General features: G+C 39.5%; 7 protein-coding genes across 11 annotated transcripts in view; 2 read left to right on the top strand and 5 right to left on the bottom strand.

Moving 5' to 3' along the window:
* Positions 1-5,061: 5,061 nt before the first annotated feature.
* LOC119490278 (plakophilin-1) lies at positions 5,062-27,157 on the top strand. Its single transcript, XM_037773567.1, has 15 exons — positions 5,062-5,458; positions 10,061-10,182; positions 13,755-13,937; positions 14,093-14,283; positions 15,345-15,486; positions 15,766-15,973; positions 16,608-16,776; positions 17,524-17,641; positions 20,839-21,006; positions 21,116-21,292; positions 21,680-21,833; positions 21,941-22,127; positions 23,820-23,904; positions 24,559-24,667; positions 24,808-27,157. Exons 1-14 carry the CDS (start codon positions 5,269-5,271, stop codon positions 24,631-24,633), a joined length of 2,169 nt encoding a protein of 722 aa, XP_037629495.1. The 5' UTR covers positions 5,062-5,268; the 3' UTR covers positions 24,634-24,667; positions 24,808-27,157.
* A 1,229-nt stretch (positions 27,158-28,386) lies between these two features.
* On the bottom strand, positions 28,387-40,968 carry tnnt2a (troponin T type 2a (cardiac)). 3 transcript variants are annotated; one of them, XM_037773600.1, is made up of 15 exons: positions 40,784-40,968; positions 40,601-40,670; positions 40,399-40,409; positions 39,436-39,450; positions 35,878-35,934; positions 33,527-33,556; positions 33,201-33,225; positions 30,761-30,824; positions 30,540-30,656; positions 30,362-30,439; positions 30,137-30,247; positions 29,509-29,618; positions 29,286-29,376; positions 29,153-29,193; positions 28,387-28,664 (listed from the first exon to the last, which is right to left on the bottom strand). In XM_037773600.1, exons 2-15 carry the CDS (start codon positions 40,636-40,638, stop codon positions 28,631-28,633), a joined length of 822 nt encoding a protein of 273 aa, XP_037629528.1. In that variant the 5' UTR covers positions 40,639-40,670; positions 40,784-40,968; the 3' UTR covers positions 28,387-28,630. The 3 variants fall into 3 exon arrangements, with proteins under 3 accessions (XP_037629528.1, XP_037629527.1, XP_037629529.1); XM_037773599.1 differs by having other exon boundaries at positions 39,436-39,453; positions 40,784-40,967; XM_037773601.1 differs by lacking the exon at positions 39,436-39,450.
* A 286-nt stretch (positions 40,969-41,254) lies between these two features.
* On the bottom strand, positions 41,255-50,624 carry lad1 (ladinin). Its single transcript, XM_037773579.1, has 14 exons — positions 50,482-50,624; positions 49,561-49,749; positions 48,800-49,091; positions 46,698-46,771; positions 45,912-46,083; positions 44,954-45,046; positions 44,603-44,646; positions 44,469-44,511; positions 44,237-44,274; positions 44,050-44,116; positions 43,806-43,940; positions 43,599-43,688; positions 41,933-42,061; positions 41,255-41,802 (listed from the first exon to the last, which is right to left on the bottom strand). Exons 1-13 carry the CDS (start codon positions 50,517-50,519, stop codon positions 41,969-41,971), a joined length of 1,368 nt encoding a protein of 455 aa, XP_037629507.1. The 5' UTR covers positions 50,520-50,624; the 3' UTR covers positions 41,255-41,802; positions 41,933-41,968.
* A 2,283-nt stretch (positions 50,625-52,907) lies between these two features.
* tnni1a (troponin I type 1a (skeletal, slow)) lies at positions 52,908-58,500 on the bottom strand. The gene is made up of 8 exons (XM_037773618.1): positions 58,402-58,500; positions 56,186-56,215; positions 56,028-56,034; positions 55,861-55,902; positions 55,473-55,604; positions 54,410-54,499; positions 54,106-54,282; positions 52,908-53,533 (listed from the first exon to the last, which is right to left on the bottom strand). The coding sequence occupies exons 2-8, from the start codon at positions 56,197-56,199 to the stop codon at positions 53,429-53,431; spliced, it is 567 nt and encodes a 188-aa protein (XP_037629546.1). The 5' UTR covers positions 56,200-56,215; positions 58,402-58,500; the 3' UTR covers positions 52,908-53,428.
* Positions 58,501-62,965: 4,465 nt separating this feature from the next.
* On the bottom strand, positions 62,966-66,242 carry phlda3 (pleckstrin homology-like domain, family A, member 3). 2 transcript variants are annotated; one of them, XM_037773620.1, is made up of 2 exons: positions 65,528-66,242; positions 62,966-63,549 (listed from the first exon to the last, which is right to left on the bottom strand). In XM_037773620.1, the coding sequence occupies exon 1, from the start codon at positions 65,952-65,954 to the stop codon at positions 65,532-65,534; it is 423 nt and encodes a 140-aa protein (XP_037629548.1). In that variant the 5' UTR covers positions 65,955-66,242; the 3' UTR covers positions 62,966-63,549; positions 65,528-65,531. The 2 variants fall into 2 exon arrangements, with proteins under 2 accessions (XP_037629548.1, XP_037629547.1); XM_037773619.1 differs by having other exon boundaries at positions 65,518-66,219.
* A 4,088-nt stretch (positions 66,243-70,330) lies between these two features.
* The window catches only part of csrp1a (cysteine and glycine-rich protein 1a), a 7,193-nt gene continuing 6,680 nt past the window's right edge, over positions 70,331-70,843 (bottom strand). Inside the window, exon 6 of the mRNA XM_037773612.1 lies at positions 70,331-70,552. Coding sequence (XP_037629540.1) covers positions 70,476-70,552 — 77 coding nt within the window. The 3' untranslated portion in view covers positions 70,331-70,475. The remainder of the gene's footprint in view (positions 70,553-70,843) is intronic.
* The window catches only part of LOC119490270 (neuron navigator 1-like), a 125,101-nt gene continuing 124,691 nt past the window's right edge, over positions 70,434-70,843 (top strand). For both annotated transcript variants that reach the window (XM_037773548.1, XM_037773551.1), the window contains exon 1: positions 70,434-70,572. The gene's annotated coding sequence lies outside the window, so the exon portion shown is untranslated. The remainder of the gene's footprint in view (positions 70,573-70,843) is intronic.

Raw genomic sequence — 70,843 nt, forward strand, 5'->3', positions numbered from 1 at the left:
CGGAGCCTCGTCTCCGCTGCCTGCTCTCCTTCACTCAGACAGAGCGCGCGTCCTCGCTGTTTCGCTCTACCTCTAGACGTGAACGCGCGCTCACTCCTCACTGCAGAAGAGTTAGTTTAGCTCTGAGAATATCTAGTGAATGTACAGGGGACGTTTGTGCAGAAATAAATGCTGCAGCTCCTCCAGACCAACAGAGGTTTTCCGTGTCTTGTGAAGTGACGGGGCTCCTCAACGAGTTACGTTATCGTCTCGTTACCGACAGGGTGCCGGTGTCTTCGGCTGCCGGCTGCGGTCGGGAGGCGATAACGTAACTCGTTGAGGAGCCCCGCTGCTGAAGCCTGCGCTGAGCAGGAAAAGACAACACTAGGATCAGCATTGTTTCATGGAGAGACCTTCGTCTGGTCAGCTAACATTACTGCCAAGCAGCTGAAATATAGAGTGATATTGTGTTTTTAGCTGACGTGTGTCGCCTCACTGTTTTGAGCGATGCTCGTTCATGTCTATGTAGAGCGAGCAAGCGCGACACTGACTTTCGTTGATTTCAAGGCCACAGGTGTCGCTGTTAAGCAGCATTTCTGAATCTTACAAATAGTCCCTTTAAGTGTCTCGCTCAAGGACACATCGACATGTGACCCGGAGTAGCCGGGGATCAAACCACCGACCTTCCGATTGGTGGATAACCTGCTCTACCCTCTGAGCCACAGCTGCCCGAAGTAACATCTGATGCAATGTATGTATTTGGTAAACGGGTTTTGTTTGAAAACATTTGTTTGTAAAATAAGTTACTGGAAAAAAGGTGTTGGTGTCTGTACCAAAACTTGGGTATTGTTTAGGCACAAGCATCAAAATGTTTCAAATGATATCCAGCCCTAGTCCTAATGGCCCTTTTCCACAGGTGTAAATGAGAAAATGAATGATGGCTGATGTCCATTTAGCTGCTTCAGTTGCAGAGTGCTCTCCTGTGTTTTTGTGCTATAACAAGTCAAAATGTATGCTGTGAGAAATACCTATAACTGTATCTATTTGCCAACTTTGTCTTCAGAATTGGGACTCCAACTTTTCCCTAATGTTTTAGTCATTTGCACAGCCTTAATCACTTTTTGTATTATCTGATTAATCACTCACTCAAAATTTCACCCCACATAGGTTGCAATTCTCATTCGGCCTGCTAGATGGTGCTGTCACCTCAATTGTGCAGACTACCAAGTTGTCAGAGTGGTTTGATGACTTCAGAGCCAGGAGCAATGCATGTTTAGTTCTGTCATGTTACCGTCTCCATACATAATTGGTGTTTGTCTTTATGTGAGTAACAAGCGAAGCGTCTCCCCTTCACAGTTAAATAATGTCATTGGTATCAAGTGGGGACAACACCAATGTGTTTGCACAGATCTTGGCGTGAACTCATAATGCTAATAATAATAATAATAATGATGAGTCCTCAAGGTTGAAGAAAAACAAATTAATTATTCCTATCGCCTGCTTGGTGTTTCGCCAATGTGAGGGTATACTTCTTTAATACAATTTGTGCACCATTGAAGGGATAAAGATATTGATATGAAAAATGAAGGGACGTTCAAATGACTTGTAAACTGCTTCTCTAGGGCAAAGGTTGACATTTATCAACAAAGCTTCTGCTATCTCTTCAGTCTAGATCACATCAGAAGCCTTCAGAAATAGTACATATACTGTACAATGTACAATGTACTGTATGTGTGATCCTTTTTTTTTTACTTTTTCAGGAGTTCTCAATTTTATGTGTAATAAAATGCACATTGTCTATGTGTTGGCAACCTTCAAAGGCATACATAACACTGTAAATGATAAGAGTGCTTCTTTTTACAGTCTGTATCCAAGCTGTAAAGCTGTGACAATGCTCACACTGGGATTTGAGGTGTTTTCAGCACACAGAGAGGACTATTTTTTTTTTCTTAACGTGAATGAAAACTTGTCCACACCAGCCACTCGAGCATGTTGGAGTTCACACTTTGTGTGTGGCGAAGCGTTAGAGTGACATTTGGCTTCAAAGAGGTGTCCTATGACCGCAACTTTGTCAAGGTCATGACCAACCTGGCTACAACTGTTCACCTCCAGTATTCCTCACACTCTTGTGGTTCATCTGTTGGCAGACATTAGTCAGTGTTATCTGTCTGGGTTAGGGTTAACAGTGACACACACACACAAAGCCCTCAGGCTGGGTGTGGTACGTACCGCATGCCAACATCGCAGCAGCACAAGAATATAACTATGATAGTTAACAAGCTGCTCGTGCTTGTATTTCACTTTTAATCAGTAAATGATTGAGCCACAGAGGAGCACTATAGAGGTTTGATTTCATGTGGTAGTCACTTCAAAATGTGGCTTACATGGGATTTATTTGAATTTCATTCAAACAATACTGCCTTGTCCTGAGCCTATAATCTCACCTGCTTGGAGGAATTTACACTATCAGCGGATCAAACAAATATTTGACGCATGTTCCTCTCTCTCTCTCTCAGATAAAAGACTTGGGAATGTGTGTATGCACACACGTTGACTTACATAGTCATAAACTCACACATACCACAGATGCATTAAACGCATAACATTTATTACCATGGCAGTGCTGAGGCAAAGGGTGTGGTGGGAAAATGTCACCCGCAGAAACTTAGCCAAAACAATCCGGTTATGCAGAGAGAGCATGTGCTTGTACTATCTCTATCTTTCTCTCTCTTTCTGTTCTCCCTGGCTTTCCTTCATCTCGTCCATCCTCGTCCACCTCTCTCTGATTCTTCTCTATTTCTGTCCTCTCTTCTCAAGCTGAAAGATGCTCGCTCACACACTGACCTCACCTCTGACCTCAACAATTTTGCCTAAAGGCAAATCCGAGAGTAAAAATTAGTCCACCCTAATTTTAGACCAGAGTGAATACCTTTTTGTATATTTGACAAGATGTAATGTTAAGAATGTATGGAAAACCGCAGGTGTAAAATGATCAAATGAATGATGGATTCATTACATTTAGCCTCCGTTTCACTATTCTGTGCATGCTGGCTCACCCTCACACTGTCACGGCTTACTGGGATGAATGGATCGAACATTAAAGGAACAGTGTGTAACATTTTGGGGGATCTATTGGCAGAAATGGACTATAATATTCATAACTATGTTTTCATATATATATATATATATATATATATACAGTATATATATTAAGGAGCACTTTAACTTCACTCTTATAGTTGGTCGAGGTGGAGTACTGCATCATATTTTATAAGCTCATCATACTTTGTTTTCTAGCCTATGGAAAATCTTAATTTGTAAAGTAGCCTATACTTAGTCCTAAATAATAACATAAAAAGGACAATATTTCACTTTGAAATGTTGTGATGTAGAAATATAAGGTAGCATAAAATGTAGTACCTCAAATTTGTACTTATGTACAGAAATCAGGTCAGCCGAGTCAGTAAACTCCTTTAAATCCCTTCTTAAAACACTTTTATTGGAGAGCCTTTCCTAATTTTATTTGAATTTGAATTTCCTTGAACTTGATTCTTTATTTCTTTTAAATAATGTTTTATTTTATGACACGTCTGTTTTATTTTGCTGCCCTTGAGAAGCACTTTGTGACTTGATTTTTGAAAAGTGCTTTATAAATAAAGATTATTATTATTATTATTATTATTACTTTCTACCACTAGTTGTGAACTTTAAAAATGTGTTATTTCTTTCAGCTTTTGCTATTTCAATATATTGTAACCTACATTGTCTATCTTTATTAGTCTTTAGTGACAGGTAGGAGGGGCACAGAGAGAAAAAAAAGACATTTCCCTAATAAACTAAATGCTCTTACTGAGGGCTGCAGACAAAAACTGTAATGTTTTTACTCTGAATATCCCCATCATGCAAATATAAAAGTATCCCAGCCAACATGGTTATGCGGGCCCCACATGGGTTATGCTGGGGGTACCTGGGTACAGAGTGGGTATGGGCCCAAAATGGGCATCTTATCTGGGGCCCACTTGGATCAACTAAGTTGGTCCCAAATGGGCTCCCCATGTGGGCTACCTGTGTGGGTCCTAGTTGGGTCACTACTGGGAAATTAGTTCATGGGGCCAACATGGAAACTGTGAACAAACTCACTTAGCTACAACCAATATTTCAGCCCGTGGAGTCCCCATGTAGTTCCTACATAGAATTTAAACCTGGGACCAAGATGGGTCTTGGGTATGTTGCCAAATTGGGGCCCACATAACAGTAACACCCAGTGTACTCCTGCATGAAACCCACAAGGGCAATTGACATTGGGTCATTATGGAACCCGCGGACAATCCTATATAGGGCCCATTTTTCAGCCCATTTACTACAATGTAAAAAAAAAAGTGTAAAATAACAGAAAATTTTCCGGCAGCAGGGGCTTACTTTTAACACATTTATTGTTAGAATAGTCATACACCATAAATCGAAGACCATTTACATATAAATCACAAATGAAAAATTGAATTTTACATTGCAAAAGCCCAAATTTACATTAACTCAGAAGTTTTGCAAAAAAAAATCTGTATTTTTACAAGAAATATTTTTAGAATTCCATGAAATCCTTTTCTTCTAACATAAATGAATTGTTAAAATAGAGTCATAAACCTCTAAAAAAACAGAATAATTATCTTTCAAAAATGATCAAGGAAAGCTTAAATACAGATAATTACGATTGTGATTACAAAAAAAAATACTGTAAATCTAAGACCATTTACATATAAATCACAAATGAAACATGTCATTTTAAAAAAAAAAAAATCTGTCATTTTGAAATACAGACAACAAATGTAAAATTTCTTGAAAACTGTAAAAAAAAAAAAATGTTTTTTTTTTGTTTTTTTTTACAGTGTACCCACATGGGCCCCACATACAAATGTTGGCTGGGAATTTATGGCAGTCTTGAACCTTAGTTGTGCAGATCTTGCACAGTGCACATTAACTTTTAAAGCATGCATGCTTGTATAATGCCAGAAACCCCTCCCTTCCCTCCCTCCACACCTCTCTGGTGAACTCTCTCCTGGTCCCACCTCGACGGGGCGCGGTCCAGAGGGTGGAGCTCAGCTCACCGCAGCAGCAGCAGCAGCAGCAGCTCTCTGGGAACATTTCTCTCTACACATACTTGGCTCTTGTCTTGCTGCATCGCTGAGTCGAACCACACTTTCTTCTCCCACACACCGGGTCTGCACTTGTTTACTTTGGGAACTGGTTTATACCCCGAACATTCACGGTAAAGGGCTCCGTGCCGAGAAGAAGATGATGGCTCCGGACCCGCTGCGCTCAGCGATGACTCTCAGGACCGCGGAGGACACGTCGCTGGCGGTGCCCTCCGACAACAAGCTGCACTCCGGACCGCAGAGAGTCCTGGATCAGGTTCACACCATCAAGAGGAGCAAGTCCAAACCCGGGAAGACCAACAACGGCTCATCTTCACCCTCACCCACAGGTATGGACAATTATACAAGTCAAGGCAAGTTTATTTCTATAGCACATTTAAAACAACATGAACCAAAGTGCTTTACAGACATAGGCAGAATAAAAAACAGGTCAACAGAGCAGACACACATCCACAGACAGAAACCAAGTTAAAATCCATGAGTAATAATGTTATAATGAGCATTTATAAAAGGCAATTAGTCATCACAGTTCAAGTACATTCAAGAGTCAAAGAAAACATCATAAAGTTAAAGAATAACACCACACAAACAGTCTACACATGTTGTAACCTCTTTATTTTGGACGGTGCTGTTGTTGTTGTCCAGATAATATTAATGTTTACTCTTGTTGGCTAATATTTAACTTTAGTTAGGTAATCTTTTTGTGTGTGTGTTTTTACTGGGATTAATGCGTCACACGACTTCCCCACAAGTTGCATCCTCCCAACTAATGTGAGGAACCCAGACCAGACAGCCTTATTTGATTTATTTGTAGGCTTAAAGTGGGGATAAACATTTCTGCAGTTTACAGTTAACTAGACAGTTTTTAATTTTTAATTATTTTTTTTTTATTGAAGAAAATTAATTTACAAACATTAACTTATAAGAAATAATATAATAATAACAAAAATAAAAGAGGGGGTAGAAAATAATTAAAGGAACAAAAAAAGACATGCATAAATAAATAAATAAATAATAATAAGACTGCTCTCTTCCATAGTAGCTCTAGGGGGTCATCATCATAATATATTCAGTTCTTCATAAACTCTGAGGAGACACTTTGCATGTTGTCCTTTCATTAGTCTTAAAGCACTGAGATGATTGGCCACAAGGTAAATAGGGGGTTTCATTTTCCTCCATTTGGATGCATGGATGAAAACATTTGCCAGCAGTATCAGATTGTTCAATACATACACATACGTCACCCACCTATGTCTGTCTAAGGTGCTGCATTTTAAGATTTGTTATGCATAGAAAAATAAAACTATGAACAAATAGGGAGTGATCTTTTCATTACCATACAATCATAGATGTGCAAAAATAAAAAATCTGGCCCTGTAGGGTGTTGCATAGTTACCCCAGTTTTCCCAGTGTGACACAAATAATTCCAATATATGGTTAACATATGCTGTTATCCTCTCCATTTTGCAAATGTCCATTGTAATGTCCATCCATGCATTTAAAGTTGGGCTCCCCTGTGAATAACGACTTCCTTGTAAGAGCATTTTTTACCAGCTACCAGCAATATATTTAATAAATATGTGTCTCTTTTCAGACATTCTTGAGGCATAAGTCCAAAAGCTAAGGTCTTATTCTCCAGGGGTACATGGCATCTGAAAAATATCTTGTAAGGCATTATGAATCCCTCTCCAAAATCCACAATTTTCCAGCAAGCTGGGGATTTACCATCATAGTGGGATTTCCGAGAGGGTGTAATAAAAAAAAATCAGGCTTGAAAATATTTGTATCTACAAAAGGGGGGACCCTGCAGAAAAGGTCAGGTTATATCAGGATTTGTTATCTATAAAGTAGGCCATAGTGCTATGTTTATGCTATTTTACACATTCAAGGCTTCAAGTGATTGTACAGTTTGTGGCACGCATCATAAAATCACCTCTGGCCTGTTTAAAATTGACCTTTCGTAAATAAATGATTGTATTTCCCAGTACAGATAGAAAAATGTAGTTCAAATGAGAGGCATGCAGCCAAACCAAGTAAACATTGATTCCAGAAAAGAAAAACATAACTTTAAATTTAAAGGCTGTGCCTGAAGAATAAATGCTACTATGGCTGCAACTCTTGATTATTTTCATTGTCGATTAATCTGTCAATTATTTTTTTTGATTAGTCGAGTAGTTATTTGGTCTATAAAATGTCAGAATGGTGAAAAATTTGATCGATGTTTCCCAAAGCCCAAAGAAACCAGAAAATATTCACATTTAAGAAGCTGAAATTAGAGAATTTTGCCTCTTTTTCCTTAAAGGATTACTCAAACCGATTAATCGATTATCAAAATAGTTGCCAATTAATTTTAATAGTTGACAACTAATTGCTTAATCTTTGCAGCTCTAGAAAAATATGAGAGGCATGCAGCCAAACTAGGTAAAATTGATCCCAGAAAAGAAAGACTTTACTTTAAACTTTAAGGCTGTGCCTGAAGAATAAATGCTTTATCATCTATGGTCCACATAATGAAGAGCTTCAAAATTAGCTCCTTATTGGTTTGTCCCTTTAAGTCTTTATTTGTCATTCTGTCTTTTGTTCTATAGTCATTATTTAAGAGAAACTCAGTGGTCTAAAAAGGAAGTTAAGTTAAAGCTGACGATATGTCAAGGAATACTTTGCTCAGGGCAAAGTCTACAAAACTTGTCACAACAGTAGTCAAACACTGAATAATAAGAAAAACAGCCACAAGGTTAGTGTTGCGCACACGCCTGAGGCTGCTCTTTATTTTTATATAGGGGCCAAAATTAAAAAAAAACAAGTTTAGCATTGTTCAGAAGTATTAAAGTTTATTTACTTTCAGTGTTGGAGCGACAAAGATGATAATGTCTGATGTTAGTTGGACCCTCGCAACTGGGGATTTTCCTGTTAGCAGCCAAGACTAATTCTGTTCTGTCTTGTTTAAAGTAGGGCTGCAACTAATGATTATTTTCATTGTCGATTAATCAGTCGAATGTTTTCTTGATTAATCGTGTAGTTGTTTGGTCAATAAAATGTCAGAAAATGGTGAAAAATGTCGATCAGTGTTTCCCAAAGCCCAAGTTGATGTCCTCAAATGTCTTGTTTTGTCCCCAACTCAAAGATATTCAGTTTATTGTCACAGAAACCAGAAGATATTCACATTTAAGAAGCTGGAATCAGAGAATTTTTACTTTTTTTTCTTCAAAAAATACTCCAAAATAATCAGTTATGAAAATAGTTGACAATTAATTTAATTTTATTTAATGGGCAGGTCAACCAAATTACAAAAAGGCTTATATTCTCACTTATCCCAAGTGCTATCCAGCCTTGCAGCTAGTTTTTTTTTTTTTTTTGGACACTTCTGCTGCTGCCCCAGCATAATGAGGGTAATTGGATTTTTATTTGTCGTGCTCAAAGAATTAAAGGTAGAGGAAAGAAAATGTTGCACTCAACCACCAAGTAGGCCTACAAGAAGAGACTGGTCGTCCAAATCAATGAGACTCTCTTATAGATCTATTCTTTCCGTTGCTATGTTCAACACAAGGGAATAACATGGACGTGATTTTTCTATGCCTCCTTCAGTGGGCAATACAACTGGAGCTGCTTTCCAGTTGTGGCAACAGAAGTAAAACCTCACCACATAAAATTGAAACAGTCTGCTTGGCTGGATAAGATAGTACTAGGAAAAATGTGTGTGTGATAGTACTAAGAAAAGGCATTTTATACGGTGAGATGATGCTTAGTCACCGTCTCTTTTCCTACATGGACTTCACGTACGATAACGATGGTGATGAGTATGCCGTTGTTTTGACAACCACAATCCTATGATGGTGAAGTCACAGACTTTAATTTGGCACAATATGGCATCACGTTCCCATGAATCATTCAACAACACAGACAAATGAAGGTGCTAAAACATGTTGGCTATGTGTAAAGGCTAGATTTCCGTAAGCTTACACAAAGGGCAATGGAAAGCATGTGAACTGTGACTGATATTATGTCATGTCTGTCTCTCTGTCTGACTGAATGATTGCCAGTCATGCACATTTATTTTTACACCTGTAATATGTGGGTGTAAAGGTCTGCTAAGCTATTTTGATAACACAATAGTTACTGAGTCATTATTTGCCATTTATTACTTGATAATGAACTGAACAACTGCAGAATGATTGATAAAATACTATTTATCTTTATCAAATTAAGGGACTCCTTTGGGCAGATTTACCAAAATTTTGCCAAAACAAAACCACCGAATGAAAAATAGAAATAATAACAGAGGTGGAATAGAAAATAGAAAAACAAATGGTTTATCAAATAGTGTAATTGATTTCCAAGTATTTTTAATATTTGAATTAATTTAATATGGCTTAATACATTGTTTTTATATCCTATTGATGCAATACTTTAGGGCTGCAACTAACGATTATTTTCATCATTTTCTTGATTAATCGTTTAGTTGTTTGGTCAATAAAACAGATAATGGTGGAAAAATGTCGAGCAGTGTTTCCCAAAGCCCAAGATGACGTCTTCAAATGTCTTGTTTTGTCCACGACTCAAAGATATTCAGTTTACTGTCATAGAGGAGTAAAGAAACCAGAAAAGATAAACATATAAGAAGCTGGAATAAGAGAGTTTTTACTTTATTTATCTAAAAAAATTACTCCAATCGATTAATTGGTTATCAAAATAGTTGGCGATGAATTTACTAGTTTATAGTAATGACTCACGAGTAAAAACACACATTGTGAAACATAAAGATATACATATTTCCACACCCTCCTTATGCGTGTTTTGATGCCAATTGGAGGTCTTATCACCATGACAACAATGATCTGTTTAGGTGTGGTTCAGGTTTCAGACTGCCTATCATACATTCTTCTTATTCTCTGTTGTTAATTTTGGTTTTCATACATCTCCTCTTTTAACAGGCGTGTCTCCCCAGACTTTGACAACGCACGAGTTTGGAGGGTTCAAGTTTTCTCCATCCAAAGCAAATGGCACCTTCAGAAGCACCAACTCCTCCTCTACGTCAACAGGCTTCAGCAGAGGGGTAATTGTTTCTCGCATGTTCATTGTTTCACAAATAGTCAGAGCACAAACCCTTTTCCCTTCCACAGACTCAACATTAAAGGACCAAATCATGGTTTTACTATAATCACAAATACTTTATGGTACATTACCGTTGCTCAGTTTTTTTGTTTTTTTTTAACATTTTCTTCTATCTAGCCATTTGTTTCAATTCATTTTTCAGTATGAAATGAAACATGCTTGCAGTAATCCATCTCATGATTATGTTATACCTGCATTCATTTTTGTCCACAAAAAAAGGTCACTTTTGTGTGGTAATGCAGATTAGGCTTCTTAAATGAAACTAAGAACTGCATTACCACTTGAAGATAACAACATAACGTTGACAACAATACAATAATGAATACTATTAATTGCATAAAAGTAAAGAACGATTTAAAGGAATAATTAGATGTTTTTGGTGGCGGAGTTGTTGTTGTTAGCTTACCACAAAGACTGGAAACAGGGGGAAACAGCTAGTCTAACTCTGTCCAAAGGTAACAAAATCTGCCTACCAGCACCTCTAAAGCTCCCTTATGAACATGTTATAACTCGTCTGCATGTTAAATCCATAAAAAAATGGAAGTACTTTTACGGTTGGCTGGGCATGGTGACTTCAGGCAACCAGCGGAGACTCCAGGAAGCCAAGAACTACTCTGGCACATAAACTAGAGGTGCTGGTAGGCAGATGTTGTTATCTTCGGACATAGCCAGGCCAGCTGTATTCCTTTAAGAAAATACAAAACACTGGATCCTTATTGGCTGCAAAGGATGTGTGCTTTTCTTTTTGTAAATGTTGGCAAAAATCCCTCCCATCTCACTGTTGATGTTTTGAAACTCAACTCTGAGAAGATTGTTTTTTGGTTACGAAATTATAAGCAATAACAGAAACCTGATGGCAAATGGGAGGCACCCCTCAGTCACAGGTGATTTACGACATTATGTTATGAAACATTATTATACCATACTTGAGCTGGTGGAAAGCATGATGTAGCCACATTGCTTTGCTGGTTAGGCCATCGTCTTTTGTCAGTGAGTGAGTGAGTGTGTGAGGTGCAGTGCCTTATGCACTGTACTGTACTGTACTGTACTGTGAGTATAGGGACCACTTAACAGAACACATTTTTAAATCTAGCATCCAGGCGTGTGTGATTTCCTAATTTTGGAAATGGACGAATACTGTTTTTTTTTTGTCATTCTCAATTTCAGTCTTATCACTAAAGGTCAGGCTGAGTTCAACTCATTTGCAATACTGGGCTAATCCAAATTACACAGAGGAGTAATGCTGACTTCATCAGTGTGGTTTTGAGTGTGTGTTGGTGTACAGTATGTGTGCGTGAATTTGTATTTGCTCTGGGTTGGCCTGCCCTGACCTACTGACAGTGAGTTGAGACATGTTGGAGGGTGGTGATGTGTTCTTGCTGTTGAAGGCTCATTAACACTTGATGACATATCTCACTATCACATTGTGTTTTTGCTGTTTTGCTCCGATTCTATGGATGAGTCAACTGTCAACTGCAAAATGAATACTTAAATTACCTGGTAAAAGATGCCTTGCATATAGCATCTTGAATTACCCCTGTCGCACAGCAAAGCATGTATTACCATTGCTGTATTGAATGAAATCATTAAAAAGGTTTTCTAAGTGAAGAGGAAAAATGTATGATTACAAACCGAGCAACAACAGCAACCCAAAACTATTAACACGTTAAGTTCTGACAGAGTGCTGTAATGTTAAAGTTAAGTTTAAGCGTTTCTCATATTACTTGATTTTTGACTTTTAAAATAACTAGAAATAATTGAAAAAATAACCTAACTTGGTATAAACAATATGATGTCAACTGTCATCTTGTGGTATATACGTATTCATAATGCTCATCTCCATCAGACACCTCATCAAGCGAGCTGTGAAAGTTTCTGTTTGGAGACGCTTCATGTTTCAATCACAATATTTAGTTTGTGGCATCAGAAACGCTCCGCTTGCTTGGGTCAATTTTTTTTTCCCACGAGTTCAGTTTTCCAGGCAGAAAATGAGTCATGCCGCTCGAAATACAAACCAAAAGTCAGAAACACAATCTAAGCGGCGAGTGATCCAGCCGTTTTGGGTTGCTGACATTACTTAAAACTTCTTTGTGTTTCTTTATTTAGAGTGAGCTAAAAAAGTCCCATGTTTGATGCCTTGATGATGGGTTTTTTTTTCCGTAATTATGGCCGCCATACGGTCAGTGTCCCTCCTTCCTATTGCATCACCATCACTTTAATAATCATCAATCATACTCTCAATTAAGAATTCTACATTAGTGATTGTAGTATTGCTTTTTGCAGTACCAGGTATATTCTGCTCTCATTTATGTATCCTAAATAACAGCAATTACAATAGATTTTCAATCACATTTTGCTGTTATTCTGTGCTGCTTCTATTTGCTCTGCTGAATTTGCATCCATCTTTCCTGTCCTGCCTGGTGGCTCAGTCAGGCCGTAGCCAAATGAAGGAAGCATGCTACACTTTGAGAGTAAACACGCTGTCAGTTCTTATCATACGTGTTGTTGACATATCTCTCCATCATCATGCTTTCGTTGCTAAGTAGCAGGGCTGGTTGGTAACTGAGCAACCAGTCCGGTTTGAAACATGAAAGAGAGTCGATACACAGAACCTACAGTGTGTGAATATATACTCTATATGTGTGTGTGTGTGTGTGTGTGTGTGTCAACTGCTTCCCCATTAGTCGTTATATCTTCCTGATAACAATCATTGTCTTCAAAGACCGATCGGAATGTTCTTCTGCCAGATTTGTGATTTGCTGTACTTTTTCAAATAAGCCAATAGGAGACCGAGTTTTAGTTGTGAGAATGACTCATGGTTAAAGCATTAGCTAGACATGTTCTGTCATTTTGCTCAGGCTATGCCAATTTTCTTTCTTGGTTATTTTTTGGCAAAGCTTGAATAGCGTGCTTTGTACAGGCACGCAAACAAAGCCAAAAAAAGCAAAGCCAAAATAAATTGATACAGAAACAAGACGTAATTACGTGAGATTAAGGTGTTAAGTGAGGTCGGGATTGTGAGAAAGGTTTAATGGGTGCTGCTGTGTCTGACTTGTACACACAAAGATCCTCCGTGAGAAACTGCTCTACTGTGCCAACAGTCTGTTAACACACAACTGCTTGAGTCGGTCTCCAATGACAGATATCATGTTTCTTTGGTTTGTGTGATCGTTTGGTGGGTTCTGTTGCCTTCAGCTTGGACTGAGGAGGAGAAAAGGTATGCAGGCTTTGTGTCAGCTCAGATTCCTCTGTCTTGGTTTACAGGGGGCTTCTTTGAAAACTGTTCTGCTGGAAAGTGGGTTACTTTTCTTTTTTTGAGACCTAGATTGTTGCTACAGAAAACCATTATGCAGTGATTTAGCAGTGAATGGTATTCCTGTTTGTCACTGCCGGCTAAGCTGCAGTTTTCCATGACTGGCTAGTGCGTACTTCTCATGATGTGTCTTTTTCAATCTAATCTGAATAACATGTTTTATGGAAAAACCTCCTGAGCCATACACTCCTTCTTTTTAGGTAAAGAAGGAATGGCGCTCTGTATCCACTAAAACCACGGGAGGAAGAAATGTCAGCACGTCGGGCATGTGGGATAAGCGACGCAACACTTCCACCTGGGGTGCCAACGGGATGAAATCCGCTCGCAGTGACCCTGCCTTGGTTCGCCAATTTCCTGCTGCTCCTGTACCTGCACCTTCTATGGTGATCAATTATTGTTATGTCAAATTGTAATGTCACTGAAGTACCTGAACATTTTGTTTTTAGGTAACCAATTCTTCAAACAAATATACCATAAAAACTGCAAGTACTCTAGAGTACCGTACTCTATAAGCATTGTAAATTGCTCTTTTTTTTAGATGGCCAAAGGACAGGTCCAGAGCCAGAACAGCCTCGTGGCTCGAGCAAATAGAAACAGCACCATTTCTATGACCAACAGCACTCTGGTGACCCACAATCAGACGCGCATCATCCAGCCGCCCTCTGCCCAGCTTCGCTCCGAGGGCAGGATGGGCACCATGAAAATATCCAAGACAGAGCAGCATGCAGTGTGAGTTCACCTGTTTTCTTGGCTTTCATTGACATTTTCAGGCAATAAGAAGGGGTTGACATGAGCGACATAAGGCACATAGTATTTTACAGTATTTTACATGTTGACCATTTCGCAGTCGCCGATTCTCACAAGTACGATGCGACAATGCGGTGCGGGAATGCGGAAAATTTGCACGCAGATTTTCCATAAGATGACTATATACTTATTTGCTTTGCCATGTTCGATTTTCATCAGTGAGGCCAAAATGAGTTTCCTAAATAGTGCCCGGGTCCACTCCACACAACAAAAACCTATGCAGTCAAAGAATGTCTAAGGGGCTAACGTTAACTACACAATACATCAACTCATCGGACCCCAAATGTGATGCTGACGCTAGCTGATGTGGCTATCCCCGTTCCGTGAGCAACATATCAGCTACATTGCCATCTTCATTGTATCCCAGCAGCTGGGCGATCTCAAGCCATATATTGTCCTTTATTTGGTTGTTGAGGTAGTAGTGTTTGTCGTACATTATTGGGTGTTGAGAAGGGGACGGCGTTGTTATTTCGAAACACCTATAATCTGAAAAGCGTCCCATTGTACTGAAAAAAGCCCATTTGTCCGACAGTCCGTTACCCAGAAGTCAAACGCCCATTGGTCCAAGGCCCGTTGCTCTGAAAATACACACTCTCCGTGAACAAAGGAACAATATTGGTCAAACATATATTTCCGCAAGTGGAAATCTGCTGAAGTCGAGGTCCGTCCATATACGAAAATCCGTGCTGGTGTGAAACAGCTTTTACGGTCGAGGTCAATTTCTCCATCCAGTTTATGTCATTGACAACTGCAGCCCAGTCCTCCTTCGTTGCAGGGTTTGGTTGCAGCCTTTTCCATGTTCTGTGCTTTCTTGCTAGCAGCCAAGAATATTTAAAAAAAGATAATCCTGAGCCATCTGGGATTTTGAGAGATATTATGTGAGAAAAAAAAACAGCTCATTATCTTTTAAATGCATCGAAAACTATTTCTTAGTATCTAATTTCCAACCATCTCTTTTATTCCTGTGCCTGCCGTGACTGCAGGGGGAGCAACGCGGTGAACATGTCAGACATGACCCTGAAGGGGGCTGTAGAGTTCCTGTCTCACCCTGAAGAGAATTACCAGCAGTGTGGAGCCACCTTCATCCACCACACCACCTTCAAAGAGGAGCGCACCAAACAGGAGGTCAGAGCATTCGCAAACATATACCATACAGACACTCCCTCCAAACATGCACACGTGGAGGTTGTATGTTTTCACATCATATTTGTATGAGGGTTGTCCTGTAGTGGTGATACAATTGGTACAAGGACTCTGTGTTAACCTTTGTGTAACCTGCCTTGAAGGAAAGGGAGGAGAAAGTATTTATTATGCTGCTGGTTCTGTTTGTAACTTCTAGTGTTGGAAAACCACTGCCACGCCTCACATTTTCAACACGTATTCCCTCCACATTTCTGCTCACAGGTTTTCCAACTAGGAGGTATCCCCGGTCTTGTGGCCCTGCTGCGGAGCCCCAACCCTGGGGTGAGCCAGGCTTCTGCCGGGGCTCTGAGGAACCTGGTGTTCAAAGACCAGGACAACAAGCTGGAAGTTCAGCACTGTGAAGGTATCGCTAAGTCCCTGCAGCTTCTAAAGGAGACCGATTCTACTGAGACCCAGAAACAAATCACTGGTAGGACGTTTTTATTGGGACAAAACCTCACAATATTGGGTTGAAGGGGGGCCTAGTGGGATCTTTACTATAAAAGCTTATCCCTGAATATCACATAGACTGAGCAAAGACATGTGCTTTACAACAGAATGCTTTTTTTTTCTCAATTGTTTTTAGTAGAATATAAAGACTGCAAAATAAAGACATAGAATAACATTTTAAAAAGATAATTGGTCTTGTATAAATACCAAGTCTTCGCCTGTCAATTATGCATACAATTCCTGCATTTATTCAGTAGACAAGGAGGACATAAATCAAGTAATAATGATAATAATGTTGGCTTAATACAGACAATATGACATAAGGCTTGGTAAACCACATACATAAAGGCTAGGGAAAACTAAGTGCTGTTATTCCGCCTACTGTATATAAGCAATAACCATTTTGTTCAATATATTTAAAGTCAATTTCTCCATATTATACTTTTCTTTTACGATCACTATCCACTCCAATTTTGTCGGAGGTTCTTTGACCATCCATTTCTTTGTAGAACATTATGTTAAGAAAAAACTCCCACTCAAAGGACAACAACATGATGCATGGATTAAATAATCATTTTGAATGCTTGTAACTTTACTTTTCTTGTCCTACGAAGGCCTGCTATGGAACCTGTCCTCCGCCGATGAGCTGAAGGGAGAACTTATCGCCACAGCTTTGCCCGCCCTGACTGAGAACGTGGTGGTGCCATTCACCTGCTGGTCAGACGACAGCGCCAACAACAACATACACCCTGATGTCTTCTACAGTGCCACAGGGTGCCTGCGGTGAGAACATTGAATTAATCCGTGCCTCTGATGTTTGATTTTTTTATGTTTTATTGGCAGAGATCAGATAGTTTCCAGTAACTTTTATTGTTTAGAGCAACGTTTTGACGTCACAGACATTTTTGTCAAGGCTTTGTAATCTCAATGATTATAGTCAATAAATCAATTCGCCGATAGCCAGATGCCAAACACCTTCAGGCTCCAACTTCTGAAGTTTTATATCATCGTAAACTGAATATTTTGGGATTGAACCGTTGGTTGAACAAAACGAGACATATGAAGATGTCACCTAGGACTCTGGGGAGAATGTAATGGACAATTTTATAGACAAAACAATAAATGGATTAATAAAAAAATTATTTGATATCGAAAGTAATTGTTAGTTGCAGCCCTTGTGAAAACACTGCTTTGTCTTATTTCTTTTTTTTTTTTTCTTATCCAGCGCCTGTTAAAGTGTTTTACATGATATGCATGCGATACACCTGATTTGACGAAAAAAATAATTTGCATCCTTCCTGAGAACAGACAAGTTGGGAGTTATGTTATGTAATGTGTATTAAACAATAGATTTCATTGTGTCTACTTACTACTGGCACTGCTTTTGAAACCTCGTGCCTAATCTCCAAGATCAAGTTTGCTAACAGGGTGTGATGGTGCAAGTTTTCATGTTGAGGCAGTTCTGTTTATTATCATTATATTCTAGACATGTTAGTGTTGGATTGAAATGAATGATTGAAATGTGTGTAGGAACCTGAGCTGCTCCCAACAGAAGGAGAGGAAGGCAATGAGGGAGTGCCGGGGTCTCATTGACTCACTCATGATTTACGTTCAGTCTTGTGTGGCGGAGGACAACCCTGATGACAAGGTAAACTGTCTCATTTCTATCAACAGACATTTTCCCATCCACCACTAGTAAACACAGAACTTAAAATGTAAACGCTCTGCACACAGACTGCATCGGAGTTAGTCGGTCATTTTTACATCCTCTGATCGGCCACTGTCGAGAAAATTTTAAAGTTAGATTTTTCAATATACTGATACGTTAGAAATTATTTTATGTTCTTGACTCTTTAAACTCCCCGACTCCAATCTGCACCACCACTATCATCACTATCAGTAAAACTGATGCTGTCATGTAGAGCTGAAACAATTAATCAATGAATTAAATAGCCAATTGACAGAACTTTTATCAGCAGCTACTTGGATTATTGTTTGTCTTTTTTATTTTTTTATTAGCAAAAAATATTTATTTGATTTATTTATTGATTCCACCTACACCATTGCTGATTTTCTCTGTTTTATATCTTTGTAAACTGACTATCTTTGGGTTTTGGACTGTTGGTCGGACAAAACAAGCTACTAGCTTAAAGAAATTTTTACATTTTTCACTATTTTTAGATATTCTTTAGAACGATTAATCAATTAATCGAGGAAATAATTGTTGGTTGCAGCCATGCTGTCAAAGGCTACAGAGAGCAATTGGCATTAATTGCCATATTAATTTAAATCACTACAGTGCTCATAGAGAGACTTGAAGTTTAACATTGAAAGTTAAAGCTTTGTTATTTTAACAATTGCTTCCCTGGCATTATAATCAAGGCTTATTTGTCTGTTTATCAGGCGACACATTGTTATTCTGGCTCACAGCATTGTTGTCTCTTTCCACATTGTGAATTGTGGAGGTGTGAGCAGGCGAGAACAGCTATGGTTGGATTCATGTCTAGTGACGTATTCTAGTTCATTCATAGTTCCTGTAGAACGTGTCTCGTGTCCCTCACAGAGAGTGTGTTCAGTCCGGAGACTAAAACTATATCCCGGAGCACATGTACACAAACAATACAAGTACACCTACACACTCACAGACACATCGGTAAACACACACATGTATAAGTGTATGCTCAAGCAGGTAAATACCGCAGGTGGAGTCAGCATGTGTATATATTTAGAGGGTGCTCGTATGCCTATACCTGCTCATTTGTGTGTGAAGTTTTGGGTGTGGATGTGTGCTGAACTCTGTCTGTCTCTGTTGACACAGACTAGTCTTAATGAAGTAGTGGAGTACGAAAGGTGTTCTCTGTGTGAGAGGCAGAGCTGAGCTCAGTATAAAGTTATTTTCTTGTAGTAACTGTGGTTATGGATGACGACAGTTGCTGCGCTTTATGCATGTTGATGCTATAATGGTTATATTGTATACAGTATATTCAGGTTTATCTCTAGGTTTTCATCATTTAGTTGACTTTTTGATTAAGATAATTCTACTGTTAATCAAACCACATTAACTTAACCCAACTGAATTTACTGAAACTTGTTTATTTTGGTCAGCAAGTTAATGTTTCTGTTGCGTTTCTAGAAGAATTCATCCGTTTCCTGTTAAATGAACATACAAACTGACACGTGCTTCATGCTGTGTTCACACTAAATGAACATACAAACTGACACATGCTTCATGCTGTGTTCACACTACGAGTGACGCGAGCCATTTTCAATGGAAGCCTGCATGGAAACTGTCGCTGCGGGACGGGCGTGACACACCTCAAATAAAGTTGAGCTGGTCTCAAGTTGTATTTCAACACTCCAATGACGCACTGAGGCGTCAACCAATCAAATGATGTTCTGTTCCATCCAATACAATGTCATTAGCCAGTTCCCTGTGCTATTTAATGACATAACTATGTCAACGTGTGGCAGCCGCCCATTCTCTGGAGCTTGCTGTCATTTACCTTTTCCCTGGTGTTTTTTTGGTTGAGTTGCTGAGTGATTAGAGGGTTATTCAGTTCGCCTGTTGCGCAGGGTGTGGGGACTGGCTCTTAAATGATAGTTGAGAGCAGCTTGGAGCATTCCCCTCTTGGCAAATCAGGGTGTAACGACGCCCTTTCTGTAGGGCTTAAAAGAGGAGGGAAACTGCACACCCAGTGTCATTCTGATCTCTCCTTCACTAAATGCAACATGTGTTATCAGCCAAACCAGAAATCTGGTCTGTTTTAGGCCCTTTTGAGATTCTGTGATCTTTGTGTTTTGTTTATTGAGAGTGTTGACTATCTTAGTTGGGGAAACAAAATAAAAACCAATCAATTGGGTTACCTGCACTAGGACGGTTAGGTGCTATTTGTGCAAGAATCTGGCTTGTCTCACGATAGCCTAACGCCTGCAGGCTGTATTTTGTTATTCTAGACATTTGTTGATTTTCACTAGAAACCCTTTATACCCATTTCTTTTAGTGTATTTTATTTTGGAAACTTTAAAGGAGGGTAAAAGGAAAAGTAAAACCAATATTTCAGTTTCCTTAATTGTTTATTATCGAAGAGGCATTTGTTCATTATTATTATTATTAAGGAGGCATTTTATTTTATATTATTATGTGGATGGAACTGTTTTTCCGTCTCCTGCCTGAACAACTAAAGTCTGGGGAAATCAGTACCGCCACAAACGAGCGCTTGAGCAACACTTGAACGGCAACTCTGCGACAAGTAGCTGGCCACGCTGGCCGTTTTGCTGCTTTTGTCGCTCATCATGTGAGCATAGCATAAGACCTTGATGGATGTGCTTAATCAATGAAATGTGAACCACAAATTAAAAAAAAAAAAAAAGACAGAAACAAATGAATTGAGTTTCCTTTGTGGGCTGGACAAATGGACATTCCAGTATTTATCAACATGGCTGTTTCTCTTATATTTCTGTCCATTGGTCATGATAACATTTCACTCACTGCCTCCATTGTCAAGATCTGGGATACGCAAAGTTCAGATTTTTTTTTTACTTTAATTATTTATTTTCATTTTTTTTAAATGCTTGTCTTTGAGTTTGACTGAGAGTAAACCCAGAGAGTAGTTCCCTTGAGATCAAGATGTAGAACAATTAACCACAAATGGGGTCTTCCTTATCATATAGTATGTGGCACTGAATGAGAAGTGCACGGTAAATTGGCAGAGAGAAACTTGCTAACAAGAATCATATCATAATGCATTTGCTACAATTTTCTTCAAACACACTGAGTCTGAAAGTAGATCTGCTTTGCTCTGAAGCGCAGTAACCATGTAGTTAATAACCTCTCCTCTCCTCTAGTCTGTGGAGAACTGTGCATGCATCCTCCATAACTTGACCTACCAACTGGAGGAAGAGTCCCCTGAGAGCTTCGGCAAGTTCATACCTCCGCCAGAGGCCCAAACTGGGAGTAAGAAAAGCCCCACCGTTGGATGCTTCAGCCCCAGGAGCAGCAAGGCTCAAAATGAGGTGGGCATCCACCACACCTCCACCTCATGTTTGTTGGCTAAATCATGACGGGCCTTTTAATCCATACAGACTTCCCCTTCTGATCTCTTTCTCGTCCTTTCTATCTCAGTTTTCATTTGACGCGGTTCGGGGAATGCTGGATGATGGAACCCCATCGGGCGCGAAGTGGTTGTGCCATCCCAAAGCTATGCAGACCTACCTTTCTCTGCTGGGCTCGTCCCAGAAAGACGCCACCCTGGAAGCCTGCTGTGGTGCCCTGCAGAACCTCACTGCCAAAACGGGAAAGGTGAGTACAAAGAAGAGAATTATTAGGCTTACCATTTGTGTGTGGTGGTAACGGGCATTCAGGATTACCTCAGATTGACTTAAGAAAGGGGAAAAGCAACTAAGACGGAGAAGTGGTGGGAATAATGACACAACAGCACAACTCACAATAAGAATTGACTGGTTTTGTAGAGAAAGGTTGGAGTTGTGTCTCCGTGGATTCGGAGGGTTTTAGAGAAAGAAAGAAAAACTTAGAAGAAGGGAAAGTGAGATGAAATTTCAAATAATTACAAAATCAGCTGCATTTGTCTGGATTTGTTTGTTTATCACAATGCAAATATGGACTGCTCAAGTGAAGTGGGAGAAACAGCTAATGTGTTTTTCTGTATTGCGTTTGCTTCCCTTCCAGGCGTCCAATATCATGAGTCAGATTCTGGTTCAAAAGCTGGGAGCTATGATGCACATACCCGCTCTTTTAAAGTCTCCTAACCGGGGCCTGCAGAAGACCGCCATGTCCCTGCTGGGTAACATGTCTCGGACCCACAGTTTGCAGAGCTCCATGGGTAAGGAAGAGCATGAAATATTTACGTTTCACAGGCAGCACATGCATGAACGCAGTGTTAGTCCACATAAAACTGCTTTACTATGTTTCCTTTGTGTTTCTCTTTAGCAAAGCAGATTCTGCCAGAGCTCGCCGGCCTCGTCACCTCTGGCCCCAAAGAGATGGGAAACTCTGACGAAACTATAGCAACAGCCTGCAACACAGTACGGAGTCTGATGTTGGCAGACACTGATGTCAGCAAGAAGGTCATCAATAATGAGCTGGTGTCATCGGTGGCTGACCTTAGCGAGAACGGGTGAGTTTTTAATGTATTCATCCCTGTGTGGGAGATTCAGCTTCCATAGCTGTGACAAACTTAAATGCATTTGTTTGTGTGTAAAGCACTCTGAACTGCCTCTGTGTTTGAAAGGTGCTACACACCGTAACCTAAATTTAAAAAAACAAATGCAGAGGATACGTTTCTTTTCGATTATTTTGAACAGGCAGTGGTGCAGTTGTCAAAGACTGACAAAATCCTCATGCTGGGGACTGAGGTAGCATTTTGTCCACTGGCAACTTTGGTAAACTATTTTCATTATAGAAATAAGAATCATTTCAAACACTTCTGTATTACACTGTACAAACACTTTCCCAAAAGGCACCAGGTCACAATATGCTATAAACCTGAAAAGCATTTCTTATGCTATGAAATTAAAACTACAAAATAGATTGAATGATAAAAAATAAAGGCAACGCATAGTTTTGATCTATAAAATGTCAGAAAATCTTTCCCAAAGCTCAAGATGACGTCCTCAAATGTCTTGTTTTGTCCACAACTCCAAGATATTCAGTTTACCGTCATAGAGGAGTAAAGAAACCAGAAAAAGTTTGCATTTAAAAAGCTGGAATCAAAGAATTTTGATTATTTATTCAAAAAACACTCAAACCCATTAATCGATTATCAAAAAAGTTGGTGAATACTTTAATAGTTTGCAACTAATCGATTAATCGTCGAAGCCCGACTTGGCTATATATGAACATTCACCCAAACATTTACGTATTACACTGTATTAAAACATCAACAGCAACACCTCTTCCAGAGAAAATCTTTCTGTTACTCTGCCAACAGTTTCCGAAAGAAATCCTGATGAACACCACTGTCAGCATGTTCTGTAATTATGTAATGTGTAATATATGGCACAGGAAATATTTGCTGGCATTCTTCCTCTTCTACAGTTAGTGTACATGTCAAGCAGCTACCTACCGTCATGCTGTTGCTATTGCAGCTTATTGACACAAGGTTATTTTAACAGACAAACCGCCACTCTGCTGTCAAAGTATCTCAACTTCTAATCGTGCAAATGGTATGTTCAGTGCTTAGGGGCCTAATCAGACAGAGCGGGTTTTGCAGGTGGAAAACGTACCAAACTGCCTTTTTGTTGCCCGATCAGACAGAGTGGTTTTTTTTTGCAGTTTACTGCGTCGTTTTTTATTATTATTATTTAGCACCGAATGAGTGCTAACGTTACCTTAATACAATACTACACTTTAAATGAATGACAAGAACTTACATTCAATCTCAAATACCACACTAATTTGCCTCCGTCTGTTTTGTGTTCAGATCATAGTAACTACGGTTGGTAAAGTCATAAAGCTCTCAGTATCCAGCAAAAGTCACCACGATGAGAAAAACGGCAGTGACATTGGGCGCTTTACTGGTCTGAGTTGAATTTTTTCTACTCGAGGCGTTCAGGGTGCTCCTGTAAAAACGCAAGGCGTATAGAGCGGATAAACGCGAGGCTCTTAGCAACGCAAAAGCAGTGCACAAAACGCTTCACTGTCATTGAAAACAGTTACAAAAAGCCACCCCAGGCTGCTAAAATGCGTTGTGTGTGTGATCAGGACCTAAATTGATTCTTTTCCTCTCAATTCTTGTGTGTGTTTTGCCTTATTTTTTGTGCTCTTCCTTAATGACCTCCGCCCTACTTTCTCTGCCCTCCTGTCCTAGGTCTTTCCCTAAAGGCAGCAAAGCAGCTTCCCTGCTGCTCTACAGCTTATGGAACGAGAAGAATTTCCAAGGTGTTTTTAAAAAGGTAAATCAAAAAGTAATGTATGACTGACTGTGTGTTTAATTCTCTAAAGCAGACAGTTCGTGAACCTATTGTATACGTGCATCAGCTTAAAGTTTTGGCGCATGCACGCGAGCAGAGGGAGGGCTCAGATGAAACTTGGGTGTTTATTATTACTCCTCTGGCGTGCACAATCACTTTCCCTTCCCTCCTGCCACACCCAGAGGTTCAGTGAATACAGAAACAGTCACACTGGAATCCAGGCAGACTGGTTTTCAGTGCGCACTATTATGGGAGGAGTAACACATGGAGGAGAGATGAAGAAGAGGTCAAGACAGTAAGAGTCATGGGCGGACGGAATACATGAAAGATTGAAAGATATATTGTGTATGAGTATGAGCAAGTGTGCTTTCATGTAGGATCTGAACAGTAGCAACACTTACCATAAATCAAGAAATAAGAGTGGCAGCTGAAAAGGTGAGGGAAAACACTCCTGTTTTCACACTGCCATGATTCGCCAGAGGCTCCTCCAAGTTGCTGACACAGTACAGTTCCTAATTAGAGCAAGGGTGTGTTGCATGTGTGTGTGTGTGTGTGTGTGTGTGTGTGTGTGTGTGTGTGTGTGAGATGGCATCTGTTCGACACCCTCAACTGATTTTAAAACATTTTGATCCACAGCTGGGACTGGGCAAATCACTTTTTGTCAATGAGAACACCACAGCAGCGCACAGGTCGACTCAAGTCATCGAGTGATGGACGAGTGGAGCGGCACCACGGAGCCTGAGAGGTACAATTTGCTTCTGAATAGCTTGTATATATTGAGAGTTAAAGGCTCAGTGAAAATGAGCAGAATTTGTGACATGAGGATTAAAACTTGTTCTCTGTGTTTCTCTCTCTTCCTGCACGTACTCATGTGTGTGCTTGCAGATGGAAACCAGCGTGTTCAGACAGTGCTGTGGCCACACCCTTGCAACAGGGAGAGTAAAATTACGTTCTTCACATAACCTTGTTGAAAGAGCCCATCAATTAGGAGTCGATCATACATTGTACAAAAGAGAGCTTTTCATTTTGTGCGTAATCCTACAGCGTTGTATGTATTTAAATTGGATATGTTTCTGTCTGTGTATATAAAGGGGTGAGTGTGTGTTATTGGTAGGTGAAGTGTGCATATGCTGAAACCCAGTTCTACCGGCCTGAGAGCTGCAACACACCAGACAATGTTATCTGCAGTGAAAGTTACTTAAGGCATTGTTGTCAAATGTGTCTGTAGTTGGCTAAAAGATAACATATCCATTGTGGCCTTGAGGACTGAACAGCCAAAACTGAAAGTAATAAGAAAAGTATATGAAAAGCTAAAAAAAAAAAAAAAAAAGACTTTATGTAAGACTAAGTGTCGCTACCGGATGAATTTTTGTACGTCCAGTAAGAATTTTTTTGTTATTTTGTTCTGTTTCATTCTATGATTCAGAATTTTGTTTTATAAAAAATGAACAGAAACTGCTTTCTAGTGCCTAAATAGTTAAACAAATTGTTCAACATTTTGGGAGATGTGCTTGTTTGCTTTCTTGCCGAGAGTTGATAAGAAGAGCTTAGACTGGAAACGGCTAGCCTGGCTCTTTCCAAATGTAAAAAAATCCCCTTACCTGCACCTCCGAAGCTCAATAATAGCTCTTTACAAAAAAGTGTTAAAGTGTTAAAACAACACTGTGGTTTTAGATTCACAATCAGTTTTATCTGCTAAGTACGGACATACATGGAATTTGACTCCAGTTTTATGCATCTCTCTCAATGTAGTTACACAGAAATGGAAATAACAGCTAGGGACAAAGACAAAAAAGCTGGACAAATAAAGGTAAAGAATAAGTACAAAAGTATGTGAAAAAAAACAATATAATAAGAAATAAACTAAAATGCAAGTCAAGTGTTCTGTAAATTGTAAACAATACAAATAGTGCAAAGAAATAAATACTGAATGATTTACATGGACTGGATGATTAGAGTCGTAGAGTATGTACATGTAAAGATGTATACTGTATGTACAGTGAGTAGGTGACAGATGATGTATACTTTTTTTTTTTTTAAAGTGCATTAAAGACTAATATTATAATCTATAAAAGCAGCAGTGGATATTTGGTGTTGGAGGGTTATTGACAGTGTATGACTGATTAAAGTGTTTATCAGAATGACGGCCTGTGGGAAGAAACTGTCCTTGTGTCTGGTTGGTTTTTGCAGGGTTTATAGGCCCTGTAAAACTACAATGTGTCATTTTTACACTTTGGTTTTTGTGTGGATTATACAAACAAGATGTTAAGAAGTGGAAATGTGTTAGCTTTGGACAGCTGTTTCCCTCAGTCTTCGTGCTAAACTAGACTAACCAGCTGCTGGCAGTAGCTTCATGTTTATCAAACACATATGAGAGCGACATAAATCGTGTCATCTAACTGTCGACGAGAAAGTAAACAAAATATCAAACTATTCCTTTACAGTGCAGTACTAAAAGTTATTTTCTGTTGCTTTGTCATAAACTTGCCTATTGAAATTTACAAATTGTATGCTGTATTTTTTTGTGTTTGTTTTTTTTCATTATTGTTTGTTTTCTTGCATAAACTGAGGAATTGGAGACAGAGAAGTATTGGAATATAGCACACAACAACATTTAACACCACCTGTGCCCATTCACTTTGACTAACTATGTATAGAAATTCGGAGCGATATAAACAGTCGGGGTTCCGCTTCTGGCTGCACACTGAGAGTTATGATGTAATTCAACCGAAGTCGCTAAGGAGATAATGAAGGGACTGCGCCCTCTAACATATGTCTAATGAATTATGATCAGTGTGCAACACCTCAGACGAGAGGAGCTGCACATTCAAGAATATGCTCACACGTTTTCTTCATTTAAAACTTTTATATGTAGTTTTGCTACTTTACCTATACAGTTTTAAGGGCTCATTACAGAGTATCTGCTCTCATCACCAAACTACAGATTTATTTACTGAAAACTGGTTTTAAATCCTCGTCAAACAAAAACACATCTTGAAGACACATCATTACAAATCACTAAAGCAAAGAGATTGTTGGGGATTCCCCACGCCAGAACAACTGAGACATACAGTATACAGTCATACTGTACATACAGTCCTGCTGAGGTTTCATTTGCCTCGGGGAAGGTTGATGTCAGTATTGCTCAGAATGTATTTTTGGAGAAATGTGTGTGGCTTATAATAATCCATGTCACTCAGTCTGTACAGAGAATAAATAACAAATATGAAGACAATATTGTAAGTGGTGGTCTTTTCTTCAACAGACAACTTTTAAAAGTTCATACTGTGTGTGTGTATATATACAGAGCCATGTTGGAAGATTCTCTGTTCATCATTTCTTGTACATCTCTTGAACTAATTAAGCTGCAAGTGTTCATTCCAGCAGGTTTTTGTGGTATGTGTGTGCATGCCGTTCTCTGGCGAAGAAAACAACTCTTGACAACAAAATGAGGAGCCTTTCAGCACCGTTTTTTTTAAATTGGGTGTGAGGGTCTGACTGAAGCAGGTTTGGTGACATTTTTTTTTCACGCGCTGAACATTAATGTAAAAAAATACATTCACTGTTCATTCTAATATTCGCGATATATAGAAAATGATGTATTGTGTTCTGCATGATTTAGATTTGGATAGCTTTTTCCCCCATTCATTTTCACTAAACTTGACTACTCCATCAAGATTAGTTCTTCAGTGATAGAATAAATCACTGTCAACTGTTGTGCCTGTGCCCTTTAACTTTGCTGTCGTGAAAGAAAACCGCAGAGGCAGTTTGCTGGCTCACTTATCACCGTCTCCACGGTCCGCTGCAGAATCATAAACCACAATGCAAGATCAAAGAAATCCTCAGTGCCTTGTTCTTTTTTCAAAGAGGTAGCTAATATTCTGTGTATAGTTTGATATATATTATTGTAGGATATATTAGATTAGCAACTTGTGAGTGAACCTGAGTTGTGGAAAATGAGCATCATAACTCCACACGTAGACCACAGCAAGTAGGTTGTTAACCGAGATGTGTTTATTAATATCTGACCACAAATACATAAATCATACTACCTATGAATGGTACGCTGGTTTCATAACAAGTAACGTTTCCTGCATATTTGGTGCCACACCAGTGACTAAGCTGGTATTTTGGCAACTCGGTGTCTGATCAAAACCAAGATTTTTTTTTATTCACTTTGAAGAGAAGTTGGAAAGCAGTTGAAGGATTTTCCCACCTGTATTACAGTTAATGGAAATGATTCATTCTCTTTCAGCTTTGTGTGTGTGTGTGTGTGTGTGTGTGTGTATTTATATGTGTGTTGGGTGGAGGTCTGGGCGTTAGCCCGAGGAGCATCATGTCTTAGTCATGTCAGAGCCTGTCTCTGAGTAGGAAGATGTGTCTTCCCGTCTTTGCTTCAGGCTCTCTGCATTCATGTCATTCTCACTCATACACCAACGTTCAATAGTCTGAAAGAGCAAGAAGTTTAATTGATTGAACTAAGATTGTTTTATTTATACCCTTCAAAACAGAGAATCAAATTTAATGGATGGCAATAAAACAACAGAGTGACATGGCGCTGGATAACTGGATATAATTGGTACTGTAGGTGATGGCACTGGGGAAACAGGTGGGACTGGGGTGTGGTAGATAAGCTATAGGGCTTGGTTTGAGGTGGTGGCTGCAAGACGGAGCCGATGGTTACGCTGCTCACTTGGCATGTCTGCGATTATTTCCTCAGGCCTCTTTTGCTCCTCTTGGATCTGTTGAAAACAAGGAAGGGTCATATGAAGCAAAAGACGACATGTCTGTCTGTTTGTCCACAAAAAGCATTGAGAATGAACATTTCCAGGAGCTAACATTGTGAGGTTGCAGACTCTACCATCTGTTCCAAAAATAACAAGACAATCAGCACACTGTGTGACTTTCAGGTGCTCCTTCAGTGCATGTGACAGGTGTGACAGCTGACCTGCCTGCCACACCCAGCCATACAGCCAGCTCACCCAGTTTGAGTGAGTAACAGAGCCTCAGGGGGCTCTGGAGCTTGTGAAGGCGAAAATGAGAGCTGGGCTGTGCATGCTGTGATAAGTGGGTCAAATTATAGCTTAAATTTGACAACTTAACTGCACTTTGAAAGAAGTTCTTCAGGTTTTGGAACCATGTCTGTGAGCAGACGTCCGTGAGCGTGGTGTTGTATCTGTGAAAAGTGTGTGTGGCATTAGAGAGAGAGAAAAATGAGATTCATTCTTACGTTTTCTGATGGTCACTGACGCGGTTCCTCAGCACATTAATCTGGAACAAAGAAAATGTGCAAATGTGACTCGAATGAGGTCTATTATATCCTGTGCCTACCTCAACAATATGTAGCATACTGTAGCACACACCTCATATTTCTGTGTGGTCAGCTGGTACTGCAGTTCAAACTTCTCTGCCTCCAGCTCTTGCATCCAGTCCCACAGCTCTTTAGCTTTATCCCTGTGAGGCACAGATACAGAAAAATGGGACAATAAGGTTGTTGTATTTTCATTGTTTCACGTGTATCCGAAATAATGTCCCTCCTTTTTTATTTTTCTTGCAGTAAAAATGACACAATATGTCTCCACCTACTTGAGTCTGTCCTGGCTCATGTTCTCGACATCCAGATATTTGCGTCTGTCGTTCAGGATCTTCTTCTTCTTCTCTCTCTCAGTCTGCCTCTTACCACTCCGTTTTTCCGTCTGTGGGGAAGGTGAAATATAAAATGTGGCTCGACATCCTTATCATCTTAAAGGTCTTATTGATAACATTTTTATGTAGACAAAAATTTAAAAAAAATAGTTATTCAGCCACTGAGCTTTTAGAAAGGTGCTGAATAAAAGTATGGCTTTTCCTAAAAAAAAATTATGACTGTGAATTAATCATTTAAAAAAATTTGGCGGGTCCAAAATGAATGTTTTGTTTATCTCTGTGGAAGATATCTGACGTTTGATTCCCACTTCTAACAAGGCTTGTGAGCTAATAGTAAAACAACGTTGGTATCACATGATGTCTCTGTGTCGTCAGCGATCAAGTTGCCAGTTAATGTGCAAAAAACTGTCGTGAGTTTGACGTTAAGTGCCTGGCAACCACTTGTTGTGAAGTGAATGAAATGGAACGGGGGAGGGAGAATGCGACATCTAGTGGCTGAATGTTAACAATGTTATCAATAGCACCTTTAACGACTTCAACCTCCCACTATGAACCGCCACCTGCTCACCAACTTCTGCATGTATCCTCCGAAGTGGAGGCTGGTGAGGGTTTTCTTCTTCTTGGCGTCGTCGTCTGCTCTCTTCTTGGCCTCCTCCTCCTCCTTACGAGTTCTCTCATCCTACAGAAACATGGATCCAGAGAGAAAGAAGGCCAGGGGTGAAATGTGAGGAGGTGGCTCATTCAGTATGCAGGAAGTATAGATTACATTACGGCAGCTTGAACACGACTATACCTCAAGACGCTTCTGTCGCTCTTTCTCTCTCTCACTGCGGATTCTGTGCTGCTCTGCTCGCTCAGAACGGCGCTTCTCCTGCACGAAAGGTCATCATCTTAGCAGATCTTAAAGCAGATCTTTAACCTTATGTGTCTGTGTGAATGTTTAATGATTTGCTATAGTGCAAGGCTCTCACAATCCTGTCTTTGAGATTAATGATATCATCTTCTTCCTTCTTTCTGCTCTCAAAGTGAACCTCGATCAAAGTCTGAAGCTCCATCAGGTCCTTCTCCATCCTTTTACGATGGATATCCTGCAGGAACAGGGCTTCAGTGCTTCTTGGACTTTATGTTTCATTGTTTTTACACAATCAGGTAGAAACCTATGCACAGTGTGTAGTGCAAGTCTGTCACTCACATCAAAATCCACCTTCTCTCCATCTGGGATCTTAGGAGGGATTAGGTTTGGCATCATAAATGGCCTGGAGATTAAAAAAAGAAAAAAAGAACTGAGAGGACAACACAGACAGTTATAGGGTGAAGTAAGGACGAAATGTGGAGAAAAATAAAAACATAAACATATCATTTAGTCACTGTGGATGTCAAGTGAGGATACAATTAAATCAGCAAGTTCAACATGCCAATCAAATTTACTTTATGCATGTCTGTGCATGTCACGAATGCTTCAATATTTTGTTGTACTATTTGCATTGGAATATACTTCCTTTTTTTTTTATTCCACAGTGTTAGGCCAAGGTCATAAACTTTAAATGTAGACGGAGACATTTTGCAAATCAGAAGTCTTACATTTTATATTTCAAGTTAATTAAGTAATTCATATTCTGCTGCATTCTTCACTGTATTTAATGGCATTTCTAAAACACTGATGATTAGTAGGCTCAGCTAGCATATTGATCATACACACTAATATGTAAGGTTGGGGATGGGCTTTAGAGCAAGGGTGAGGTTAAACTGATTAAAAACAGGAGATATATTCACATTTTTAATTGTAAAATTCTCTTAAAGATTTTTCAACTGGTAGTACTTGTTTATTTTAATTTTAATTTTCTCTTACTGTGTTTATTGTGACTGTTTTCCACCAAAATACCAAGGCAAATTCCTTGTAGTGTATAAATCTACAAGGAATAATAATATAATAATCAGCAATAAACCTGATTCTGATTAAGTGTGAGGTTAGATTTAGATTGAGGTTATTTTTAAATCGATGGGACATTCTGAGGCTCAATAATGTAAAAAATATATATATATATATTTATAGTGCAACGTTAAAAAAGTTTTTTTTTTAAATGTATTTGATCTCTTTTATCCCTATTATTCTTTGTCTTGCATCTATTTGGTAGGCCTAAATATTCATGCTCTAAGTTTTGGAACTACCACAATGTTTCCCATAATGCTTTGGGGGATGTAAACAGGAAGAATGCTATGGATTGGAAGTTGTGGGGTAACTTTAGCTACAACTTTTGAGCTCTGTTTTTCAGCCTTCATTTATTTACATTTTGGCAAATTAGCACCATTAAAAGTGTGACACATTAGCAGTTCTTGTTTGCAGTGTACCCATGGATGTGCAGACAACTATCACTGGATTACTTTGATGCTGAAGAAACGTTGTTTTTGGATTAGGCAAATGAGGAGCCTCTTTTTTCTGCGATTTCTAAGCATCTTTATGGATGGGTGGACATTGGACATACTGATATCATCAGGACATGTAAGTCTCACTGAATCTAAAAAATACGTGTTTCATGTTTGTGTGTTCATATTTCACTGAGATATGACAAAAAGGAGTATTTTTGGTTTGATTTTTGGTACAAATTGTGTCGATCAAAAGTTGTTTAAAGTACCTTAAAGGTCCCATATCATGCTCATTTTCAGGTTCATGCTTGTATTTTGTGTTTCTACTAGAACATGTTTACATAATGTAATGTTAAAAAGAAAACTGTATTTTCCTCATACTGTCAGCCTGAACATGCCTGTATTTACCCTCTGTCCTAAATGCTCCGTTTTAGCGCCTTTCGACGGAATTGCGACGAAATTGCAACAGAATTGAGTTGCGAGGCAACAGTTTGGGTCCATGTGTACTTCCTGTCAGCTGATGACATTCACATACACTGCAACCAGGAAATAAACTGGGACACATTTTGAATGTTTACGTTTAATTCTGTGTAAAGGGTCTAAATATTGTATATTTGTGACATCACAAATGGACAGAAGTCCTGACAGCTTGTTTCAAATGCAGAGTTTCTGAATACGGGCTGTGTGTATTTCCCTGTGGATTGAGTGTTTTGATACTTTCACAGTATTTATATAGGACTTAAGCCTGCTTTATACTATAAAAACATGAAAATCACTTTTTTATGATATGGGACCTTTAATAACTATTGTGAGGCTGTGACACATGTTGTACCTCGTTTGTTTAATCCACACAAAAGGCAATATGTAAAAACAAAAATGTATTTCTTGTCCAAAGGCAGTATATTTGTACAGATTAAACAAACAATATGTAAAATGTTGATTGGTGAGGGTTTAGGGGACCTTATAGAAGGATTTTGTTACCTTTGGAGAGAGCCAGGCAATAGCTGTTTCCCCCTGCTTCCATTCTTTGTGCTAAACTAAGCTCACCGGCTGCTGGCAGTATGATAAATGACCATACAGATATGAGAGTGGTATCCATCTTCTCATCTAATTCTTTGCAAGAAAGCTAATAAGTGTATTTCCCACAATGTCAAGCTATAACTTTAATCCAAAAGCTTTGCTTATAGGAAGTAGAATTAGCCCAACAATAAGTATTTGGTTTCCATAACAGTGTTGTGTGTTTGTGTACATCAGTGAGTGTTACTCACTTGAATTTGGGTTTGGCCTCCTCCTCTGTTTAGAAAAAAAATAAGAAATGAAAGAGAACACACCAAATGAGCTAGTCCAGACCACACAATCTCCCACCAAGAGAACACCAAAACATTACATAAGCCTACCAGGAAACTCCAGCAAATTATAACAAAGGAGCCTGTGTATGTGCTTGCACCAGCATGAGAAACTTGGCTAAGCAGAGAGTTCATCTGAGGCTAACTCGGGTATGATTCAGGTTAAGAAGGACGTCCAAGAAAAACAGATCACAATTAGAAAGGCGTGCCAACATTAATTTTGATGTAATTTAGATAAACGGTGTTACCTTCTCCCTCCTCCGCCTCCTCTTCTCCATCTGAAACCAAAATAAGATAGTTGAGAGGCTTGTGTGAGTTTGTGAGTCTGCGTGTCAAATGAGTGGGGGACTGCAAATAGTTGAGTTTTAGGAGTGCTGACAGACACAATTATATGGTGGAGAACATGAAAAGAAGAGAAAAACTAGTTCAAAAAAAAGTAGGCCACTGAGAAAGTCGAGTACTGTTTGTTTATCTGTGATGGTGGGATGTGGGTGCTTCAGAAGTAAAGTGTTTCATGAGTCACACATCATAAATAACATTCTGTCAGAGAGGATATCGAGATAATAGTGAGGTCAAAGAAGGTATGGCATCTGTAACCTCTCAAAGACACTCAACCAAAGATTTGAAGCAACGGCCACAAATTTAGCAGGGTGAAAGGATAGTTTTGCAGGTATTTGGTCATAAACCAAAGTATTGCGAAAAAATTGAAATGTTGAACTGTGGTGGCGCTGAATATAAAGTCAGGGGATCACTAAATTCATTAGGATGAACCGTTTGGGAACCATGAGGGTCTGTTCAAAAATTTGTGCCGGTCTTGCCAGTAGATGTTGAGATATTTCACTGGATGAGTGAAAAGCATAGACTGTACAGTATATAAGAAGTGGACGTAGTCACAGAGACAGCGCCAAGCCTTCAGGAAGAGCACCGGGCTTTGAAGCAAATTTTACATAGTGGCAAAACGGTGGAATTACAACTACCGTGTCCGTCACGTGATGCCATTGGGCCCAATAAGAAATTTTTCCATAGACCTACAATGGGAAACTTTTTTTTTTTTTTGGTAAATCAACTTCCTAGTACGAACACTTATTTAAATCATTAGGTCTCAAAAGTTGTAAAATGCACTAATATCTGAATCCAAAGTTATTATTCCCTTCCTCCGTTCATGTGAATGAGCCCCAGACCGAGGCTGGACCGAGGGCTCGGGGGCGGGGTTAAGGGAAATGGTGTGCCTGCTCTATGGGCCCAATGGATGCAGAAGATCGCTGTATGATCTGGGTAATTTTATACTTGGAAGTTGAGCTTTTTTTTGCCTCATGCTGTTTTGAACCTCGAGGGAGTTTTTTTTGCAACGAGAAGTGACACGAGAGGGTGGAGCTAAGTACAACGAACGCTGAATAAGACATTTTTAGGCGAACAAAAGGTTGTAATTAAATTTAATGAACTGGAAACACACTGTGAAACGGTTAAAGTTGTAAGACGAAAACGCAGACAGCTCCCAGACCATTCAACGCCGTGGTAGCGACCTGTCAATCACAAGGTATCCACACCCTAAAGCATACCCTGCTTTATGGTCTATTGACTCTAAATGGGACCATAATTTACTAAATGAACATCATGCTGTATTGAAGAAGACTTGAAACTAATGATTGAGACCATAAAAACTCATGTTTACAATGTTTACTGAGGTAATAAATCAAGTGAGAAGTAGGGCCATTTTCTCATAGACTTCTATACAATCAGACTTCTTTTGCAACCAGAGGAGTCGCCCCCTGCTGGCTATTAGAAAGAATGCAAGTTTAAGGCACTTCTGCATTGGCATTTTCAGACCCCGGAGGTTGACCACTGGTGTAAACTTTGACCTTCTGGTGGGGCTAGTAGGATTCATCGTCTGGGCACCATAAGACATACAGTATTTCAGTCTGGACTAAAGTAATGGACTGACAACGCCATCCCTAGCATGGCTGATAAAATCTCCTCTGATGATAAACTGATCAGGCAGGAGAAATGCTGCGTACACAAACTATTTTGGCTTGTCGAAAAGTCCCTTTCTCCTGCCCTGTGTGTCACACATCAGGTGACAGCCCACAGGTGCCTCATAGGGCGTTTGCTGATTTGAAAGCATAGATGGGACAGAAAGATGACTTTGAATCTGACTAACGTCCCTCCCGTTTCGTATGTCTGTCAACAAGAGAGAATAACGCCTGAACATTGCTGATTTAAGTATAACAGACAATACCTAATTCTGACTAATAAAGAAGAGCTTTAGGGCTGGGAGGGCGGGGAGGCCTGAGGATTACTGTCACCCAGTGGCTATGTGTGGTGTGACTAAGTGAGAGAGAGAGAGGAGGAAACATGAAGAATTGACTTATTAAGTCGCTGCAGACTGTCACATACCAAAGTGAAGTGTGACCGAGATAGCAGATCACTCCAACGTCTGTTTGAGTTGTGGTTACGGACAGAACAAATGAATCATAACTGCTTTGTTGTCAACACTTAACCATCACTAGATGTTATCTTGTAGGGTAACCAATGACACTGAGGCAACACTAACGTCATTTCTGCACTCAAAACAACAGCGTTTTTCCCTCCAACCCCTCACCTTGTTCTTCGTTGGCCTCCTCCTCTGCAGCCGGTTCGTCCTCTCCCTGCACGGCCTCTGGCAGAGAAGAAAGTCGTACAGCAAATAGTACCATGTCAGTTAGAAATCTTGACACTCACAGGGTGTGATATTGACTAACTGCTTTATTGGAAACCATCCCTCTCCCTCGACAATGACCTGTCATTTTTCATAAGTTTGTGGTGAAAGGTGTTAAATGAGAGCACAGCTGTTAAACATAATTATATGGCTTTTTACTCTCTTTTCCCTCATTCCTGCTGTTGCAGGAGCTTGATCACATTCTTTGGAGTTGTGTCCACATTATGTTAGCTTGGTTGGATTGACCCCTACTGTGTTCCAGAGTAGAAAGCCTTGCAGAGAGATAACAAAAGATCAGGTCACAATGAGCTACCCACCTCTGGTATTTAGAGCAGACTGCACTCAAGAGCTGGTGAAGTGGTGTGTGTCGGTGTGTGTAGGTTTGTGCTTGTGTGTGTATTTTGGGTGAGATAGACGTGATGACAGAGTACCGTATTAACTCTGACATGAGATCAATCAAATCATGTGATATTAAGGAACGCATGTCAACCACAAAATTGCATCCACAAGTTCACGAGCAGTTTGCTAAGTATTTGGGAACTTAAGCAAAGAGAGAGAGCAAAGTGGCAAAGTCCCAAATGTCTGATTTCATCAGGTGACACTTGCGGAAATATCTCCATTACTGACAACAAAGAGAGACCGACTTTGTGGACTCAGACAATGTTTTGTTTGAGCTTTTGGCAGTTTACACTGCTAATCCGGAAAGGCTGGATCAGGGACAGTGATAAACTACGGAGGACAAATCATGACAGTGATTTATCATTCATAAATAGATACTGAAATACTGAAATAAATAAATAAATAAATATGCAATTAATAGATAAAATAATAGATGTATAAATAAATAATGCAACAAATACAGAAATATATAATTAAATAAATACATTTATAAATACATTCATTTTGGTAATTACTTGTGGCTTGAATGGCTTAAACTTTTTTAATTTATTTCTTAATATCTGTACATTTACATGTATTTTTTATTTTTATTTCTACATTTATTATTTCTGTTTGTGTATGTTAATGAGGTAGGTGGTGCTAACCTCACACTAAAGCAGGATTGGTCACAAGAGTGTGATCGATTGGGTCGCATAACTTCTGCGCGGGTTTGCCAAGCTGACCAGTCCTGCTTTAGAGTGAAGTTAGTACCACCTGCCTTGTTAAAGTACGGACGCAGAAATACATTAAGAAATGTAGGAATCCATATATTTCGTTATTTATGAATTACTTTGGTATTTCAGCATTTATTTATATTTTATTTATTGATGAATAAGTCATTTTTCATACTGTATACTACATGCCCGTCTCCTTGCTTGCCAAATGTTAAATTAATATTTTCAACTCAAGTATTATTTCTCAATAATACTTTTATAATAAAACATTTTATTTAATATTTCAAATTACATTTTGTGTCATAATGTTTAAGCCCAGATACTGTGCATGTACATCACACTACATGTATGTTTCTGATTGAGAGGTCAAGTTGTTACAGAGAAAAACTTGGTTCAGACACCGTGTCCACAAAAACAGCCGACATTTACCGACTATGGAGTATCTTTTTAAAAAAGAGGCTTCCAGCTCAAAGCACAAGCAATACCTTCCTCTGTCTGCTCCTCCTCCTCCTGCTCCTCCACCTCCACCTCCTCCTCCTCCTCCTCCTCTACCCCCTGCTCCCCTGCTGAGCAAAAGCACAGAGCTGTTTAGTGAAGCCAGTCAGCCAGCAAAGCAGCCAGCAACATGCAAACAGAAAGAAAGAAAGAAAGAAACTGTAGGGGTGTCACGATATACTGGTATTGACGATAACCGTGATATGTTAAAAAAAAAGTATTGATGTCATGTTAATAATACACATATGATAATATAAATAATCCAGCGCCTCTTAAATCATTTTATATATATACAGTTATGTTTCAGACTCTCTCTCCACCTCCTTACACTGTGTATTTGAGTGTAATTCATTTGCCAAAAAAGAGACAAAATTAATTTGACTGATAGCATTAATCATAGTGAAAATCTGATAACGTGACAGCCCTATAAAAAAGAAGGCGTTCAAAGCGTGAAGAAATCAAGCATGAATGAATCTGATGTAATCATTCATGAATGTCAGTCACAGCCGGTGGTGGAATGTAAATAAATGCTTTTACTCAAGTACTGTACTTAAGTACAAATTTTATATACTTTTACTTTTGAGTATTTTGTTTTCATGCCACGTTTTACTTTTACTTTACTTTTTACTCTATTTCAATTATGTGTTACTTTTGTTACTAGTTACTATTTTGATAATTAACTATTTTGTTTAAGTAATTTTTGATGCAACAATGCTTCCCAAATGTGAGGATCTGCTGCTTATTGTTCTTTATTTTAATGATTTTAATTCATTATTGATTATTTTAAATGTTTGGACTACCGGTTGCAGGAAACAAACATTTTGAAAGTGTCAATTTGGGCTCTGGGTAATTGCCATGACATTTCTCACTATTTTCAGATGTTTTACAAACCAAACAATCAATCGATTAATCAAGAAATAATCATCAGATTAATCCATAATAGAAATAATCAATAATTGCCAAGTAACCAACCAAGTAATATTAATCTAATGATATAATATACCATATACTGTAATAAAATACAACAGCCTTTTTACTTTTAATACTACTAAGTGCATTTTCCTGATTGTATTTACATACTTTTACTTGGACTCCTACCTGTAATGGAGTATTACAGTGTGTAGTACTACTTTTACTTAAAGGAACAGTGTGTAACATTTTGGGGGATCTATTAGCAGAAATAAAATATAATATTCATAACTATGTTTTCATTAGTGTACAATCACCCGAAATAATAATAGTTGTGTTTTCGTTAGCTTAGAAGGAGCCCTTCATATCTACATAGGGAGCTTGTCCTCTTCACAGAGTCCGCCATGTTGCACCGTCATGTTTCTACAGTAGCCCAGAATGGACAAACCAAACTCTGACTCTACAGAGAGCTTTTTGCATTTTTACATTAACTGAAGGCCACCGTAGTTCTCCGACACGCTTGTGAAACTGCGGTAACGTGAGCCGCAGAGTGCAAAACCGTGGTACCGCCAGTCGCCATCTCACCTCCATTGCTCCTAAAGTAGTGTTATTATGGTAAGGATGGTCTCTAAGCGAGGCGATCGGCGTTATCACTACGGCGGTTTTGCACTCTGCGGCTCATGTTACTGCAGTCTTGGAAAGAGAAGAGTGATTAGAGGGGTACTCAGTTGGTTGCAATCTGAAACCACACCACTAGATGCTGCCATCCTACACACTGTCTCTTCAAGCAAAGGTTCTGAATACTCCCTCCACTACGGCTCATAGCTGTGTTATTTTAACCAATCTGACTCTCAACGTTCATCACTCCACTTGTAAGTGTCCTACTGAAACAGAACCACAAATCATTCATCAGACACCCAAAGTTTCATTTATAAAAGTCCCATACCTTCAGTAGTCTCCTCTTCTGAATCACGCAGGCAGGAAAATACACAAGAGAGGGAATATACAAATGTAATCGCACAATGAGAAAGTACTGCATGTTATACACACTCACAACTACTTCAGCTGTAATGCTTTAACTGATTACAAACAAAATAAGGAACAGGAAGAGGAAATCGTTATCAAAAATCCCCGAACAAGTAACTTTTGCATCCTGTGGATTTGCCAAAAATCGACTTACTGCAATTTTTGGCTAAACAAGGAAGTCTTTTGGTTCAAAAACACTTTATGCTGCATTACGATAAGCCTCATACATTAGGAAAAAAAATGCCTGTTAAAAATATAGTACTGTATATTGCTCATTTTTATTACATATATATGTATATAGATATATATGTGTGTGTTTGGCCAAAATCGATCACAATATAGGTAATTTCTTATCTCAATTACGATATACCGTATATCACACTATAGCATGTTTTCTGGTAATTTAATAAATAAATAGTCTATATGAAATAACCACACGGTAAAGCCTATTTGTGTTTACTCCTGTGTGAATTCTCATCAAATGAAAAGTACTAAGTATTTTCTCATTTTAGGAACTTGAGTGCAAAGTGAAGGAACAGTTTTAAGTGAAATTATAGAGAGAGAAAAAATTAATAAATATAGGCCTAGGCTATATCGCATTTTTATATCATTTTGACAGTATATATCTTCATATTGCCCCAGCCCTACTGTACAACACGACCTACAGTTATGGAAGCTGAATGCTGATCAAAACAGGCTGAACATTTAAATTTGCTTCATAGATCAATTTGACATTTTCATTCACAGGAGGAAACACAACTATACTTCATGTAGTAGTGGTATCAGGTTACTATATTAACATGTGTCAAAATACTGCATGGCTTTAGTTTCAACAGCAGAGCACATCTTTCAGACTGTAGTGAGTTATGATGACAGTTCTTACCTGCAACCTCCCTGTGAATGACAGAAACATATGTACGTTATTATTCTGACAGAAAACGCAAATCATCCATCTTCATGTCTGTCATGTCTGTCAACAGTACAGTTGTGTAACAGGGTGGAAAACAAACAAACAAACAATATATTCAAGCAGAAACGTGTATGAGAGTTTTTGTGTGATGCATGAAAAAGAAAAAGAAGCTTACTCCTCACACTCCTCCACCACTTCCTCGTTGTCAGACATGACGGCGAGCGTTCAGGTGTGCAACGGTGGATCTGAACGTTAAACAGAACCTAGAAATCACATTCCTCTACAGCTTCATAACAACGTTTTACAGCATAAATACTGCGCTCTGTTTGCAGGTAATGTTATAATCAGTGAAACTTACCTTCTAAGAGCTGATGGAGGGACTCGATGTGTAGCAGAGGAGAGGTCGCTGCTTTCACTAAAAGGAACGTGAGGTGGGTCTCAGAGGGTGAAGGGACAGACTGTGTAGTGGGGAAGAGGCTTTAGGACCCCCTTGTTGTTGTTATTAATAACTTTTTCAGATAGCATGTACTCTCCATTATCACCATTACCAAAAAAGGCCGCCGTGTGCTTTGTGTGTGTGGTTCGCAGTGCCAGAAGGATCCAGATAAAGCCACAGTTGCTCACAGACAATGATTCACACACACACCACATACACATTTTCTAACCCTTGTATGGCAACCTGCCACTGACAAAACCCAGGCATCCAACTCTTATCTACATCCTCCCTCCGCTGCTGAGATAAGTGATGTCACAGAGTATATATATTTAAGACTCGAAAGTGTTTCTGTGTTGTGTAAGCGAGCAGTTAAAAAGACAATTACGACAGACATTTGTGGTAATAAAACCTTTTTATTTCTTAGACAGGCAGCGTCTTGCCCACAGAACAAAAAGAATATTTTGGCAGATTAAACAAAAACTTACAATTACAACTTCCCACGACTGTAATTCAGTAAAAACAGGCATCATTAGCCTCAAGACCTTCACCCTTTTTTAAAGTGCTTGAAAAATTACACAAAGATAAGGCACACAGCTGAAGAGCTTTAAAAACAAATATATATCACTATCCTCCCTGTTTTCTATCCCCTTTCTTCTCCTCTCATGTCTGTTTCAATATTGGAAATAAGACATATTAGTACTTCAAGAAGCAATGCAGAAGTGTATGATTAAAGCCTCCTAACTTTAAAAGCAGTATCCTCCTTTTCAGTCCTTTAAAGCTAAAATTCAAGATGCTTTTTTCTCTATTTGGCATATCTGTTCCTCCTGTGAGCTTTGGCAGAAAAAAAAAAAAAAAAAAAGAAGCTTGAAGAAAGAATCAGTCAGTCATGGCATCCATTAATCTTCCAGTTCACTTTGTCTCCTCTCACAGTCTGCTATATCCTACAAATAAAGGCACAGAAAGGCAAGACATGATAGTTGAAAAAGCACATTTTCATTTCATGTTTATATATATATATATATATATATATAGGTAGTTATGTTAAAGTGCAATATGAGACAGTCGTCTTACCTGTTGGACTTTATAAATGGACATCCTTCACTGGATTTAGATTTTTCCAAGGCTGGTTTTTGGGACACTGTCCTCCTCTCTGGTCTCAAACAGGCTCCTCTTACTGGTGATGTCCACATTCCTCATCTCCTACAAATAGAAAAATAAAAGATTATCAGACTTATTTCTATAAGGCAATCAGCCCTCAATGCAACAGACAGAAAGGAGAAACATATACTCTCCCTACATATATATACTGTACCTGTATATATACTAGGGGTGAGGGAAAAAATCGATACAGCATAGTTTTGCAATATTTTTCGTGGCAATATTGTATCAATAAGTGAAACAAGGTAAGACACGCACATTCATTGTCCGATAGGATGGGTGCTGGATCAAAGAAATGTAGCAGAATAGCACAGATAGATCTGCACACCAAGGTTGTTATCATGCCGTAATGTTTCGAGCACCAGGCGCTTCCTCAGACTTCTGATAAGTGCAGAGCGTCGCCATCTTAAATACCCAAGATAGCGACTCTCTGCACTGATCAGAAGTCTGAGGAAAGTCACTCCAAAGTTATGCAAAATTTTGGCGAGGAAAAACTGGCATGGTCTTTTTCAAAGGGGTCCCCTTGACCTCTGACCTCAAGATATATGAATGAAAACTGAGTTGAACAGTGTATCTTATGAGATAAAACAGATGTTGACAAACTGCATAATTTTCAGTTGAAAAAACGTAATAAATTTCAATATATCGCAATACTCAGCATAAACAATAAGATCGTATTGTGACTTACGTATCGTGATAAAATCGTATCGTGGGTTCTCTGGTGATTCCCACCCCTAATATATACTGATATGTGTCAGATACATATCTCTGTAAATCGTATTTTTCCACAGATATAACATAGATGGCAGTGTGCCCTTTAAACATTTACTGTTTACCTTACTGTTAAAACTAACAGCAACCCGGATATATCATCAAACCTTTTTTGAACTTGTGAATTAACTTTAGAACTAAACTTGTGTCAACCAGTTAATCCAGTTAAACTCTGAACTAATCGGCACAAGTCAAACATCCCCCACTGTTGAACAGAATAAATAAAGAACGAATGTTGCTTTCAGAATAAAGAATACTGATGTTTGCTATGCATTTAAATAATAAATATTTGTAGTTGCTCGAATTAGAGGAGAAAAAAACTATTTTTTAAAAAAACAATAAGGAACGATATCTGAATTAGTTTAGTCAAATCTTACTAATCAAAAGTAAGCAGCAGGAAGAAAAAAATCTAAACTCGCTCACTTGAGGCGCCTACAGTACAGCTGAAAGAGTGCTACTGCCCTCTAGCTGCCAGATGCTACACTCGTATACCTTCTTACATAACTAGAGCTGCAACGATCAATCGGTTTGAGTAATTTTTTAAGAAAAAACAGTCTAAATTCTCTGATTCCAGCTCCTTAAATGTGAATATTTTCTGGTTTCTTTACTCCTCTATGACAGTAGACTGAATATCTTTGAGTTGTGGACAAAACAAGACATTTGAAGAAGTCGTCATGGACTTTTTCTGACATTTTAAAGACCAAACAATTGATAAATAGTCTATTAAATCGAGAAAATAATCAATGAAAATAATCATCAGTCACTTGCAGCAGTTTTAGCAGACATGTAACAATGCAAATATCCTTACAGATGGACTGAGTGAAGACCCAGGGTCGTTGGTCTTCTTGACCCAGCGGTTGATCCGGTCTGACATTCCTGATGTGAAGCTCCTAAATTCCTGTGAATTTCCGACAGATGTGAAATTAATCAGAACCCCTACATGCTAATCCTGTCAGTACATGCATTTATTGCACACATATGGAACTGATAAGAGATTATGGAGTGATGAACGTACCTGTCTGGAAACTCCCGGGCTGGTGGGGCTCGCTGCCTGCTTCTCCTTCTCAAAGAGGCCTCTCTTCCTGGACACCTCGTCCAGCAGGAACAGAGTCCTCTGGGTCACGTCTGGGGATCGCATTATTTCTGACTTCTACACACATATAGGAAGAGTCGAGACAAAGCATCAGTATTGATTATAGAGAAAGAAAATGATTGTTGCTTGTACATTTACTTGAGTTGAGAGAGAGAGAGAGTCTGACCTGTGCTGCCTGAGCCAGTCTCTCCATCTTCTCCTGGATGGACCTGGATGAAATCCTCTGCCTAGAGCTGGACAAAACACAATGCACATAAGCACGGGTCCAGCTGTTTACACTTACTTTGACTAAAATAACAATAATTCAAGCTTTTAGAAAAGGTATAAAAAAATATTTGGCTGTACAAACTCACTTTCTCTGGAAAGATGATGCTCTGTCTTCATCTTCATCCTGGATAATTAACATTACACACACTGTAAATCTAACTTTAACACAAATATACATTTTAGTTTCAGTGATATTTTGAGTCAACATCTGTGATCTCTTTACTCAGCCGATATTGAAAGAATACCTTACTGTCCAAGGTACAAAGTGATGACTGTAAATCTTACTAAGACATTGGATAAGATAACCAAGAATCTTACTGTGTTGGATTCAAACATCTTGTGGGCCACCCTCACACTCGCACTACGACAGAATAAAGCAGTCAGCCATCAAACTCGAGGTAGATCGATGCAAAGAGACTCAAAATAAAGACAAGGATTCCTTCCTTCTTTACCTCCTCTGCAGCGGCGCTCTCTCCTCTTCTTTCTTCCTCATCATCTGTGGAAAATCAAAGCGTGTGTGAAGGTTAGCAAACCTCACAGTCGTCCAAATATCAGCAGCTAATGACCAGCAGCACAGTCATCCCGTCTCTTGTGATGAGTTAACAAAGCAACCAGTCAGCAGTAAAAACTGGTAAATATTGCTTGAGCCCGAAGCTTTGAGTGGCACAAGCAAATTAACCTGAACTGATAGTCGAACAGCTGATGTGAGATTAAATTTTAATAGTCAAATATGCAAAAGTCAATGTTGGCATTTAGCAGGGAGAATGCATGCATGCATGTGTGTGTTGTGTGTGTGTGTTTACCCTGAAAGATATAGTCCTGGAGCTCTGTCTGACGAACGCAGGTTTGGTCGTCTGTTCAAAGTTGCCGTTGGAGGAAGAGTCATTCACACTGGTCTGAGTTAAAGTAGAATACAGTTTACTGCTACATAGGATCAGATTGAACTATTCCCATTCAGATGAAGATGCTTGTCAGTGAGCATCTCTTCTATTCTTTACTTTGTGCAAGCTGCAGCTACAACTATGAGGCCATAGTTTGTTCTTATTGGCATTTTTACTCTTAACACTAGAGGGTACTGTTGCTTTATTGGATTGATGAGCAGTGGTGTCAGCATTTTGCTCCATGAGACAAGCAAAAACATGAAGTAGGGCTGCACAATTAATCGATTATTGTCACGATTTTGGCTTCCCACAATGAAATGAACATGATCGCCTGAGATATTGACGTTTAAAATGCGTGTTCTGCACGTAGAAAACTCTGCTGCATATCAAATCAGGCGCTACCTAAACTAACAGTGAGCCACCAGCCGGTGATCCAGATGTTTTGGCTTCACTTTTGGGTATAGATATTATCTATACAACCAATATGTCAAATTAAATTGAGATCATGAAATTGTTTACCTATCCTCTTAATGTTGCTAATTTTTGTAAGTATGTAAGGTGAACATTCCTGTATTTTTTCATATTGCAATACATAAAGCAGAAAAAATATATTGCAATGTCAGTTTCTTCCAACACCGTGCAGCCCTACTTTGTACATTAAGCAGGAATGTAGCACAGCTTAGACGCGAAAGCAGTGCTCTGTTTATTTTAATGTGAAAATGTAATGTTGTCACTAAAATCGATGAATAATCGTGATCTCAATATTGATCAAAATAATCGCGATTATCATTTTGGCCATAGTCGTGCAGCCCTAACATGAAGCACAGACAGTAATGTGGTATGTCATCTGACAGTGTGAGTGTGTGTGTGTGTGTGTTACCTCCTGTGTGTGTCCGTTTTGAACAGGGCTCTGAGCTCCCCAAGGAGATGGGCTCTGGCAAGGCGACGGCCAGTGTTCTCGAGGCGAGAATTGGGCCGTCGGGGAGCGAGGGCTCATGGGACTCGTGCATCCGCTGGCGGAGGGACTTTTGTCGAGTGAGATGGAGACAGAGCTGCAACACCAGAAAACACCAGTGAACTGAAAGGTCAGTGGAAGATGTGCATGAGAAAGCAACCAGTGATCCAACTCATAGTAAAGCTCAAGAGTATTAAAGTATTTACTGCACCCTCTCCACCAGTCTCCTTTTGAAATATTGTTTTCTACAATCTGTGGGACAATAAAGGCTGGTATAATGCTCCAAACCAATAAAATGATGCTATCGGGAACTTGTTTGTATCCAAACAGAAAAAAACACAAGTGCCAGACTGCCTCAATGTTTTGTTATCCAACCTTCATAGCTTAATCTAGATTAGACAGAAATCTATCCATGTGAGATTACATTAATGTGTCTCTTGAAGACTGGCTTGTAAAGCACATATGGATGTCTTCATATGGCTGATTATTTTAACAACAAACTAAGCCATTATAATCAATTTCACCTGGGGAATATCTTGCTTTTGCTTGCTATTTCACTGCTTCTTTTTCCCTGCTGCGTGTTAATTTCCGTGTGTGGAATCGATAACCTTTATCTTATCTTTAATGTGTGTTTGATCCGTATTTGATCCTTCCCGATGACTAACCTACAAAAAAAAAAAAAACAACAGACAGAAAATTGTGTTCATTAACCTGACAAACTTGCGGGCCGGGTTGGACGATGGCTTTGGATCGGGATCTCTGCTCGACGATTCTCCATTTTCGTGCTGACAAAGAAACAAAACAGGAGAGACAATCAACGTGAGCGCCTCGCATTACATAACACCGCACGGTTATGGCCTAATTTGCAGATACACTGAATAAGAGCCGCCTGCCGGTGTCATAAAAGATAAAGTTCATATTATGACCTTAAGCACGCCATATCAAAAGTTTTATAAATGATTTGCATGGTCATTTGATTCCCGGAAAGTCCAGTAATAAGACAGGAGATGATCCATACACTATTGAGTCATATATTCTGATGCTGGTATACTCAAAGAAAATATACCAAAGTTGTTTATATGTAGCAAATGCGTATGTGTGTGACCATCATACTCTCTCTCTCTCTCTCTTTGCTGGCTTTGTTCACCTAAATATTGTTCGTAATGCACTCTGAGTCTTTCCGTCTTTACAGAACATGTAACATTAGTATCGCCCCCTGAGGGGGAATAAAGTTGTTGTTGTTGTAGAATCTAGAAAATGATTAACGTGACTCTCTCTCTGTGTGGGGTAACAGTTAACTGTGAATAACCACAATGCAGGGTGGCACTATTGGTAGCACTGTGTTATGACTGAGTGAAGCATTTGTAGTTCGAAGGTTTGTCTACCTGTCTTGTCAAAGGATTTGTCTGTTAGTGCAGACAGTTTTTTCATTTTTCAGCCACGCTAGCAGTACGACAACATTGGTCGGTCAGTCCACCGCTTTGATCCAGACTGAATTATCTCAACAACTACAGAGTGGTGCAGGAATGAGTCCTAAAACCCAGAAATGAGTTAGCATTTTAGCACTTCCAGTTCCCTTGTCTGGAAGTCAGTGGGTTTTTTTAATAGTTTTTTTTAGTTAGAAGCCTGAAATAAGGTCTGTGGTTAACACAAGCTTAAGATATTTTAACGTTTTGTTCTACGATATAAAATATGTCAGTAAATATCCCACTTGTGAACTTTGAACCGTTTATATTTCTTATAAAAGGCGGTTGCTAACAAGTGGCTAAATGAAACTACAAAATAGCATCACGCCGACTCGTCCGCCTCTACAGTCTCATTGTGTATACTCACGCTCATGCGACCGTGGTGTAGTTCATTTATGGCCTAACGTTAGCTTTTTACTTCTTGTTATTGGATTCAAACTTCACAAATCATAAAAGTGTGCTTATTTTCTGCATTAATCCAAAACCCAATGGAAATCCCATTTGCTTTTTGTTGAGGGAACCAGGGCAGTTCTAACTTCCTGGTTGGCCTACAATAACACATCATCCCTGCAGCACTCCATTGGATGGACTCTTATGACATTTTGTACAGATATTCATGGTCCCCAGAGGATGAATTCTACTGACTTTGGTGATTCATTGACTTTTCCTTTAGCATCAATATCAGGTCACATTTGTTCACTCATCCCCTGAAATATCTCAACAATCTACTGACTAGATTAGCACACAATTTTGGTTTACACATTCATGGTTCCCAGACGATGTCTCCTAATCACTTTGGTGATCCAGTGATTTATCATCTAGCGCTATCATCAGGTCAAAATCTCACTTTGTTTCCCACTTCTGCAAAACTATGACACTTCCATCAGCCTCAGCTGTACTTTGTGTTTTGTAATAATTAGTAAATGTTAACTTGCTAACATGCTAAACTAAAGTGGTAAATAAGGCAAACATTACACCTGCTTAAAGGGATAGTTTGGGTGTTTTTTTAAGTGGGGTTGTATGAGGTAAAACCGATCACGGCAGCGGTAGACCAGCAACTCCCTTTTCTGTGAGGTAAAATTACTGGGTTTTTTTTTCAATGGAGTCTGGTTGCTTTGGCAAGAGGATAGATAACGGCTTCAATTCCCCGTCGGAAACATAGACTGTATAGTTGTCTCACTGCAAGGTAAACTGGCAAAAATATTCTAAATATAGCGTACACTTAAACTGATAATAGTTAATAATAGTTAATAATCTTTTTAGGTGAGTCGAGTTGTCATATAATAACTATGATAACAACATATTTATTTCACTCTGCTGAAAGACACCAAGCGACTACCGTCTTACTTGTCTGTTTGTGAAGTTAGTGCTGGTATTGCTGCTGCTGCTGATGGTGGGGCTGTAAGAGGCGTTTTTAAGGCTTGGTTGTGGTTTGGTTGTGGCTTCCACAGAGGGCAGCACACCGCCCTGCTCCTCATCCATGTCCCCCAGTATCTCCACCCTGGCTCCTCCACTGCAGGCCTCTGTTCCATCCTCCCCTGCTTCCTTCTGTTGCCTCAGCGTCTCCACGTGCCTCATCCTCCGCTTTTCATCACGGGCACGTAGCATCTCCACGAAGTCTAGCTGTATCTGGTCCACGCTGGAAAGAAACAGTAAACACACACACACACACGTGAATGGCCGTCATGTGTGATGGATTGTCTCTAGTGAGGGAAAGGATGTGTCAGTCCTGTGTCTGATCAGGTTTCTCTAATGAAAAGCTCTACAGTTCCTCTCTCTCTCTGTCTCTCTCTCTCTTTGAAGACTGCACCAGGAGCTCAGCTGATGGGGTTTTTGATAGCTTTTCATAGTTTCCACGCTATGGTATCTGGTTTCTGTTTGAAAAGTATACAGATGACACACTCCCATAGGGCAAACGTGTATGAATCCTCCCTCTCTGCCTCTGAAATCCATCCACTAAAAAGGCGAACCATTAAAGAATGAGAATGACTCGGAAAGACAGAAGAAGAGAGAGATGGTACTGTGTAAATACGCATAAGTAAGAAGCTATAAATCAAGCTTTGACAAGTACAAATGAAAAAAGCTCTGTACTAAATTGTGAGAATAACCTGCTGAGGCCCGGGGACATCTCACTTGTGGAGTCTGTCCCAAAGGCGGCGTCACCGGTGGGCGTGTCTCCTACGCTTGTTTGGCTGAAGTCAGCATCGGGGTCAGCAGTGCTGCTCGAGCTCTTCACCCTCCTCCTCTTCTCCCTTTCCACCTCCTCCTCGTCCTCCATCGTCCACTGGCGCGCCAGTCTGAGGATCAGAGTCATAAAGCACACAGGAGACGCACACAATAATCAGGAGAGCATGGACGTAAAACAGAAAATGAAACAGAATGGTGTCCAAAACCCAACATGAAAGTTCTCATGAAATCTACAGAAATGAATCCAATAAGCTGCTTGTTTTGGTTGTTGGAAAGGAGAGATAGCAGTTATAACGGTTAGACATAACCTGCTTTACTTGTTCATCAACTGATTATGAGTTACAGTTGGTTGCTTGTCTGAACAACCTTAAATAAACCCTTCAGAGTGGTATTATGCAGGATGTGTGTAGAAAGAACAGCTTTTATTAGTCTATTGGTGCAGCAAGTTACAGTGCAGCACATTTATTCAAGGATAAGACGGCAGAAATAAGCCATCTGTGAATTTATAGCATTTTATTCAAACATCACATCAAAGGTAGACGTGCCTGTGATAATAATAATGACTCCAAGAGGAGAGAGGAAATAGCTGTGTTTCATAAGACTACTGTGGACTCACTATCCTTCTGACTATACATATTATAAAGTCTCTAAATTAATATTATATGCTCATTTTTTGTTCTGCTTGGCTGCAAGAGTGACTTACTACTTTTATGCTATTTCAGTAACTAAAGTTAAACTCCCTAACATCTACTGTCAAAAAAGCAACAGCAGCAGCAGCTGGTGCTCTCAACCACAGGTGTCATATTCTCTTTTTAAAAAAAAAACTCCACATATGATCTTACCTGGACAAAGCCGACCAGTTCTCCCGACCTTTGAACATATTGGAAGCAAAAAATATCAAAGTTTCCCAGGTGCACTTCACTCACTGACAGGAAAGAGTCGACTGACTAGCTCTCTGTGGGGCGGCAGTCAAATTACAGTCAGAGCGGCACAAAGCAGTCCACCTTTACCCTGGTGCAGCTCACTGAGGCGTCACATGACCACACAGGTAAGCTGGCCTACCCACCAGAAAGAGAGAGAGATGAAAGCTATGACAGGCTCTCTATTGTTGCCATCACATGCTGCTGGTACAATACAATTAAAGCTATAGCATTAAAGCACAATGTGCAGTCATAATAATTTGCCAATAACCAAGTCAAATTGATGTAATAGGAAGTTGTAATAGTGTAAATCAGCAGTTACTCAGCAATTACTGAACAACCACTCATTAATTACTGAGTAAAATTAAAGCAGGGAAATGCTTTAATTATATAGGAAAAACAGTTGCAAAGCAATTAACCACAAAATATCAAACACAGGATATAAGCAACCAATAATAGAAATCAAATATAGATCAATATATAATATAAGATCAAATAAAATAGCAAAAAATCAGTGGAAATATGTTTTTTTTCATAGAAATGGTAACTTCTTTGGATGGCTTAATAGTGAAAGAAATGTATGCATGTAACTGTTTTATGTCAAACTGTGTTTTGATGCTTTGTTGCGCTGGGCAGTGAGTCTCTTTACTTTACAGTGTGAGTCAGACTGTTTGCTCTGCTGTGCGAGGCCACACCTGTCCTCAGAGCCCAGTGTGTCGGACTCTGACCCAGGATCAGTCCAACACACACCCTCCACCTCACCTGGCTTTATTACCAAACCCTCTACCTGTCTTTTTTTTGTGCAGAATGCAAAATAAACAGAATGAGCTACTGTCATAATTACAGATACTGTGTAGCTCTTTATGCTCATCCATCTCTTTCCTTTTGTGTGTTAGCATTAGGCTGCTTCCCTCATATTTGGAGAAGGCATGGCTTCTAGCTTGCACCATTAAGATGCTATCTGATGGAACTACAGTTTGCATGTCATTCCCTGGCGGCCAAAGAAGCAAAGCACGCATCAGTGCTGTCATTGTAAAACACTGAAGACTGAATTTTGTGTGTCTGTTTTTAGTGTTGCTGCAGTGTTCCTATGGAGGGAAAAGTTGATTCAGTGACACATATGACTACTGCAGGTTCTTTGCATTCATCCGGGATAAGGCGATAATGATTATAGCACCATCACGGAAGCACTTTGTCAGGGTGTGCTTTATGAGCATGCAAAACCGACATCGACTAAAGCTGTGGACAGCTGGCAGACGCATAAGCATATCAGCAGAAATGTGCTCTCTCGCAGAGGTGTGTTCATATTTGTCCATATGCTCCTTTTACATTCCTCTAATATAAAACAAACAGTCTACAGCCATGCTAGCGGCTCGCTGGGCTGTGCTTTGGCTCAGCCGTGCTTTGAGCTAAAAAAATCATGTCAGTAAAATGCTAATGATGACATTGCTATCATGCTGATGTTTAGTTCATATAATTCTTACCATGTTCACCATCTTAGTTTAGCATTTTCTAATTAGCACCAAACACAAACTACATCTGAGGCTGATGAGGATGTCATTAGTTTTGACCATAAACCAAAGTGTTGGACAAATTGCAATGTTGACCTTATGATGGTGCTATAGATGAAAAGTCGCCAAAGTGATTACAATTAATCCGGAGCATAGACTGTATATAAAGATGGACGACGTGTCTCCATTTCCTCCACTGTACAGAAATGAAGCCAAAATATCCCGGATACGGGAGCTTCCATCTGGAGATTTTGACGTCATTTGGAGCCAGAGTCTGCGCAGTAGTGATCGCGCGGTGGAGCCGTGGTATCGAGGTCACCTGCCCGAACCTATCACGAGCCGAGCACGGCTGCAGCTTGTCAGCGAGCGAGACTCACAGCGGTTGATCGTTATCGTTCGATCGCATTAAAACCAAACTTATCAGAAAAGGGAACACTTGAACATACATCAGTGTGATAAGAACTACCTAAAATGACAGAAACTATCTTTGGGAAAATTTGATTTGGCGTGTACTTTGACTTTTTAGTTTGGCCCATCTGCTAACATGTAGGGGGCGGGCTTTATGACATATACTGCAGCCAGCCACCAGGGGGCGATCGAGATGTTTTGGCTTCACTTTTGGGGAGCTGTCATGTCGTCCATCTGTATTCACAGTCTATGATCCTGAGTGGGATATTGATATCTTCGCTGTATCTCTAACATATGAAGCTTGCACTACTGCAAAGTGAAGACATCGATAAAGAGGAAACTATCACCTTCGAACGGTGAATATTCCCAGAACTTTTAGTTCATTGAGCAAACATTTACACATAAAAAAAAACACAAATAAAATGAAGATACATTTTTTTGTGTTTTATTGTTGTTTTTGTTCTTGTAAATCCAGCTGTTGAAGTGCACACCATTTTGTTACAGTTCACAAAAACCCCAGGCCATGCTTACAGTTTATCACCAAGCAAGAATATCAAAGATGCAGTTTAATTTGGTCAGATCATATTATTATTTGCTATAAAATCATTTGGCCTGCTGATTACAGTATGTTACAATAATATCCTCAATTGTCTTCTAGAGATACAAGCTGCCTTTTTTTTTTTTTACTTTGTTGTGGTGCAACAATGGTTCAGGTGCAATATTAGTTATGAGAACAATACAGATAGTAGCACATAGATGAAGTCATTTTAACACTATATTAACAAACAGCAAACAGATCCGTTCTTAAGGAAAGTGGTGAAAACCTTTCAGGAGTGTGGGGGCATGGCAGGAACATACACAACAATGGCAGCATTAAACATAAATGCAGAAACTGCAAGAGGCCGTATGTGATGCCGCTCACATGACACCAGCCCAATCACCTTCAGGGTTCACGGGGCGGGACCTTTAGCAGCATCGAACATCTTCTTCCTTCCCTCCATCCCTGACATGGCCTCCACGTTCTTCCTCCAGTCACTGTCCTCTGCCGTCTTCTTCTGCAGACAGATAACAGTAGAGAGTTAAATGGTATAAAAGAATGAGAACAGTTTTTTTAAAGAGACTGTGAAGGTAGAGCAGGTATTATCATCATTGTGGTGTCTAAGCCTTTGAGGCCCATGTTGTCACCTGGGAATCCCCTATGAGATTACTGTATAACCGTTCTAGTATAACTGGTTTACAGCTCCTAATACACTCACACAGATGCACACCAGCGCCGGCTAATCTGCACATATATACACACACACACACACACACTGACCAAGGCGCTCACAAAAGCTTCTCTTCTCTGTTCAATGGGATCATTGTCTTGTGTACTGTACCTCCTCTCTCACACACACACACACACACACAGTCGCCGCCCTGCACCGACCTACCGCTCCGTATCTCAAACACACCCTTCCAACACACACATGAACACACTTTTCAGGTGTTCCATGGCGCTGTAAAGCGCTGATGTCATGTGTGTATCTTGCACGCTTGCCCCTAAGGAAGGCGGCACATCTCGCTTGCACTGGTTCACTTGTGCTTTGTGTGTGCTTGCGTCTTTTATTTCCTGCTGCACACACACCTTCTCAGTGTCCTCTTTCTTGACAGACTTGAGGTTGGCCCGGAGGTCCATGGAGACTTTGTGCTTGGAGCCCAGCAGCGAGCGGAGGATGGCGTCAGCAGACACACGAACGCGACGGAGACTAGGTCTCTTGAATTTCCCCCTGAGGTCCAACACCTTGATGTTCAGGTCTTTAATCTGGATCAGGGACAGAGAATTGAAAGGCCATTGTGGGATTTTCTCACGGTGACAGTGTGGCTGCATCTGCTTATATTATCTTTACTTTTCCAGTTTTGGAAATGTGCTGAGGAAGGGATGCATATACCTCACGTGTGTTGAGCGTGACTTTGGCTTCGATGTCATATCGCTCCTCATCCACCACATCTATCTTGGCATGGAGCTCTTTGCAGAGGTCCTGCACATATACACACATAAAACACAAAAGTATGTATTTTATGAAAGTGATCATCTCTCTTATTTAGTTGATTTCCAGAGCAACCTAAAACCTGCCATTTTTAAAGCCTTGAGTTCGCCAGTACCAACCAAATGATACGAGATGGTGGAGCTAAGTACAACCGAATGCTGAATAAGAAATTTTAAGGTGACCAAAAAGGTTATAATTAACTTTCATGAACTGAAAACACATTGTGAAAGGGTTAAAGTTGCAAGACTAAAACGTGGACAACTCCCAGACAAGAAAACGCTGTGGTAGCGACCTGTCAATCACAAGGTAGCCACGCCCTAAAGCATACCCTGCTTTATGGTCTATTTTACTCTAAATGGGACCATCATTTACTAAATGAACATCATGCTGTATTGAAGAAGACTTGAAACTAACGATTGAGACATAAACTCATGTTTACAATGTTTACTGAGGTAATAAATCAAGTGAGAAGTAGGTTCATTTTCTTATAGACTTCTATACAATCAGACTTCTTTTTGCATCCAGAGGAGTCGCCCCCTGCTGGCTATTAGAAAGAATGCAGGTTTAAGGCACTTCAGCATTGGCTTCACTTCTCAGACCCGGAGGTAGCCCACTGCCTAAAATTCGTGCATCTGAAAAAGTTTCAGTTGCAGATCCTCATCGTTTATATCCTCTATATGAGGGAGCTGCAGTGCCCTGAATTCCTTTAATTTGAGAGAATATGCTGAAGTAGAAATCTATATTTAGAGGTTTATTGGTTTTTGATGAGGAGGTGGAGGAAGCAGCAGTGCAAGAGAGTTATGTGACAGAGTTCTTGAAAAGAGATGAAAAAAAGATGTTTGCAGTCTGGATCGACAACAGTTGCCTATAGTAGGATGGGATATGCAGCTTCTTAAGCTGCTTTTACGGGTTTTAAATTTACTGAAGAGCCAGTGGAGGGAGTGAAGAATGGGAAGGAGGTTACCTGTAACTGTGCAAGGCTCAGACCGCCGGTGTTTAGAGCAGGAGCTCTCTCTGACAGGTAGTTCTGTTTCTCTTCCTCTTTAACCACGACCTCCTGCTCCAATTCCTCCTTGGCCTTTGCCACCATCATACTCTGCACAAATATGAATCAACATAGAATACAATGTAATACAGGATGCTCTTATATTTCTCTGGTAAAGCACATCAAGTTTATGTTAGTTAGTTAATTTTTTTTTTTTTGGAACATTCAGGCCTCACAGTACAGACTCTGAATGTATCAGAGGATACAGTACAGTACAGGTACTGAGAACATGACCTCTGCTGCTCTCCTGTGGTCAAACACGTGTATTACATTACAGTTTGGCAGTTAGGTCCCTGATCTCTCTTACCTTGAGCATCAGCTTCCTGGAAGCTGAGATCTTTGGCTTCCTCTGGATGGAGAGCATAGTTCAAGACAGCACAATTAAAATCTTAGTTCTTCACTTGCAGCTTAAAATATTATTAACTGAGTATTTTTTAGCATTCAGAAATACTTTAGTGATAAAAATGGTCTTACCTCTTGCCTGTAAAAGAAAAAAATTGACAAGATTTAAATAAAAAGAAAGACCAAAGATTATTCTTAAACAAAGCTTAGAAATGTTTGTTTAGTGTTTGTGTCTGTGTGTGTGAATGAGTAAATGATCTATAATAAGACCACAAAATCCGATCACTCACACTTGCTCAGGCATCTTGCTGATGAGATCTCTGGAGGAGAGACAGAAGAGATTAGAAACACACACTGAACAGTTGTCAGTGTTTGTTCATCAGCCTTTGGAGGGCTTGATCATCTTTCTTCTTTATGAGCGCTCTCTCAGACTGTGGAGTCTCTTTCAATGTTGGTAAGCAGTCAGCAGACAAATCATATAAACTCCACACATTGACCTCTGCTCTGCTTCTTAACGCTCTCTTGACACTCGATTGTCAAACTTCATAGAAGTGTGGCCTCTACTTTTCATGTCTCACAAAACTAATTCCTGCATTTTGTAGAAAAATCATAGTTTTACATGACCAGATTTCTTGTGGAGGTGCATGGAAAGATTGTAGAGAAGCTGAACTAATCTTGAAAAAACAAGCAAACTAGATATTACAATTGAAATTAAAAGAAATATAGCCACATATTGAGTCAGCTGTAATACCTGAACACATGTTAAGAGTAAAGTAACTGATATACATTTGAAACCGTTAGCTAAAATCAATGGATGGATAGTTAAAGGTGCAGTGTGTAGGATTTGGTGGCATTTAGCGGTGAGGTTGCAGATTGCAACTAACTGAAACTTCTTCCGTGTGCCAACCGTGTAGGAGAACTACGGTGGCAGATGTGAAAACGCAAATGGCCCTATCTAGATCCCGTGTTTGGTTTGACAACGACTCTTATTTTCAGATGATTATACACTAGAAAACATACTTATTGATATTATATTCCATTTCTGTCAATAGATCCCCTTAAATGTTACACAGTGTTCCTTTAAAATAGATTGCTAAAAGTAAAAGCTTAAAATCAATAGGTTAAAGTAACTGATATGTAATAGTAAGCTAAAAGTAGTGGCTCTATATAATAATAATAATTAACTAAAATTAATAGATAAATGATAGAAATTGTTATGTAAAATTAAGGATAAATGGTTGAAATAAATGCCGGCGGTCCGTCTGATAAAAAGGTTGGGATCCTCTGGTCTTAGCAACCATAAATCCAGTTGTAAGTCTAGTATAATGTTATTGACATTTTGAGATCTCTGCTGCTGATATCACCTCAATACAATGGAGGTAAATGGCATTTTGTTTGTGGTGCATCAAAAAATGTATGTAGAGAAACTCAACAGGAATCAAATGTACCAATTTTAAAAAAAAATATTCTCAGATCTCACTATGGACATTTTTGCTTGTCTACCAAATGTGAAATATCATGAAAGGTGTGACAAGCCCTAAGGTGAATCTGCCTTGTAAGTCGTCTTGTCAGCTCATCCTTATAGTGTCATCACTTTATCTTGCCCCCTCCTCTCCCTCAGTCTTGTGGCCTTCTGGCCTTTATCAAATCAACAAGTGGTTTACAGCACTCAACCCTTCTCTACCTCACCTCTTCTCACCCTTTCTCTCTTAATATCCCTCTCCCGTATTACTTGTTGATTCCAGTTGAGAATGACGGCACCTAAGACCTCCGAGCATGATGCGGTTACAAGCTGCTCCGACGGATTAGGAAAATTCCAGACTGATACCCACCCCTCATCCAACTCTCCCATCTCTCATCCCCATCTTTCTCTGCGGGATTATCTCGCGGGGAGGAATTTAGAGTGGCCTGTCTCCCCAAATAGACCAAGGGACATCTGATAGACAGCTGTGGAGGGTGATTGTGCTCTGGGGTGCCCAGCCTGGATCAGGGATTTACTGGCAGTAACTCATGGATGCTTATGAGCCTCTGTGGTGCGGCCAATTTGGCAATGCAGAAAGAAAACCAGCCCAAGTTGCTTCGGAAAGTTCACGTCAGGCTCGGATTTGAACAGAGCTGCTCTGGTTATAGATTTAAACAAACTAGTTTCAACTGATCATCCTGCAGACTGTTCTGGCTAATGAACGTATTGTTTAAGGTGCAGCCACAGCCCCAAAATGACATCAAAACACTTATATATATATAGCGATCTTCATCTCTACTTATATCCCTGTTTACTGGACTGGCATTATATATTGATCCCCCTACTAGACTACATTGTCATTGCATAAACTATAAGATTCAGAATTGTTTGAAGAAGTCAGCAAATTGTCAAAGAAAATGGTTGTACCAGACAAATTTATATCCGTTCAAATTGCTATCCATTCAGTTATACATACAGGAGGAAGAAATAGGGCTAACACCACACTTGAAAAGCTTTACAGACCACCCCATGAAGGGACCTTACCGGTGTCCGAAGCAGGAAAGAGATGCAACAACAGCACAGGCAGGAGGGACAGATCAGAGATGAGTCCAACGATTTGGTGTCCCTCTATTTAACTGCACCCCACTCCCTCCCCATTGTCGCTCCCTCTCTTTCTCTTTTGTTAGTTGAGGCTATAATTACTCAACCCCATCTCTCTTACTGTCTAATCTTGCTCTGTCCACTCTGTCTCTCACAGATTCATTATAAACCAGGGGACAGTAGTTAGTGCCAGGAGATTTGGCCTTTGCACGAGACAGGATGGTGAAGGTAACTCAGATGATGATAGTACTATAGGCTGGAGTTTTTATCTTCATATTGGTCAAAGATTGTCTGGAATTGACACTAAATAAAAATGGGAGAAAAAAAAGCTGACACACAAGTATTTCATATTTTATTTTATAGTTAGAAGTGCTGGAAAAACACCCGATCCGTCAGTTATCAGGCCATTAAATAGGCGTTATCAGTCGCTATAAGCACCATAGATGTGGGTCATTAAGGGCCTACTATTTTGTAAAATTGAAAGCGAAACTTAAAAGCAACACGTTCTAACATGTTCAGCTGCATGAAACATCACGTTTTGAGCACAAACAAAAAGGCTTGTTTAGGTTTAGGCTACAAAACTACAACTTTTTTAGGTTTAGACAACAAAACCAGTTAGTTAAATTTAGGAGAAAACATTGTGTTTTGTTTCAAAATAACTACGTTTCATATCTGCAAGTGAAACTTCTGCTCCTGTCATAATAACTCATAATTACTACGGTCGCTAGAGGTCGCTGTTGTGTTATTTTATCCCTTCTTCTGGTGATCTACCATGTGAATAGATGATAAACCTACTAGTGGGTGTAGTGGGCCCCTGTTTAACGCCTGTTTAATAACCTGACAACAGGGAAGAAAAGGAGAGAGTGACAACACCCGTGCTGTGTAATGATAGGAGTCGTCTATGTTGTTATACATTATTTTTAACCCCACTCGCAGCTCTATGGATGACATCTTCACTCTGTTGGTCCACCACTTTGGTCCAGACTGAAATATGCTAAATGGACTTGCATGTTATTTACACTACATGTCAGCATCCACACATTCACACACACATTCATACACTGTTGGCAGAGGCTGCCATGGTACATGCCAACTTTGCCCATCAGGATCTAATCTAACTACTCATTCACACACCAATGGCTATGTTTGGGGTTAAGTGTCTTGCTCAAGGACACATCGACATGTGACCGGAGCAGCCGGGGATCAAACCACCAACCTTCCAATTGGAGGACGACCTAATCTACCCTCTGAGCCACAGCCGCCCCATATCTCAACAGCTATTTTATAAAATTTTGTACAGACATTTGTGATCCTCCAGAGGATGACTCCCAATGTCTTTGATGGTCTATCTATCTATCTATCTATCTATCTATCTATCTATCTATCTATCTATCTATCTATCTATGCCTTTGTCCAAAACTTCGACTTATGACCAAGTACATGCAAAACTAATGACATTCCAATCAGCTGTTTACTTTGTTTTTAGTGCTAATTATTAAACGTTAACATAGCAAACATTCGACCTGCTAAACACGAGCATGTCAACATGCCATGCGAGCATGTTAGCGTGTGGACATTAGCATTTAGCTCAAAGCCTCACAGAGCCGCTGGCGTGGCTGTAGGCTCTTAGTCTTGTTTACCCACACCTAAACCTCGAAGGGCAGATCAAAATGCTAGGCATGCTTGCAGGGAGGCCCTTGGGAATCTTTTTTGCCTTCCCAGAAAGACCCTCTCACAGACAAAATGAAACTTAAGGGCACCGTCTGTAACCCAAATGAAAACAAAATACAATGTTCTAACAAAGATGTGAATATATTGCACCTAATACATTAAGACACTCGCAGATCACATCAGTCTCCAACACATTCCAAAAACCGTATGGAAGAAAAACAAAAAGAAGGCGTAGTATGACGCATTTCACACAGTGATGTCAGGTTTGTACAGCATGTTGTAAAGTATGTGAGGGTGGATTGAAGAGAATAAAAACCAAAAGTATAACGTACACACACACAAACATATTTAATACACAAGACAGATAATAATAAAACAAAAAGGAGCCTGCACTACATGAAAATGTTGATGTGCAAATCACAGAGAAGCCTCATAGCCAAACAACAGTGAATAGAGAAGCTCTCTTCATTCAACAGGAGAGAGACAGACCTCTAGTGGTTTAACACTCACACAGCAGCTCCATTTGCTAAAGCCTGAGAAGAAGACTGGTTAAGCATTTTGAAGAGTAGTTTTGAGTCCTTGTCAAAGAAGTATGCACACCCACGCTTTCCCTTTCTTTCACTTCATACAAGCACTGATAAACTAATCAGAGAACAGTCCTATTTGCCATAATATCTGTCCTGTTCTGACTAATTTAACTCTAGATTAGCTCATGTTCTAGGATTTGGTTTATGGGAATTTGCAGGTCACTGTCTGTGTGTGTTTATCTGCTGAGAAAACCAGACGCCCTGGACAAAGGTTATGATGTTTAGACAGGGCATTCCACTGAGTAGTGTGAGCACACACACACTGAAGGACTGGACGTATTGCACATAACCACTAACTCACGCTTCTCCAACGATCTCCTTCGCATACAGTATTCTGCAGTGGTGGATACCTGAGGGGCTGGGGCAAAAAACATAAAAAAGGGCACCAGCTGCACGTGCTGGGGCACCAGTGAGCACAATGTTTTCTAACATGTAAGGCAGCCTTTATGGCACTGCATCACGTTTTCTCAATTTTAAGACCACCCTAGTGGGCAGTGCATCATGTTTTCTTCATTTAAGGGCACCCTAGAGGGCACAGCATCATGTTTTCTTCGCTGGAATGACACCCTAGAGGGCACTGCATTACGTTTTCTTCACTGGAATGACACCGTAGTGGGCACTGCATAATGTTTTCTCAACTGGAATGACACCCTAGAGGGCACTGCATCATGTTTTCTTCACTGGAATGACACCCTAGAGGACACTGCATTACGTTTTCTTCACTGGAATGACACCCTAGAGGGCACTGCATCATGTTTTCTTCACTGGAATGACACCGTAGTGGGCACTGCATAATGTTTTCTCCACTGGAATGACACCCTAGAGGACACTGCATTACGTTTTCTTCACTGGAATGACACCCTAGAGGACACTGCATTATGTTTTCTTCACTGGAATGACACCATAGAGGACACTGCGTCATGTTTTCCACACTGGAATGACACCCTAGAGGGCACTGCATCATGTTTTCTTCACTGGAATGACACCCTAGAGGGCACTGCATCATGATTTCTTCCCTGGAATGACACCCTAGAGGGCGCTTCATCATGTTTTCTCCACTGCAATGACACCGTAGTGGGCACTGCATAATGTTTTCTCCACTGGAATGACACCCTAGAGGGCACTGCATCATGTTTTCTTCACTGGAATGTCACCCTAGAGGGCACTGCATCATGTTTTCTTCACTGGAATGACACCCTAGAGGACACTGCATTACGTTTTCTTCACTGGAATGACACCCTAGAAGACACTGCGTCATGTTTTCCACACCGGAATGACACCCTAGAGGGCACTGCATCATGATTTCTTCCCTGGAACGACACCCTAGAGGGCGCTACATCATGTTTTCTCCACTGGAAGTATACCTTAGAGGGCACTTTATCACGTTTTCTCCACTGGAAGGACACTTTATCATGTTTTATCTACCATAGAGGCATCTAAAAGGGCACTTTTGCTGCAGTTTGTTCAAACATGGCGGCACCGAGGGGGGGCAGTCGCCCCACCCCTGCCTCCCCTTGAGTCCACCAGTGGTATTCTGTGTATTTACACCTGCCCACACACACACACACACACACACACACACACACACACTATTTAGACCAATGATCCATCAGTGTAGCCACTCCTTGCAGTGCTCCTGCTGGTCCCTTGCTGACTCATGCGGTGTGGCTCGCTTTGGGGTTTTCCACAGTAACGGGAGAAGTCTCTACACAATCAACCCTTTATTCCTGACCTGCACTGATCCCCACAGCCACACACACAGCTCACGCACACGTACACACACACTGCTATATTCTTGACACACAAAACATGCTTGAATGAACAATATATAAAGGTTTCGCTAACGAGAGTCTGCTGATGTTGAGACCTTGCTGAATTTCGTGCTGGGTGTGCACGTAAGGCTTCTGTAGGTGAGTATGTGTGGGTGGATGTTTGTGTGCACATGCCTCAGGCTCAGTGTGCTTCTCATTAGTCCTCCACACTGCTCAGAACAAAAGGTGTCCTGACTTCAGCACACACGCGAGAGCAGGAGAGCAATGCCACAGTGTGTATGTGCGTGTGTGTGTGTGTTTGGGGATGTGTGTATTTTCCAGAGGCTATAACAGCAAGGTTACACCACAACTGGAAACAGATGAGCTTAGCAATTAATGGGCTGAACCTAAAATAAATAGCAGCTGACTGTTTAGCTCTATTATATGCTCCAGCGTAGAGAACTGAAGCATTGTTCGGAAAATAGAAACACCTCAGAATTACCGACAAAAATGTGTTTAATCTTAAAGTGTGTAATACTGTACATGGTTTCAGCAAATATATAGAATACAATGTGCAATGAATATGAGCGAAAATATTCTCTTCTTCATGTTCAACTTTAGAAAAAGCATGCAGATCTGTTCAGTCAATAGCAAAAGTTTAATTCAAAGCCAGTCGGACAGCGATGCGTTCCCATCAAAAGCAAGACTGAAGAAATAAAGTGACTCCTGTTTCGTTAGAAAACGTGGAAGGAAAATGGAAGATATTTGTTGAAACATCAAGGCACAAAGGTTAAAGAGTGTCCCTGCTCCACAGTCTCTGTTCAAACAACGGCATCTTTTCCTTATGAAGCGGCCTCCACGATGACCTCAGAAAAAAACTCTTTTATCCATACAGTATATCAGATTCCTTTGTATGAATAAAGTCATGTAAGACAAGAAGAGCGTCTACGACACTTGTTCTCGGTCCTTTAATCCATATTCACCGATGGCCGTTCTGTACATCCCATCATCAAGCTGATGGATCTTGCGTCCTCTACCCTTCTCCACTCTGATTGGTTCACTCCCAAGAAAAAGTAGAAAGCCTGGAGAAAAAGAGAAAAAGCAGCATTTTAAATATTCAATTCTTACTTTATATATTTGACATAGGGCTGCTTCTACGAAGTCCATTTGTATTGAGTTATGTTACGCTGCTGTTACCACGGCTACTGAGTTAATTTGGGCACTTGACTACTGCAGCTCTCTTAAGGAAGCATCGCTGTGGATTCCTGGACTGTGAGCTCATAGTTCAGACTTACACACGCAGTTCATGAACATTTGAGATTTCAGTGCAGTAAATGACACATTTGTTGTTGTCATGTGATGGCACTGATTGTGTCCCTAAATGTGGAAAAGCTGGAAAAAAAAAATGTTTTGGGCGCTTAGCTATGGTCACGCCAAATTGTCTTATGTCGGCTAAATACATGAGAGAAGGCTGTGTGTGTGCATGTGTGTGTGTGTTTAAAAATACTTGGTGCCTAGTGAGGGAGAGGCAGGCAGATGTTATTTTGGAGGCTCACATTGCATCGTAATTATGTCCTGGAGTGAGAGCGGGTTTGTGTCCTAAGACGACTGTGGTGGTGCAGTTGAGGCCCATGATGACCATAATGAGGAACACGACTTTGACTCCACAGTGTGGAACATCTAAACACTGAGGTGGAACTTGTAAATAAGCTTGAGTGCTTCTCTGCCATGTGCCACCTCATTTCCCGGCAGTCTCGATGTTTTCATTCCACTACATCACCTTGTTTAAACTACTAGCACCCCTTCAACCACCACAGGAAGAAATGATCAGTGGAGTCAGCGGCTGCATTGATTGGACACTTTGGGGTTTTTAATGATGAAATGTATATATTTATTTACCCTTGATGTGTTTAAGTGATGCTTTGACTTGGGTTTCCCTGGTATACTGTGAACCTGAGACACTCCAGCTATATATGGGAGTCCCCCAAACCCAGAATAAAAACATATGTAAAAGCACTAAATACCATAATAAACCTTCTCAGACCTATTGTTATACCTATTATTATAATTCTTACTCAGCTCGTCAATCATTAGATCTTAATCCTCCTAAATTTCTCACTAGTAGAGGTCAATTTTCAATAAGTGTTAGGGGAACCAAATTATGGAGTAGCTTTTCACATCTATCAATAAGCTGTTCACATATATTATATGTTTGAAAATATGCTTAAAGGGTCACATTGCTCACATATTTATGGAAAGTTTATCCCCTTTTCTCATTTATTGTGTCTTTTTTCTCCTGATATTTCAGTGGATTTTTATATTGATCTTGTGGACTTTCTTTTTGCTCGGTCCTGATCCCAGTAAGCCTTTGAGTACTCTTTGTCATGTTTTTGTTATGTCTGTCTCTTGTCTGTCCTCTACCTTATTGTCAATACGGATGTCATCCTCTATTTTTGCTGCAAAACAAATCTACCTACGGGTACAAATAAAGTCACCTGAACCTGACTTCTTGTCTTTTTTATATATATATTTATTGTTATTGTTATATATATATCTTGTTATAATTGTTTGTCATCACATTTATGTAGACATATTATTTCTGTATATTAATCGTGTGTTTTCTATAACATTGTGACATTTTAACACTATTGAGATGGAGGCTTCAAATAAGCCTTTTCCTACACTGTACTGTATATTATTTATTTTTTGTTATGTTTGTGTAGTCTTAATTTGTGCAAAATAAATAAATAAATAAATAGATACATTTATAAATAAATAAATAAATGCATGAATAAATAAATAAATGAATAAATACATGAATAAATAAATAAATAAATGAATAAATACATGAATAAATAAATAAATAAATAGATAGATACATGAATAAATAAATAAATAGATACATTTATAAATAAATAAATAAATGAATAAATACATGAATAAATAAATAAATAAATAGATACATGAATAAATAAATAAATAAATAGTTGGCTGCATTTTGGGGACAACCCAAGTCTAAATCCACCTCCACCCCAGCGAGGAAGACTCACCTTCACCCACCAGGTCAGAGCTCCTCATCCTCCCCAGTGCTGCCCAGGTGCACCGTGGACAGGTGTCTGTTCCGTCCCGTCTGCACGGCCTGCAGGTTCTTGTGTCTCACCAGAGCCAGAGCGATCTCTGCGTTCCACGCGGTGCCGTCCTGCGGACACCGGAAGTCAATCTCCTTCCCCGTCGCCATGACCACGGTGAAATACACCAGCCCTCGCTTGTACTCCACGCAGTCCACCGTGGCCATGCGCTCAAAGCGGAGCTCCTTGGCTCTGGAGCTCCACACACCTCCAGCATCACCTCCACCTCCACCTTTGCAGTTGTGCAGCCGGAGTCCTTCCTCTGTGAGCACGCAGCGCTTCTTCTTCCACAGCTGGAGGAGTCCGCTGCTGCGCTTCTCCAGCAGCCCGTCTCTCATCACTTTGGCCGGGTAAGACATGACCACACTGAGCCAAAAAGTTAAGACTAGTCTTCAGCAGTGATGCGTCTCAAGATGTACCCATTAAATACTCATCTCATCGGAAAACACATCTGCTTGAGCTGACATTAATACAACAGCTCCTCATGTAGTGTGCGTAAATCCAATCCATGCGCAATGACAACACTCCGTGGAGGCTGGTAGTGCTGGTCTGCCTGGATATGTTTGAACATGCCCGGCTCCACTGTGGTCCAACCACGCCTTCTTCATGGTGACGGCACTAGGAGGAGAGAGATCCGGGCTGTTTATATGACATATACCCTGCAGCACTGTGACCATATAGCAAAAGGCTGTGGAAGGACTTACTGTTAAGAATTTCCCAGTAAAGAACTGGCAGCAGGATTGCCTTTATGTTACTGTAAAATTAACATTATTATACTTTCGCTGAAATTTACAGCTTTGTACTGTTAATGAAAAATACTGTTTTTTTATTTTTTTTTTATTTCACAGTATTTTACAGTTAATTTACTGTTTAAAGATACATTATATAGCTGTTTTTCACCTTTCTTTTACATTATCTTACTGATAATGCACTATTTAGGTTGTATTTTTTACATACATTTTAATAAACATTATTTTTTGCCTAGATGAATAGACTTAGCAGGTTACAGACATAGGAATAGTAACACTAAATACAATTAAAGGCACTTGTTAGGAAAAAGGCTATAATAGACTTGTTGACACTTTTCCCAAAAATGTCTGTCTATAGCTGGCTACAAGCACAGAATGCAAACCATAACAACATGTGAATGAAGAACAATAAAGCTAATTCACTGATTTTCCAATAGTGTACAATGTACAAGAAGGTAAGTCTTCCTCGGGTGGAGGTGAATTAGACTGGGGTTGTCCCCAAAATGCAGCCAATTATTTATTGTGCAGATCAGGTCCAAGAATTAAAAAAATACTGCATGAAACTGTTACTGATGATACTTTAGACAGTTGATGAGCAGTAAAGTGCTGTTTTTTAAGAATGCATTATAGTGCAGTTAAAAAACGGCCTATGAGCGTAATTTAACTGGTTTTCTTTTGTATTAACAGTAAAGCACTGTTTTTAGCAATAACAGGTTAATGCTGTTGAAATCCTGCTGTAAATTAACAGCAATTGTTTACAGTGTAGATTCATTATTGATAATATTGACCCTGATTTTATTCTATGTCTAGAGAATGTTTTGCTTGGTTTTCATAAAGGTAACAGTAAAATCAAAGAACATTATATTATTAATCTGATTATTCTCTCAGCTAAATTTCATATACATAAATCCAAATTTAGTAAATCTAAACCTTCATTTTTTTGTATGCTGGAAGCATTCACATCATAGCCTATGTTATTCTACTGTGTTTCTTTTCCTTTTTCGTCAGACCACCGTTTTTTGCAACGCTACTCGTTCCACATTTTTCAGCATAGGAACTCCATTCAAACATCAAAACGTGCAGCTCAATTAGGACATGATGGCTATTACGTTTCACATTCATAACTTTCATATTTTCAGAACTATTAACCATTGTTCATCAAAAATTCTCCATTGAAATGAATGGACGACATGTTCAGAATTTAATCATTTTCAACATACTTTCACCTAGAAACTCCATTCAAACTGTAAAATGATCCACATCTTCCATAGATTCTGGCTATTATTCAACTTTCATTCATCCCATTTGTACTTTTTGAAATATTTAACTTTGTTTGGAGCTTGGTAAAATTCCCCTTTTTGTATGTTAACAGGAAACTAGGGATTCACCTATTTTTTTCAAAATAAAAGCCCCAGTAGGTAACTTTCTCAACAGGGAACTGATTCTATATCCTTCTTCATAAAGATTAAAGCCAGCAATGCAGTTTAGCATCAGCTATTCAAAAAACTTAAAATATTCCACATCTTTTATACATTATTGGTATTATTTCACTTTTCAATGATATTCATGCAAATTAAACCCATTTCCACTTTTCCAACTATTCCTACTACTTCACCTTCTTCTCACAACATTTAAGCCAGCATTACAGCGTAGCGTCAGCTCTTCAGCATCTAGCATTCACACCGCAATTTCTACAGAAATTGCTTTTCTAGTTATTGATAATATTGACCCTGATTTTATTCTACGTCTAGGGAATGTTTTGTTTGGTTTTCATAAAGGTAACAGTAAAATCAAAGAACATTATATTATTAATCTGATTATTCTCTTAGCTAAATTTCATACACATAAATCCTAATTTATTAAATCTAAACCTTCATTTTTTTTGTATTTGAACATGAAACCAAACAATACACTAAATTGATTCTCTCCTCCGAAAACAAAAAAAGCTATTAAGACGGTAACTTTATGTACCTCCTTTAATATATTTATCTAAAAGTTTATTTTCCCTGGCATTGTACTTGTAAGCTGTTTATCCCCTGGCATCTGTTATTTTGTCTTGTTGTTCCTTTTACAGTTTTGCACATGTCTTTGTAATTAAACCTGTATGACCAGTTTGTGAAATAAAGGCAATACAAAAAAGAAATGACATACCCTGCGCGTGTGTGTGCGCACGTGCGTAAAGACAGTGTGATCTTACAGCACTGTGTGTTGTGTTTTTAACAGAAATACAGGTATGTGGTGGGTTTATAGCCACCTCCCACTGATAGGTCAGAGTGTGCCACACACCTGTCAGCCAGTAAACTTCAAAATAAGTCATTTAAATCACATTAACCAGCCCTTTTCAAGTTCCTAAAGTGTTTAAGACAAGCTGCTTCATTGTGTGTCTCTTTCGAGAGAACTGGAATGTGAGTGGGTGGATAAATAAGTCAGAGATGTTGTAATATGTGAGTGTGTGAGGTAAGAAATAATGTTTTTAGATAGAAACAAATGACTAATCAGTCAATTACTAATCATTTTTTGTCATTTAGTGTATTTGCAACAGTGTTTTTTAGCAATCCCATCTGTTATATTCATATATATGTTTTATACAACACACCTTATAAAAACATTCACACATCCTAATGTGTGTGAAACCAATGCATGGGAACTGAATGTAGTGATTAGAATCAAATTAAGTGGAGGAACTGGTTACATTTTTAATGACAAACTTCAAAGCCTCGCTGGTTTCACTTCACTGTTCTCATAAAGCTTAATTAAGGTACTTAAAACAAAATGTTTCCATTCTTCAGATGCTTGACTGGTAGCATTGCCCTAATGTGACTTTATGATGGGTGGAGTGAAACTGTAATTCCCCCAAACTTTATAAGATACTGTCTGTAGGCTACTGGACTTATTGTACCAGCGGTGTGATGTGTCACTGCAATGTTATGAGAGGAATGGATGCAATGTGACATGTGACATTTCTTGAAACTTTAACACATAACGTCATCCACCGATACTTTAACGGTACTTCCCTATTCCTTACACACACACTCACATGTTTAATGCAATTAAGAAAAAAACTGGCACTAAAATCTTTCAACTTTATTTATTATCATGCTGTATGGAAAGCATTACATGTAAAAAACTAAAAAAAAAAGCATAATTTACTCTATTACATATAATATTATCATTATGATACTGAGATGTCATTTGCAGAGGGAAAACTGTGTAAAAGGTGCGAATCATCAATGCAGCGTTAAAAGTAATGTTTCAGTATTAAGCATGGGTTATGTATATCAATATTTACTGTAACAGCATTTGTTGTAATCATCTTTTGCCTACATGAGGCAGAGGTGGTGTTATAAACTGGGGGGAAAAAAGTTCGGAAACTTGTGTTTGGTGGATTATTTCTCTGTTGTTACAATGTTAATTGGCATTGTATTTTACATCGTTGGAAAGCCTGTTTGTTTACCTTCACAATGATGTCCAACTTGTAAGGATCATGCATTTGTGGGATGAGAAGCACAGCTGATTATGTGGGTAGCGCCCAAGAAAAATTTGCCAAAATGCTCTGCCAATGGTAAACAGTGTATTCTCCTGTTTGAATTGACTCTTGTTTTGAGTTGGTTGGTGGATTGGAGGATTGAACTATCTTCAGTAACAAGCAACAAACAAGACATATTGGCAATTTTACACTTTATTCATTTAATACATATGTGGACTTGTTACTGATAGAGAGTTAAATCATCCAATCCACCAAACAACTCAAAACAAGAGTCAATTCAAACAGGAGAATACACTGTTTACCATTGGCAGAGCATTTTGGCAATTTTTTCTTGGGTGCTACTCACATAATCAGTTGTGCTGCTCATCCCACAAATGCATGATCCTTACAAGTTGGACATCATTGTGAAGGTAAATAAAGCGGCTTTCCAACCATGTAAAATACAATGGCAATTAGCATTGTGACAACAGAGAAATAATCCACCAAACAAAAATTTCCAAACTTTGTTTTCCCAGTTGATTTCACACACTGTACAATCTCATGTTGAAGGTGCATGTTGACTGGCAGCAGTCTGCCCTCTGCAGGATGAAGACAGTAGTGCAGCTGTCTGGAGACCTGCTGCCATTGAAGAGCTCAGTGTGTCTCTACTGAGTGTGTGACAGCGCTCCAGCTCCAATTCCATAACCAAATCCCTTGGGACCAAAGTTTTTGCCATAACAGGCTGTTGGAAAGAAAGAAAAGGTAATCTGTCAATAAACACTCCACGCTATAGAGTGTTAACATCATATTACCTTCAGTTATTATTAACCACAGTTGGTGCATCACATGTGTTAGCATTCGAGTCATGTGCTACACACATGCACATTCGCTTATGCACACACGTTTCTGGTCTTTTTTTATTGTTATTGTTATATATATCTTGTTATAATTATTTTTCATCACTAAGACATGTTATTTCTGTATATTAATCGTGTGTTTTCTATAACATTGTGACATTTTAACACTATTGAGG

Source organism: Sebastes umbrosus, chromosome 6, assembly GCF_015220745.1.
Source record: "Sebastes umbrosus isolate fSebUmb1 chromosome 6, fSebUmb1.pri, whole genome shotgun sequence".
Lineage (NCBI taxonomy): Eukaryota > Metazoa > Chordata > Actinopteri > Perciformes > Sebastidae > Sebastes > Sebastes umbrosus.

Bases quoted from the DNA above. Each gene is read 5' to 3' on its own strand.
- LOC119490278 (XM_037773567.1), top strand. From the start codon at position 5,269: ATGATGGCTCCGGACCCGCTGCGCTCAGCGATGACTCTCAGGACCGCG. The intron at 14,284-15,344 runs GTGAGTTCACCT...CCGTGACTGCAG, and splicing joins AAGACAGAGCAGCATGCAGT to GGGGAGCAACGCGGTGAACA. The intron at 21,007-21,115 runs GTGGGCATCCAC...TTTCTATCTCAG, and splicing joins GCAGCAAGGCTCAAAATGAG to TTTTCATTTGACGCGGTTCG.
- tnnt2a (XM_037773599.1), bottom strand. From the start codon at position 40,638: ATGTCTGACAACGAGGAAGTGGTGGAGGAGTGTGAGGA. The intron at 30,657-30,760 runs GTGAGTGACAGA...CTGTTCCTGCAG, and splicing joins GAGAGAAGGTGGATTTTGAT to GATATCCATCGTAAAAGGAT. The intron at 29,194-29,285 runs GTGTGTGCTACA...TCTTTGTTCCAG, and splicing joins TGACCACACAGAAATATGAG to ATTAATGTGCTGAGGAACCG.
- lad1 (XM_037773579.1), bottom strand. From the start codon at position 50,519: ATGTTCAAAGGTCGGGAGAACTGGTCGGCTTTGTCCAG. The intron at 44,117-44,236 runs GTGAGTTTGTAC...TGTTTTGTCCAG, and splicing joins GCATCATCTTTCCAGAGAAA to CTCTAGGCAGAGGATTTCAT. The intron at 42,062-43,598 runs GTAAGGATATTT...TTCTATTTGTAG, and splicing joins GGTCTTCACTCAGTCCATCT to GAGATGAGGAATGTGGACAT.
- tnni1a (XM_037773618.1), bottom strand. The intron at 54,500-55,472 runs GTAACCTCCTTC...GTATATGTGCAG, and splicing joins TGAGCCTTGCACAGTTACAG to GACCTCTGCAAAGAGCTCCA. The intron at 54,283-54,409 runs GTATATGCATCC...TCCCTGATCCAG, and splicing joins TCACGCTCAACACACGTGAG to ATTAAAGACCTGAACATCAA.
- phlda3 (XM_037773620.1), bottom strand. From the start codon at position 65,954: ATGTCTTACCCGGCCAAAGTGATGAGAGACGGGCTGCTGGAGAAGCGC.